The sequence below is a fragment of the Nuphar pumila genome, chromosome 2 (genome assembly GCF_984573655.1).
Source record: "Nuphar pumila chromosome 2, dmNupPumi1.hap1.1, whole genome shotgun sequence".
Classification (NCBI taxonomy): domain Eukaryota; kingdom Viridiplantae; phylum Streptophyta; class Magnoliopsida; order Nymphaeales; family Nymphaeaceae; genus Nuphar; species Nuphar pumila.
Window position 1 is genome coordinate 95,808,951 of NC_143250.1, and position 72,089 is coordinate 95,881,039.

At 39.5% G+C, this 72,089-nt stretch overlaps 1 protein-coding gene across 1 annotated transcript; it reads right to left on the bottom strand.

Moving 5' to 3' along the window:
• Positions 1–2,047: 2,047 nt before the first annotated feature.
• Positions 2,048–31,865, bottom strand: LOC149846239 (prefoldin subunit 3-like). The gene is made up of 6 exons (XM_089997899.1): positions 31,676–31,865; positions 19,416–19,473; positions 19,071–19,142; positions 2,731–2,850; positions 2,533–2,634; positions 2,048–2,458 (listed from the first exon to the last, which is right to left on the bottom strand). Exons 1-6 carry the CDS (start codon positions 31,807–31,809, stop codon positions 2,387–2,389), a joined length of 558 nt encoding a protein of 185 aa, XP_089854025.1. The 5' UTR covers positions 31,810–31,865; the 3' UTR covers positions 2,048–2,386.
• Between the last annotated feature and the right edge of the window lie 40,224 nt (positions 31,866–72,089).

The window sequence follows — 72,089 nt, forward strand, 5'->3', positions numbered from 1 at the left end:
CCATACCATATCTCAATTGATTGAAGTAATTTTTCTAACTAGAATGGACATTGTATTGTAGTCAGCTTGTAGAAATACACAGCATTGCCAAATTTTATTTTTACGGTGAGAAAATTTCGTTGAAGTTGAGAGTTCCTAATCTGGTGCAAAGGTAGACATGTTCCGGCTCTCAAAATCCAGGATCAACTGAATTTTGGCCAAGAGCTTACAAAACAGCATTTTTACAACCCTCAACATGCACAGTAAAACCCATCATCAGCATTTCCCTCTCATGACACTCGTTTTCTCCACAGCTCCACCACAATACCCATCACCAACATTGAGCATTCCCTTACAACACCCATCTTCCCTAAGGTTCCACCATCAAACCGCATCACCATGGGCTGTCACATGGAAGTTTCATTTTGACTCACATTCCGTATCCCTTTATATACAAGTCATTTGAAACTTCGCAAAAATGGTTGTATCAGCAGCCATATCCATGTGACGTGGACATCTTACTCAAGGGAATTTTTCTCTCAGAACTGTCAATGGTGGACTGGGGGTTCAACCCACACACCTGCTGAGCAGCTGGCTGGCCTCCCTATACTTAGCAGGCCTGCAGTTCAAACCTGACTCCAGAAAGGCAGATAGGAGTAGAGGCTTTGCTTTAAGCATATCGACAAAAGTTTAAAATGGCAAACAGCAGCCAAATTCTCATGAGAATTTGAAATTGTGTATTTTTCTTGTATTTTTTATTTGCAAATACAAATAAATAGAAAATACCAAAGGGGGCTCCGTGTGGTTGGTAGGAGATGTCAGGGAACGTCGTTGCATGTTCAAAACCCCAGTGGTACGTTGAATAATAACTGGTGGGGGTCTGCCTAACCCCAGCTTGCCTTTCGAAAAAAAAAACAAATACATAGAAAATGATATATATATATATATATATATAAGATAGACCTTTTTCTCTTGTTTATTATGTTGTGGCCTGTGTAGTCTTTGTTCTATAAGAATATTTTTACTTGCAGTTTAAAACTGTAGCTAAAATAATGGCATTTTTTCATAATATTTTCAAAAATCACAAAAAATTCACTATCCTGAAGCAATGCCTGCAACTGCAGCTAGACTTGATCAAAGGTCCAACTAACAGCTGCCGATGACCAGAGTAAATTTAATTTTAGAAAACAGAGTTTCATGTTATAGGATGGAAGACGAAAGAGAGAAATAAGAACCTTACAACCATGCTCGAACATAATGTTTTTTATTCATATAACCATCTATGAACAGACCAAGACCATTGATATTTAAAAATTAAAACTGAATAAGACCAAAAAAATGCTCTTGCAGATATGCTAATACAACCTCCTTATGTAAAAAGCACTCAAAACGTGCAAAGGTGTGACGAAGGTTATAAGCAGAAGCAGTGGCAATTGAAAACAAAGAGTTTTTCAATTTCTTCATCTGAAATTTGTAGGAGGCATACTCATATGGATGACAAATGTTCATCACGTGGTCTGTAATATGTAAGGATGACCCAGAACATGCATAACATGCATCTATAGTTGCAATACATTTCATCTTTGTCTCCATTTTTTAATTTTTAATCTTTATCTTTATTTTTTTAATCTTTATCTCAATTTTTTCTTGTTACTAATATATTCATAACGGAAGTAAAAAATCCTAACTTGTCCAAGTCACCAAAGTCAATGGTTGGCTGATTTGATGACAAGCCTGCCAATGGTGTTCACTATCAGGTGTACTAAAATCTTCATCTAATAACTATTAGAGATTTTTGCTGCATATTACTGTATCCTTCACAGATCAAAGGAACTTAATGGAGATTGATAGGCTTTTCGAACTTGACATTTGTTTTAACATCTTGGTACTAACAAATAAACTAAGCAAATAAGCAACAGTGAGACAAATAACAGAACTAAACACAGCACGATCAAGATATTCTAGCAGAATGAAGAGCATTCACAAATACATTTACCTCATGCCTATCATCAGGTAGATCAATATTAGATCAAACTTAGATTTTCCCACAGAAATGACACATGACAGAGTGGACTAGCCTGATTCTCATGCATTTGGATATTTTTTTCCTTGCGTGCAGCATCTCAATGTTCATTTTTTTTTTCTTGATTTGTCCACTCATACAAATTTTCGTCATCAATACCATCTTTCCAACAATTCTTCAAAAAATTTAGACTGATGGTACATACCACAAGCAAGCATCTGCCTGCCTGCTTTGATTGAGAACCAAGACCTGCTCAGGTTTTTGTTCTAAGGGGAATAAATAAAACTGAGACACAAGAACAAGTAAAAGCCACTGGCAATCGAGAAAAATACCACATAATGCACTACCCTAGCAGAGACTGGGTGATTAGATAGGCACAACATCTCAAGTACCTTTACCAGCTTGCTTAATCCTCCGTTGATGAACATCCCAATTGTACACTCGTGCAATGGTAACCTGATACAAGAACACAATGACCAATTTGCAGGAAAAATCTATCCACAAAGAAAGGGAGCCCAGAATCACTTTACCTGTGTTATAGTCACTTGGTCCCTTAAGAATTGCAGATCAGCAGCAATGACCTCTAAACTGGCTTTAGCATTTTCCAGATTCTTCTTCAAAAGTGCATCAGCCTGCTTAAATCAGTGAGAACAAGAAATCACTGTCATCTTAAATACATAAAAGCTCAACATATTAGTAGCAAAGAACTAGATGCATTACAAACCCACTTCTTCACAGGAATACTCCAGCATGACATTTGCTCCCAACCACAGACACACTGAGTTGGTTTCCTCAATCCGAGTTTTTGAATAAATGCACTCGGAGACTTCAAAATCAGCAATCAGTGCCTGCATTACATGTTCATGGAGAAGCATACGTTAGACGTCACAGATCAAGGACACGTCAAAACAATTTAAAGAAATAATGAAAGATTGATGCATATGCTCAAGAAAGCACCAATACAGAAAAAATAAATTCTACGCATGGGCAATTATGGCATGTGGAACAATCTCATACTTGAACTGCATAAGCCATAATGATATGAGAAAACCTCAGTCCACAATTAAAACTAACAGAAAGTAGACAATAATGAACTATCATGCTTAAAGCTTTCGTTAACTAAAGCTGAAGATCAACTCCTACTTTTATGACAAGATAATAAAGGAGAAGCTCCAATCCGCTGGGAAACAATCTGGGTTTGTTCCAGAATATTGGGGATAATCGGAATGCACAAAAGAAACAGCTTTTGGAATTTCATAATATAGACCATCCTCTCCATATAATAATTGAGAGTAATTACGAATTAGTTTAGCCTGGAAAGGATAGTTAAGACTTCTTTTTTGTGGAAACAATTATGCAGGAGACCATAAAAATTTCAAGAAAATCAGCCAATCCAGAAAGAACAAAGGGCAATTTAACAGCCCGCAACATTGAGTGCAGTTTTATACCAAAAAAAAAAGACAACTCTGCAAGTGAATTTGTTATCCACGCATGCAAAGACATCCATACATTTTAGTGCATGCTAGTAAGTCCACAGAATTCTTTGGCCCCTAGAAAATTCATGAAGTGGTGCCTCATTACTAAAACCAGACTATTAACACCCACAAGGGCTCCGCTCATTTGGTAGGGATGGCTTGTGAACGTCACCAAGTTGACAGGATGTCACAAGTTTGAAACCCATGGGTGACATCCCTTGCCACAAGGTCGAAGTTAGGTATACTCCCCAGTGGGCAAGGGGGCCTCAAGGGTTTTACCAACCGGCGGCCAGCCAATGAAGTGGTGCCTCACTAATTACTAAAACCAGACTATTGATGGCCACAAGAGCTCCACTCATCTGGTAGGGCCAACTTGTGAATGTCATCAAGTTGACATGACGTCACAAGTTTGAAACCCACAGGTGGCGTCCCTTGCCACAAAGTTGAAGCTAGGTATACTCCCCAGCAGGAAGGGGGACCTCAAGGGGTTTTACCAACCGGAGGCCAGCCAATGAAGTGGTGCCTCACTAATTACTAAAGCCAGACTATTAACGCCCACAAGGGCTCCACTCATCTGGTAAGGCTGACTAGTGAATGTCATCAAATTGACAGGACGTCACAAGTTCGAAACCCACGGGTGGCGTCCCATGCCACAAGGTCGAAGCTAGGTATACTCCCCAGTGGGCAGGGGGGACCTCAAGGGTTTTACCAACCGGAGGCCAGCCAATGTGCGGTCGGTGATGTGGGAGGCCAGGGGTGTTCCCTTGAATTATTCAAAAAAAAAAGCACCACATTATTAACACCAGTTCCTTTTGCTAACATTCATAATGTTTATTTAGAAACACAATCAACATAACAAGAGTTTTACCTTCTTCACTTAAAGATGTGCCAGATGGCTGTAATCTAAATCCTTTTTTCTTGGATATCATGCAGCACACGTAGCTTACATATTCTTCAATATAAGCAACTGAATTTTTCACTCTTGTTTCAGCATATTCAACTGATTTTCCAGGCAACTCATCTGTTCAGAATTTGTTCAAGATTTGTTTTTGAGAAATTACACTAAATTCTTGCTAAAGCAGATCAGGTCAGAGGTACCACCTACATCAGTTATACAACCTATTGGTTATATACCACCTTGCCTAGATGGTGTCCAAAATGCACACAGTCACTCTCTGGATGAATGGCATTAATGATTTGGTATGAACTATGTAACATGGACACCAACATGGATATAGGACACATGAACTTGCTTGGTACCACATGCAAAATTTGAAGAACTAGGATATGGGGCATATGATTGTACACGCTTGTGCCTGTTCACATTAAAAAGAAAATTAATCTTAAGCAATAAAGCATAAATGTCTCTTAATGAAAACTTCTGCACAATGCTAAGCTATTATGATTATTAAACATTAAGCACTAAATCCAAGTTAAAAATTGAAATGCATGTAATCGATGAGAACTTTTAAAAGGAAAAACACAGCTACAAAATAAACGATCAAGATAAAAAAGTAAAAAGGATGAGCTCAGGGACACTATGTTGACTGTGTACAACATAAGTATAAGCATAACCATATCTATGAAGTTTCATGGATGTTTGCTGTCATTGTCATGTAGACATAGGAGACATGGACACACATGCTAAGTGTTTCCATGGCCTAGGGTCCATGTTACATAGATACAGGTGCAGGTACAGGGTACAAACATGGAAATTCTCAAAGAGATGTGTGTGTGCATACAAATACATAAAAAAGTACACAATTAAGTTACAAAATGCTCTAGACGACTCTAAATTACAAACAAAAAGTATAAAGCATGTCAAAAACTAACAAATATATAGTTAGCAGTAGATACTTTTGACATCTAGTGTAAAACATAAACTGATTGGATCATGAGATGGATACATTGAGTCAAGTTAAATTGAAACCTAGATGACCCATACCTAGGAGTACCCAACACCAATAAATGTACGAACAGGGAAGACCTATGTCACATGGATACTCCACTTTCACCCTGTATCATATCCCCTTATATGCTATTCATACTGAAAACTTCATAAAAATGGATGTATCCTCGTATCCACAGCCGCATTCATGTGGCATAGGGTAAGGCATTGGTATGTGAGCCTTGTAGAAGTACCTATCTTACATAGCCCAAGGTGTGGATGTCCAAGATGGAGACATTCTGACATAGGCTGTTGAGTGTCATAAATCATGAAAAGTTTGCATCTAAAGAAACCATCAGTTATATTACCATCCATTGGAAGTAGAGCCTTGCCAGGGTGCTCAGGTTAGACATACCCCTTACGATAGCGCTATCAGGTTTACCTTAGATGTCATTTATCCTATGTTGAACAACATACAAGAACCCATTATCACACATCTCCTTGGAAGGATGGTCCTGCAGGGTATACGGTCACTCTCCAAATGAATGTAAAAAAAAAAATTATCCTACAAATGGTGAGGAAAGAGATGTTCTACCATGGGTTGTTGAGAATCATTCATCATAGTATGAATGGCACCTAAAGTTATCCATTAACCCATATCAGAAACTTTTGATTTAATAGATCAGATTAAAATTGTTAATGAATTCAACTATAGCAATACAATATTTTCTTTGAGTGGAATTTCACGTTTTTTTAAAAAAATTATTACTGATTTCTTTTTACCTTTAGAAGATTTTCATTGCTTTAGTGCTCCACCAAAACATATCAAACTATTTTATGAGCAGAAGCATCATCTTCTCTATGAAATGCTGCTTATCAATGACTTTATTCCATAGCTTCAGATTTGCCAATAGCCAAATTTCATATGAAACCTCTTTTCTAGGAAGGAAAAAAGATGCTTTGTTGTAAAAAGGAAATAAAGAACCGTACAAGGTGTGATATCAGCACAATTCAGCATAAAGAGAATTATAGAATAAAATATTCAAAAGCAACATTATCAAATATACCCACTTGAATATGGAAAGTTTCCCAAGACAAACCAAGAGTAGTAATGAAGCCATATAATATTAGCCCAAACATGAACTCCTCTTGAATATGCATCGACAAGTACCTTCGTGTTCCCCTTAATATTCCATTATTGTGTTCTTTCCAAGTTTACCATCAAGTGGTTAGAACCGTCTTCACACATTAGGGCTGTAAATGGGCTGGATTCAATACCAACCCAGTCAAGTCCAATAGATCAAACTTTGAGTACACGGACTAAGGCTTGGTTCAATCTGATATAGAAAAGGCTTGCCCTGGTCCTGGTCCAGGTCCAGATGGGTAGGCAATGTGCCCAACTTAACAAGTTAAATACCCTTCTATGAGAAGAGGATGGGGGGAAGAAGTTGCTGGATTACACAAATGGGCCAGATTTGGATCTTAAGCTGGACTGTCTAGCTTATAATGCCTGAACTAGGTCTAGTCCAACTAAAAGGCATCCCTAGCTAAGTCTGATTAAAATCAGGTTCATATCAAAACAGGTCAGGTCCTTCTCCTACCCAATGACAACCCACACATATTGACTTTTATTTGCATCGATCTTCCTAAAACAAACACCCAGGTCTTGTTCCATAATCCTGAAATACCTAGCCATAGTTCTATTTAAGTCTCCCCAAGAAGTAGGATCCAACTGTTAGAAGATCACATTATATCTGAGAGGGCATATTGTGCTTCTCTTTTTCTTTCTGTTATTCTACTTTTTCTTGTATTTATGTTATTTCTACAATTCTTAGCAGACTATTAATTTCTTTTTGTTTTTGTGATTTCCCCAAGCTATGATGGTGTTATCCACTATTGTGGATTGGTGACAATAAAATCAAATTCAAAGAACTAAATCCATACTTGGACCCTGCATCCTTACCCTTTCTTTAGGAAAAGGAACAGCATCTGTAGGAACTGACCCGAACTCTTAAGTGAAATAAGGTGTTCATTAAAAGACTTTATACTCGTAAAAATTCAATTGCACACAAACCTTTATCACGATCCATAAAATCAGCCTTTCATTGTTAAGTGTATGAATTACTTTAGTACATGATGCACCATTCATTGTTACGAGTTTGGGTGCTACATGTGCATGCATGCATGTCCTTGCACATGTGTGTTTGTGCAAATACACATGCATGAGAGAGAATAAAATATGGCTCATGATCTTTGAACCAGATTTACAGCAGAATAAGAAAGAAAAAAAGAAGGGAGTGGATAGGTTTATTTTTCTGTAAAACATTCCTCAAGAGAAGGAGACGTGTGGGCTGGCCTTTTTTTATAATAACAGACTTCACACTTTACAATATTGCTCCAATGTTTATCTCTAATATAATACAAATAAAAGGGCAAAAGAGTAACACAGAAAGTTTAAAAATATAAAGGACTCTCTATGACGTGAAATGGATCTAGACACTCAACCAGATCTGGATCTTTAGGTTCATATCTCAATAGCCTCTCTCAAGTTGTACATGGTATTCACCATGGACAACTTCTTCAAATACCAAAATCTCTTAACTATCAGACCCTTTGTAAAAATATCTACAATCTGATCTTCAGTTCCAACGAACTTAGTCACTAACTCTTTTTCTTCATTCTACTGGCTAATGAAAAGCTGATCAATCTCAATATGTTTGGTTTTGTTGTGTTGGACCGGATTTATTGATATTTGGATTGCACTTTGATTATCACAAAACAAAACAGATCTTGAGACTTTTTCTACCAATTTTATAAGAAGAAACATGATCCATGTCAATTCTGAAGTGACTCCAGCCATAGCTATTCAACTTCTGTGCTAGACCTGGCAACAACTCACTGTTTTCAGCTGCTCCATGCTATCACATTGCTGTCAATAAATACACAATAACCAGAAATGGATCTTCTTTCATCTGAATCTCCAGCCCAATCAGCATCAGAAAATGCTAATAACGCCAACAAATTTTGTCTGTGTAACCTTCTTTTATACACCAAGTCATCTCCCATTGTACCTTTTAAATACCTTAATATGTGTTTCACTGCCTCCATATGAGTGACCTTTAGCATATGCATAAACCTAGTGTTACGGACCCTTTCCTGCTCCAGGTCTGACCCAAAGGATTCGCCCCCCAGTCAGGATCTTATCCAGAGGAGCCACCTAGCCCCAGGATCCATCCCAGGGAAACCTCCCAGCCCGGAATCCTACCCAAGTTGAGATTCCCACTTCCTCCAGGACTCACTCACCACCAGACTCCTCCAGAGAGTGGGACATCCCCCTTGAATCCCGTCCAAGGAAGGATTGTGGATGTACAGTTTATCTTGATTTCCTTTTTGTTCTATAAATAGGCATGTATAGCTCCTCTATTCTTTAATGAAATTTATTGAGTTCAACCTCCGAGTTTCATTCTTGTTCTTGTGTGTAAGTGCTCCTTAAGAAAAAGACTTTCCTCTCTCACCCGTCCATCCAACTCCATCGGCCAGTCGGGAACGTGTTTTCTCACTTTCAACCGTGCCCATGCTTCTGCCTCAATTTTCGTGCCAAGCATGCAGGAACGACTCCTTTGGGAATCGGGTCATGACATTTGGTACCATAGCAACCGTACCCGAGAAGCCACGGCGACCAGTCAGACTGCACTAAGCAACGCAACAAGGGCCCACACCCTTCTCGATTTTCATGCAGCGATTTCACCGTTTGTACAACCTTCTCAATTTTTGTGCATCTAAATTAAATTTTGAATTGTTAGAATCTGATTATTCTTAGGAAGGAACGGTATAGGCCTGCATCCAAATCCGATTTTCGAAAATTCATCATTGCAATTTGACAGTACTAAAAAATTCCCTAGGCCTAATCTCAAATCCATAAATCCTGAAATTTTTACCCTAGGAGCATACATGTCTTAGCTTTCAAACACATTTTACAGATCCCCAAAAATTATCTGGGTCGTTGAGATCTGGTTCGATCTTTGGAATGTGTTAGAGCCCAAAAACCAAACGAAACCTATAACGTCTTGTCCCATCCCGAAAATAAATTATTTTTGACCCCTTAAAAACCTTTAAAAATCACCAAAAATAAAATTTTACATACCTGAGACCTATGACCAGAACACCAAGCTCATAGCCACCCTTAAACCCTAGCCTAGCCCTCTGCACCATTTGAACCTCTCGCAGTACTGTAGCATGGCACTGTAGTGCAGTACCTAGTCTGCTACAGCAGAATCGTGATTCTCATCAATCCGTGAGGAATTTTGCAACACGATTTATTGCATTGGATTCAAAATTAAATTTCCTAGCCAACCACATGAGCCGCAACCTCAAATTTGGCATATATTGTGCACAAAACGCAAAATACCCAAAATTGGACCTCCGGGGGCATAGATGCTGAAATACGCCAACTCATTGATTACAAAGGAGTGTCGTGAATGCTTCATGGAGGAGCATGGAAGGTACAAGATAGACACGACGAAGTGGCAGTGAGAATCCGCCGAGCAACGTGAAAAATCTCTTCTGGACTTGGATCATTTATTTTGCAAATCTTCCATCGTTCTTCGTGGGACCATACGAAGTTTGTCAGAAAACAAATCTAGTTCTTCATGATGTGAATCTTGCATCATTCTTCGAAGAAGCATGCATAATCATGTCGGCACCCCAACCGATCAAGGAGATGCCTCTGCAACAAGGGAACTATGCAAATCTATAAGTATGCCAAACATTGTCCGAACTGAGGCAAACTAACAGCGTAGTGGAGTACCAGGCTGAGTTCGAAGGGCTCAACAATTAGGGGGTCGATCATTCCCAAGAAGCACTCATTGGGACTCTCACCGCGGGCCTTCGTTCCGAGCTCCAAACTGAAGCGCAAGCCAGTCGTCCCTTTAGCGTCCTCGAGTGCGATCAGCAAGCATGGTTGATGGAAAAGAAGATGCAGGGATCGAAAAGAATCCGAGCGAGATTCGGATTCGGATCCCAGAATAACCAAATTTGTCCTCCCTTCAGATACAGATCAAGCGAATCCAGTGCAGCAGCTGATTTGAGTGGATTCAAACCTATTTTTAAATCCCCTTTTGATTTCGTGCATGTAAAATTGAATGTTAAAAAAGAGTCTCACAATGCCATGGTTGAGCGACGTAGGACGGGGATGTGCTACCATTGTGATGAGGTTTGGCACCTTGGTCATGTATGTAAAACCATGCATATGTATCTTGTAAATAGTGATAGTGAAAATAGTGACGGTGAGGAACAAAACCAACACAAGAAGATCATTGTCTGCCACCTCAACTTAAAAGTTGCCGAACTATATAAGGAAAGAAGTTGCCGCTACAACCAGATGAAAGGGTCAACGTTGATATTTGACTCAAGAGGACGAGAAGAGGAAGACCGGTTGGCAGCCCAGTACTAGAGTTTCCGCCTTGAATACAAAGTGTGTTTGAGAGGAGTGGATTGTTACGGACCCTTTCCTGCTCCAAGTCTGACCCAGAAGATCTGCCCCAGTCAGAATCTGATCCAGAGGAGCCACCCAGCCCTAGGATCCATCCGAGGGAAACCCACTCAGCCTGGAATCCTACCTAAGTTGGGACTATGGTGGGACACCCCCTCAGAGATTCACACTTCCTCCAGGACTCCCACTCACAATCAGACTCCTCAAGAGAGTGGGACGACCCCCATGGAATCTCATCCAGGGAGGGACTGTGGATGTAAAGTTTATCTTGATTTCCTTTTTGTTCTATAAATAGGCATGTATAACTCTATTCTTTAATGAAATTTATTGAGTTCAACCTCTGAGTTTCATTTTGATTCTTGTGTGTGAGTGCTCCTTGAGGGAAAGATTTTGCTCCCTCACCCGTCCATCCAACCCCGCTCTTTGTCGGCCAGTCGGGAACCTGTTTTCTCCCTTCCAGCCACACCCTGCTTCTGCCTTGATTTTCGTGCCCAACCCGCTTCATGAGCCAAACCTGCAGGACTGACTCCTCTAGGAATCGGGTCATGCCACTGAGACACTTGATTAACTCTATATGTAATATCAAAGTGAGTAAAAGTAAGGTATTGAAGCATACCTACTATGCTTCTATATTTAGTGGGGTCTCTTTACAACTCTCCATCTACACTACTCAATCTTTGATGGACAGGATTTAGGGTTGACAATGACTTGCAGTCGTTCATACCTGTCTTGCTAAGAAGATCCATGATGTACTTATGTTGAATCTTTCAATTTCCCAAAATCTTTCATATGAAACCTCACGCTCAAAAGTAGTTTGATGTTTTTGACATGACTTTCTGAATTTCCTATGACTATAATGTAATCAACATAAATGGATAAGAGAGTAATTATCTCATATTTCTTGAAAATAAAGGAATGATCCAATGAAGATTTCTGAAAATCATATTTTTGGATTTCTAAAGAAAAACTTTCAAACCAAGATCTTGAAGTTGGATTCAATCCATATATAGCTCTTTTTAATCTGCAAACATGAGTATCTGGATCCACAACATTATAACCCACTGGTTGTTCCATGAAATCTTCTTCATTCAAGTCACCATGTAAAAATTAGGGGTGGCAATCGGGTCGGGTTGGTGGGTCGACCCAGCGGGTTGGTGGGTCAACATACCTCAACCCGAACCCGACCCGTTTATTAAACGGGTCGGCTGTGGCAAACACAAACCCGGCCCATTTATTAAATAGGTAACCCGACACGACCCGCCAACCCGTTTAATAAACGGGTTGGCGGATGGGTTGGCAGGTTGACCCGCCCGCCTAACCCGTTTATTAAACGGGTCAGCCGGGTTGGCATACCCTTAACACGAACCGGACCCGTTTAATAAACGGGTTAGGCGGGTCAACCCGTTTATGACACGAACCTGTTTATAGCCAAACCCGAACCCGCCTAAGAGGCGGGTTGGCGGGTCGGGTCAGAAATTGCCACCCCTAGTAAAAATGCATTCTTTATATCTAACTGATTTAGATCCCATTTATGATCAACAACAAGAGACAAAATTAACCGGAGATTGCACATTTTAACATGACTAAAAGTCTCATCATATTCCAAACTGTATTCTTGTGTATAACCCTTCGCAACGAGTCTGGCTTTATATCTTTCTATAGTACCATTAGGCTTATATTTTATTTTATACACCCATTTTGGACCAACAACATTTTTATCATTTGGTCTTGGGACTATATCCCATGTTTGCCACTTTATAAGGCTCTCATCTCCTCATTCATAGCACCTACCCATCTTTTATGTTTGATTGCTTGACTATAAGATTTGGGCTCACCGTGTTTGACTAATTTAGTTTAAAATAATTGGTGTTCTCCAAAGAAACTGTCATAACTTACCCATCTTTCAACTAGATGTTGAATCCTTGTCGATCTCCTTGGTTCAACAATATCATTTGGAATATGAAGGGTTTCTCCTAAAGATGGTTTTGTGCTTGATTCTATGGGCCTTTTAGTATATACAACACCTCCTTTGTACCTTTGAGATTCAATTGGTGGTTGTCCATCATTAGGATCGCTATCCTGCACATTAGGCTGCAGCTCTTCATCATTTAAGTTAGATGAACCTTTAGTACATTCCTGTGCATAATGTTCAAGGTTGGAAAAGGCAAGAAGTTCAGTATTCAGCCACGGCTGATAATATTTTGTATGTGATGCATATTTTAACGTATCTTGAACAGATTTTTCTTTGGTAACGTTCTGAAATACCAGCTCATCAAATTCAATATTTCGGGATATTCTAATACACCTTGCAACATGATCATAACAGCGGTACCCCTTATAGTTATCTGCATATCCAACAAACCCGCATACATAAGCCCTTTCATCGAACTTGATCCTCAAGGACTTATCTATGTGCACATAACACGTGTCTTTTAATTCATCGTAATCTGGATTCTTCCCATATAACTTTTAAAGAAGGATTTATTTCCCAACCTTTTCATTGGCTTTATCACAAAACAGCAAAATGAAAGGCTTTTGTCCATAAAATCATGGGCATATTGTTAACATGAATCATCGCAAGACTGCTGTCTATAATATGAAAATGTTTTCTTTTGGCAACACCATTTTATTAAGGTGTAAATGGATAAGATATTCTACGATTAATTTCATTATCATTCAAATAGTCAAGGAATTCCCTTGAGCAGAACTCTCCACCTCTATCACATTTAAAACTAAGAATAGGACAAGGAAAATGGTTATTAAAACATATGAAACTTGCGAAATATGTTGAATACCTCAGATTTATGCTTCATAAAAAATATCCAGGTATAACGAGTGAAGTCATCCAAATGTGACATAATATTTACTTTTAGATAATGAATTCTTAGGTGCAGGACCCCAGACATCATAAAGAATTACTTCAAAAGGTTTGGAGGTATTATTAATAGATGAAGGAAAGGGCAAAATATGACTCTTACATATTGAACAACTTAAACATAAAGAACCTTTAGACATTTGACATATACCGGACTTAGGAATAAGATGATTAGAAACAAATTCCTCAACAAAAGACCTATTACATTAAGTTAAACGACTATGCCATATTTCAGGCTTATTTGACCCATCAATACTAGAGACATAAATAAAAGAAGATGACGACAAGGACAGCAGCTTCAGTTTGTGAAGCACTTTAGATGTTATTTTTTCAACTTGGTTCTCCCTGAAGACATACATATTCATGCATCTCTCTCCTTCAATGAAGGAGTTATCCGTGAGAAGATCCTTAACATAAACAGAATCAAGGGTAAATGAGATATGAGATGCTTGAATTTGTATCAGCTACAAGTTTAGAAACAGATATCAAGTTTTTCTTGATATTAGGAATATAAAGAACATTGAATAGGGAGAGGACTTTAGAACTATAAATAGGAATGGAGACTCAACCAACATGAGATATGGGGTACTGAGTTCCGTCTTCAGTCACAACATTGTCTTTATCATGATAAGGAACTAATCTGGTCTCACTTGATTGTGCCTTTTGTTGTTGCCATGTATTTCCACCTTCTGACTTGTTTTGAACCATATTCAACCGAGAATTATACTTGGGATCATCCTTGAACCAACAATTCGCCTGTATGTGCCTAAGTTTCTTACACACGTCGCAGGTAGGGATGCTCTTCCTCCTTGATTGTTTAAAAAAGGCATATTCGGAGTAGGCAACAAACCTCACCTTGCTGCATTTCTTCTTTCACATCCTCTACCTCCACAGAATCTGTGACGCCTCCCACGGAAGGATCTAGTATAAAAACACATCTTGAGAATCTCCCTGTCCTCTATTTACACTGTCTTATAGGCCTTTAAGAGACATCTCATAAGTAACTTAGGCCACAGATGTTCAAAAGTAGGGAGAGCTTCAAGACACTCTAAAATGGTAGAAAATACATGGCAATCTGGCCCTAAACCATTTAGGGTCTGATGTACTTTGTCTTTGTCAAATAGTTCATACCCGATTAGGGCTAACTGATCGGTTATGCCCTTTATCTTATTAAGGTAATTCGTGATAGAGGTGGTGTTGTCTTTCTTCAAATTTTGAAATTCACGCTTCAAAAATATTACCTTAGACTCTAATATCTGAGAATAAGTCCATGCTAAATGCATCCATAACTGCATAGCCGTAAAATCATATGGGGCATCAATCAAAACTTATTGCGAAATGGTTGAATTGATATACGAGGGCCTAATCCCTTTTCATCCAACTGACGAACTATGGATTCTTGATCTAGGATGAAGAAATGACCTATCCTTTCTCATCCTTTTTATCCTGCAAAGTAAACATTGCTGAAACCGAGACGGGCCGATCCCGATGTCCCGACAGATCCTGACTCCTTATAAAGAGAGTAATTTTCTTTTTTCAAATCAGGAAATTAGAGTTATTGAGTTTTTTTATAAACAAACTGTGGAAGAAAATTAGAAGACAGATTTGGAGAGGAACCCAAATCCATATCAAATGATCCTTTAAACAATAAGAGATGATAGAAGGGATAAAATAAATATATATGAAGCCAAAAATATCAGACAAATGACCTACTTCAAACATGTATCAAGCTATGTCACACGGACTCGGCTAAAGGGTTGCCGCACCCACGTCGACACGCACGGACTCGGGTGCGGACTCGGGTGCGGCTTTGGACTCGGCCCAGACTCGGTCAACTCCGAGTCGGACTCGGTCAACGAGTCCGGGCCGAGTCCGACCACATTTTGGACTCGGTCAATTTTGACCGAGTCCAAAATTGTCCAGTTCGAGTTTTAAATTTTGTTTTGGATCCGGGTCGGGTCCAAACCCGACCCAGATCCAAATTTTTTTTGGCAGCCGAACCCTAAAAGGGGTTTATCGACAGGGAGAGGGGCTTACCCTCTCGATTTTGCCTCTCCCCCTCAGCCCCTGCAGCTTTCTCCTGCAACCACGCCGGCGATCCGAACTCCGGCGACAGGCAGCCACTGTCTCCCCCTCCGTCAGGTATGTCGACCCTGCTCGTAGCCTCCCTCCCTGCACCCTCTGCTCGCAGAGGAGGGGCTCGGCCCCCCTCCCTGCACCCTCTGCTCGCAGGGGAGGGGCTCGGCCCCTCCCTGCACCCTCTGCTCGCAGGGGAGGGGCTCGGCCCCCCTCCCTGCACCCTCTGCTCGCAGGGGAGGGGCTCGTCCCCTCCCTGCACCCTCTGCTCGCAGGGGAGGGGCTCGGCCCCTCCCTGCACCCTCTGCTGGCAGAGGAGGGGCTCGGCCCCCCTCCCTGCACCCTTTGCACGCAGAAGAGGGGCTCGGCCCCCCTTCCTGCACCCTCTGCTCGCAGGGGAGGGGCTCGGCCCCTCCCTGCACCCTCTGCTGGCAGAGGAGGGGCTCGGCCCCCCTCCCTGCACCCTTTGCATGCAGAAGAGGGGCTCGGCCCCCCTCCCTGCACCCTTTGCACGCAGAAGAGGGGCTCGGCCCCCCTTCCTGCACCCTCTGCTCGCAGAGGAGGGGCTCGGCCCCCCTCCCTGCACCCTCGGTTCGCAGGGGAGGGGCTCGGCCCCCCTCCCTGCACCCTCTGCTCGCAGAGGAGGGGCTCGGCCCCCCTCCCTGCACCCTCTGCTCGCAGAGGAGGGGCTCGGCCCCTCCCTGCACCCTCTGCTCGCAGGGGAGGGGCTCGGCCCCTCCCTGCACCCTCTGCTCGCAGAGGACCTCCCTGCACCCTTTGCACGCAGAAGAGGGGCTCGGCCCCCCTCCCTGCACCCTCTGCTCGCAGGGGAGGGGCTCGGCCCCTCCCTGCACCCTCTGCTCACAGAGGAGGGGCTCGGCCCCCCTCCCTGCACCCTCTGCTCGCAGAAGAGGGGCTCGGCCCCTCCAATATTCCCTGTTTTATTAACTTTATTTTATTTACTTATTTAATTATTTTCTTTTCAGTTTTCACTTTTCAGATATAATGGCGAGTTCTAGCGGCAGATTTATGATAAGTTTTATTGTTTATCACACTCACAAGCTTCTTTATGTGTTATATTTTGGTAAGTTTGTGTTGTTAAGAATTGCTTTTTTTTTCTTTAAAATTTACAATCTTTATGTGTTAATTTATTGTTATATATATAATTATAATATTTAAAATATATATATTTATAATATATATTTTTTAATATATATATATAGCCGAGTCCCCGTGTCCAAATTTTTTGGAATTGCGCCGCACCCGTGTCGCACCCGCACCCGCACCCGCACCCGCACCCGCACCCGCACCCATGTGACATAGGTATCAAGGCATAAACAAGATCCCTTTTTTTAGGGATCGAATAAAGCAGAATACGTAAATACGCAAGTAAGAATTTCCTTCCGCTTTTTTTTAAGAAGCCTTGAACCAAGATACTTTGTATATATAGAATTCGGTCAAAACAAGAAATTGATATATATATATATATATAAAAATATATATGTATATATAATGAGAAAGAAATACCCAGTCCAAATATAGATAAAAACTGATGATATCCAGATCTAATGAGACATGATATCAAGATGAATCAAGAAAAAGTTTTAGAATATTGAGAAAATCAGATCGAGTTCACCGAAACTCATGATATTCAGATCTCATATCAAGAAGAGAATATCAATTTTTCTGACAAACTAGATAGAAAACAAAATATCAAAAACTAATTTAACGTCAGATCTGACATTCAGATGCAAAAGATGAGAGGATTTATCACAGCAACCCGACAAGATTTGATCAAGAAGGGGACGACAGATAAGACAGATATAAACCAAATTGATTAGATCTGATATAAAGACAAAAAAATAAGAGAGAAGGAACACAAAACAAAAGAGATACAAGGCAAAAACGTCCCGGAGCAACGATCGAACACCTGGGTTTGTCAGACCCTCCCAAAAGTGTCTAGGTTGCACCCAAATATGTATCCGACTTGGTGCGGATTGAGAAAAGATTTAGAAAATAGAAGATAGAAAAGATTTAGAAAAGGTCACCCAAAAGCCAGATCAAGATCTATAAGAACATACCTGGAAGAAATCCAATCAATCAGCCCTCCTTTGATACCATAATAAAATATGGCCCACCATCTTTGAACCAGATTTACCACAGAATAAGAAAGAAAAGAAAAAGGGAGTGGACAGGTTTATTTTTCTGTAAAACATTCAGGGAGGTTTATTTTTCTGTAAAACATTCAGGGAGACGTGTGGGCTAGCCTTCTTTCGTAATAACAGACTTCACACTTTATAATATTGCCCCAATGTTTATCTCTAATATAATACAAATAAAAGGGCAAAAGAGTAACACAGAAAGTTTACAACATAAAGGACTCTCTATGACGTGAAATGGATCTGGACTAACACAGAAAGTTTACAACATAAAGGACTCTCTATAATGTGCAATGAATCTGGACTCTCAACCAGATCCAGATCTGGATCTTCAGGTTCACGTCTCAATAAGGGATACAAAAGGCTAGCCAAAAGAAAAGTGGAAGCTCGTTATAAATAAGTCAACAGAATGCCCATAACAGCTCGGTTCATCTACTAGGGGTGACTTGTGAACATCACCAAGTCGAAGGATGCCATGAGTTCCAAATCCATCCATGTGTGTGACCTTTGCTACAAGGCCAAAGCTGGGTATACTCCCTGGTGAGCAAGAGGGATCTGGGCTTTTACGCCAATGAGCTCGCAAGTGATGAGGTGGTTTTCTCCAGTTATAAAAAAAAAGGCAACAAAATGAAGAAAATTACGTTATAGATTACATGAATCAAATAATTTTTATACTTAAATTGAGTTTTTAAATCCTTTATTTCCTAATAATAGATTTTCCTAAGATTGAAAATGGCTACCACTAAGAATGCATTAAAAGATATGTGTTTTACAGAATTGCCACAATCTATTTTTTGGACATTTACTTGATTGAGGACTTGAATGTGAAAGTCACTACAGTCCATAATATGTATTGATATCTTTGTCAGTGGACCAACTTTCAAGAGGAAAGAACAAATACGCCTGGACACATGGAATGTTCACAAGGTATTCCTAAGATACTTGGGGGCATTTTAAGGCGCTATTTCAGTCTTCTCAACTAAAAGCTGATGAAAAAACATAGATTCAACGAAATCCATGTTTATAAATAACATTGGTTGACAACAAATGAGAAACATATAAAAGAACAACTAATCAGTAATTAGAGAATTAAGCATATCAGACCTCACCAGTTCCCTGTTTTGCTTGCAATGTACTCACAATATCTAGGCACTTCTTGATGTCCGGAACTTTTGCCTGAAACAAACAAAAAAGAAAAACTCAGGTTAGTTAACAAGAACCATTTCTGGCTCAATAAATGCGCAAACATGCAATCAAAGGGATAAACAAACATACACGAACTTGTATCATCATTTTCTTTTTCAGATCAAACTACCCATATCGCAATTGATTGTGAGATAGAAAGCGGAATATTGAAATAACAATGAGTAACAATGTCCAAAGTCTGAAAGTACGATCCCAGATGTCCAATTGTCCACAAATGGAAAAAAGAAAAAAAGCAACAATCACCTGAAGATCCCTCTGCTGCGCAAGAAGCTTCATTTCTACCAACTTATACTGCTGAAGTCTGTGAAAGATGAAATAAACACTTAAAAATCCATTAATTATTTTGAAAATCAAGCAAACAATATGTAAATTATATAGAAAAAAACATTGTTGTAATTAGCGTATCGAAACCCATATTGTATGAGCCTGAGATAAAAAAACTTGAACTTAAAATCACAAAAAAAATTGAACAATTACAAAAATAGAGAAAAATCTCCAAAATTTTCAAAAAATTCAGAAAAAATTATAGAATGAAATAGAAAAAAAAGAGCATGAATATATGCACTATGAGTAACTAAACATAAACAGGAACCAGTAAAACATTGGATACGATACTGATAACACTCCTAACAAACATTTAACAAAAATCACAAGTCACAAGCATGAATGTTTGATATCAAAGTTATATATTACATAACAAAACAAAACAAGAAGCATCTTATTCTATCAATCATAATGAAAACAATATTCAAATGATGAACCGTCTTCTTCCGAGTTGTCTTGTTCTCTTCCTTTATACATATTCATTTTTGGGCCACCATAATCATTGTCATCATCCACCTGAGCCTTAATCTCAGCCTCCGATTGACTTCAATCCTTATCATCCAAGACACCAAACTCTTCTTCTACCCACTCATTCAATATATCGAGGTTGTCACTCCTGATGGGATTGTAAAGGATCTTCTGGTATCTTCTTGATTCTCTTTGTATTTGTTTGCAATATTCAAATATTAATTAAAATACAAGTTGTATTAAAGTAGATCCACTAACATATATTTTAATGTTACCTTTGCTTCAATCTCATATTGTAGATGACGCATACAAGATCATTTAATTGAGAGTACTCCAATCTATTTCTTTTCTTTGTGTGGATGCACTAAAAAAAATTCAATTTCTCTTGCATCCACTCCTGATGCATCCCTAGCTCAATATACGTTGTACAAACCTAGATAATGAAGGAACATCTCCACCAAACCTATTTCACCATTGGTTTGAACCAACCAAAAAAAATACATATCATGAGAGAAAATCCTTGCAACATAAAAAAATACATAATTAAATATAATAACATTGAATTTCAAATGCATATCTGGCTGCAATGAGCTACACAATTGGATTGTGTTCCTTCATCCAAAGTCCCCCTCGATTTGTTCATACTTGGTTAACTCCACATGAATTTGTCTCTCGAGATTATGATCTATATTAAGTTTCCCAATGAAGTTCAAGACGCTTGTTTGCACCTCCCTATCATATACGAATGTGGGGGAGAATTTGATGGTAGGATTGAAGAGGCAGCAACATGAATGTCTTAATAGAGTTGGTGAGTCCGTCACTTATCAATCACCCTCCAAACTGGCATATAAAACTTTTTTTTGTTATTGAAATTTTCTCTAATCTGCTCTTTTACCCTATCCATATCATCATACAAGTAGGGCATAGTTGGAGCCTCACCACTGCCCACTATCCTCAACACTTTCATGAGTGGCATTGTCATCCTCAAAAACATACTGCACATCTTCCAAAACTCCATAAAGAAAATTATCTCAACTCCAATAGATTTTTGTGCAATCTTCATTGCAAACCACTCATCTGAAGCAAACATTTGCTTTAATGCATTTTGATGAATGACAAGGCTTTGTACAGATAAAACATTCATAGCAAACCTTGTTAATGCAGAGCGTATCAACTCGGCTCTCTTGGTAAACCTCGTCATCAAGTTTAGGATGGTCGAATGATTATAAATGAATTTTGTTACCTTTTTTGCACATTTAGATGCACTCATAAATGCCCTCCATCTCATCAATATCTTCAAGCATGAGATCAATGCAATACGCTACGTATGGACACCAAACAAAGCATTCATAGCAAACTTTTGTCTATTAGACATATTAACAAATTTAAATTTATATAACACCTTTAAGACACAAAATCAAAAAAATTACCAGATTTCGTTGTCGCCTATCCATCCACCCCTCTGCCATGATGGTGCAGCCTATAGTCTTTCAACTCTTTGAACTCACCACACCACAACTTCACTTCTGCAACAACTTGTTTCAAAATCCTGCCCTTCAATGCATGATAGGAGGGCATCTTGTAACCATCTCCTATACTAGCTATCGCATCAATCATAGCCTAAAAATGATACGATTTTGCAATGTTTAATGATATGAAAGTCTCATAAAAAAATGCTCAATTTCTAGATCTGTCTGCTCAATCATTTGCTTAGATGTCATGGCAGAACATATATCTGATTGGGCTCCAGGGGTCATCCTAGGTGGAAAATAAATATCAATCCTCTATTATGGACTCGTAAATCCCTTATCTCCTCCCCTCATTCCTCCACTACTACCACCAGATCCACAATGAGTTGTTGCATGTTCAATACCACCGTTCTGTTAAGATTGTGTGTGTGTGTGTGTGTGTGTGTGTGTGTGTGTGTGTATTTTCAGTTATATAGGTATATGCTCTATAGGGGCATTTTTGTCATTTCACTCATGTAAATAAAACTATTTATTAAAACAAATTTTTTCCTTTTTTTCTTTTTTATTTCTAGAATGTATTTTTAGAGGACCTCTAGGGGCTCTATGGTCAAAATGACCATAGAGTCGTTGGGGACTTTCAACGGTCAAAAATATGACCATTGGGAGATCCCAATGATCCTCTTCTCCTCCCTTTTGGTGTATATATATATATGGGGCATGTTCCCCTCTTTTGTATCATGCTTGTATTAAGCACTAGATCAATAAAAGGTTTATAATTTTTTACTTTTTGTGTATATTTCATTTGCCTTATTGATCTTTGTATTGTCTCATAGAGGACTTGTGCATATGCACTTGTATGATTGTAATCTTGTAAGCCTTTAAGTGGCTAGTGCTTCCGTGCTTCCACATACTTCATTACATGGTATCAAAGCCATAGTGTTCTTGGACGAGAAAAGTTGCCATCAAGTGGTTGTGCTTGTGACATCATCCTCTCTTTTTCACTTTCTTCCTCTCTTACTCACGCCATGAAAACCAAGATTGATCTCTCCTTCAAGCTCCATGGTTAAAATTACATGATGTGGGCGTGTGCCATGAAAAAGAATCTCAAAGGGAAAAAGCTATGGGGTTATGTGATGGGCATTATTCCCGAACCCCAACTCAAGCTTACAAAACTAGAAGGAGATCAAGAAAAAGCCCTAGAGGGAGATGCTCGTACTAAAGTTATTGAAAATCATCATAAACAAGTAAAAGATAAGAAGAGTAACCATGCGAAAATTCTTGCATGGTTCATGAACAACATCGAACTTAAGGTATGTGCTAACATTGCAAAATTCTGCAAAACCAATGAAGCTTGGTTTTTTTATGAAGGGTATGTATACCCAAAAGGATCTTGCAAGAGCATTTTTTTTGCAAGAAAATGTTATGACCACCAAACAAGGTGAAATGAGTATCAAAGACTATTATAGTGCTTTAAATCCCCTATGGAATGAACTATAGTACTCTTAAAGCCTAAGTGGGTTACTATTGAAGATGTGAAACTTAGGCAAAAACAAATGGAAGAGATTTTTTCAATTTCTATTTGAGCTTTGTCTTGAATTTGAGCAAGTTAGATCTTCTCTCCTATATAGATCTACTCATCTTCCTTTAAAAGATGCTATTGCCGAAATCATCCAAAAAGAAACTCGTCTTGGTATTAGTAAAAGTTTTGATAAAGTCTTGACCGTATCTAAACCCGACAACCATGTCAAGACATAAGCCTCTACACTTTGGGAGGCAAAATAACTATAGTAATAATAATAACTATAGTGGAGGAAGAAAAATGATTATTTGTCGTCATTCAGGTCACATTAAACCTGCTTGCCCTAAGTTAAATGAAACATTCAAGTTTATTCCCAAAAAGGAAGAAAAAGGCAAAAGTGGAGAGGATCTTAAATACACACTTGGACAAATATCCATGGCACTTCAACAAATTCTCAAAGCAACTCCTTCTACATCGGGTGCCGCCATTGCCTCCACATCCTCACCCAATACGTACTCTTGGATTCTATATTCGAAGGCATCTTTCTATATGACTCCCCATGAGAATGCCTTAACCAATATATGCATCAATTCAAATTTATCTTGTGTTTTTACAGCTGATGGAACCATTTTGAAAATTAAGAGTATAGGAACATTCGATTCTAAAAAAATTTAATTTTTTTTTGTTCCAAAAGTTAGAGTTGTTCTCAAACTAAATTTAAACCTTTTTTCGTTTCTCAAATTACCGACCATGGATATGAAATATATTTTTCATCTAATGGTTTGCTTTGTGCAGGATCTTCGGTCCGAGAAGCGGATTGGGCAAGGCCATAGTAAGGGAGATCTTTGCTTTATGGACTATTTGTCTCTTCCTTTAAACTCTTTTTGTACTTATGTCCAAGATAAGGGTATTGATACTTGGCATAAAAAACTTGAACATCCAAGCTATTCTAAAATGTATTTTTTTCCTTTTGAGAACAAATTTTGTAATAAAAAGATATGACTAGAAAAGATTGTATTATTAAAAAAATGAAATCTATTCCATTTTCAAATAGAACCCTTGTCTCAACAAAACCTTTTGAATTGGTGCACGCGGGTGTATGAGGTCCTTCTCTTGTCATATCTAAAGGTGGTTACTCGTATTATGTGACTTTTATTGATGATTTTACTAGATATGTATGGGTCTACTTTCTTAATCTTAAGTCAAAAGTTTTCTCCTTCTTTAAAGAATTTCACATGAAAGTTAAGAATCAATTTCAAAGCAATATATTTATTCTTAGATCGGATTCGAGTGGGAAATATCTATCTAATGATTTTCAAAACTATCTAAAACTAAATGGAGTTTGACATTAAAGATCATGTCTTAGGACACCATAACAAAATGGGCTAGCGGAAAGAAAACATAGGCATATAATAAAAACCGCTACAACCTTATTTCTAAAAATATTCTCAAAAGTTTTTGGGCCAAAGTCGTTTTAACTTCTACTTATTTAATAAATCGAATGTCATCATCCAGTTTGAAAAATATCTCTCCTTATGAAAAACTTCTCAAAATAACACCAAACTTCAATCGTTTGCAAATTTTTGGTTGTAAATGTTTTGTACTTTTATACAAAAGAGACAAGTTATCTCCAAAAGCAATTGAATGTGTTTTCATTAGATATGGTGAAAATAAAAAAGGATATAGATGCTTTGATTTCAAAATTAACAAACTTTATATTTCCAAAGATGTGACATTATTAGAAGATGAAAATGGTTTTGAAGAATATGATAAGAGGGAGGAAATAAACTATATATTTTTTTTTATGATCTCTCCCTAAGGGAAGATATACACGCTAATGATGACTCTTTGAATCATTATGAAATTATAGATGATATCAATCATGAATACTCTAATACTGGAACATCACCAAGTAGTGATGACATCATTAATAGTTCTCCTAAAAATATTCAAGTTTATACCCAGCATGAGCAAAATAATCCTACTAGTGCCTTAAAAAAATTTCTCAATATAGTGAATCTACAGAAGAAACTCCTCTTAGAAGATCTAGTAGAGAATCTATTCTACCAAATAATTTGTTTCTTATGATACATTATCACTTAATTATAGGACTTGCTTAATAACTTTACATCACATCATGAGCCTTCACATTATAACAAAGTTAAAAATGTTCATCATTGGATTGAAGCCATGAACATAGAACTAGATGCTCTTAGGAAAGCAAAAACTTGGGAGGTAGTTAAGTTACCTTTAAACAAAAAACTCATTAAATGCCGATGGGTTTTTAAAGTTAAAACCAAGAATGGTGTAACTTTAGAGAGATATAAAGCGAGGTTAGTAGCTCAAAGATACTCACAAGAATATAAAATTGACTATAAGGAGACTTGCACCCGTAGCTAGAATAACTAGTGTTAGAACTCTAATAGTCGTTGCATCAACTAAAAAATGGCATATATACCAATTAGATGTTAAAAATATTTTTCTTAATGGAGAACTAAATGAAGAAGTCTATATAGATCCTCCGCCGGAATTTGATATTGAAATAGGAAAATCTCTTAAACTTTTAAAAGTTTTGTATGGTCTTAAACAGGCTCCTAAGGCCTGGTATGATAAATTCAGTAATGTTATGATTAATTTGAGTTTTCGTTCATGCTATATTGGCATTGCTCTCTTTGTAAAAAATACAAGTACTAGCATTGTTATCCTTCTACTCTATGTAGATGATATGATTATAACAGGAAACGACAAAAAAGGAGTTAGTAATGTTAAAAATGTGTTAAAAGATAATTTTGATATGTCTGACCTAGGACTCTTAAGATATTTTTTAGGAATTGAAGTTGCATACTCTCCCAGAGGGTACATACTTTCTCAAATGAAACTTATTGCAGATATGTGTTAAATCTTGCATTTCAGATGATAAGAAAGCGAAAACTTCAGAAGTGGTGAATGTTAAATTAAGACTTGAAGATGAGACTCTTCTTAAAGACCCCACACCTTACCGACAGCTAATTGGGTCTCTTACTTGTCTATCACCAGACCAGATATCGCTCATGTCGTTCACTCTGCTAGTCAGTTTCAACATACTCCCACAATTGTACACATGAGTGCTATATTAAGCATCGTCAGGTATATCAATAATACCATAACTAAAGGGTTCTTTCTATCCCCATCCTCATCTTTAGATTTACTTGCTTATACTGATGCTGATTGGGGAGGAAATCCCAACGATAAAATCTTAACTACTAGTTTTTGTGTTTTTTTAGTAGATTCTCTGATTGCCTGAAGATGCAAGAAGCAACAGAAGGTCTCGTTATCTTCAAGAAGCAACAGAAGGTCTCATTATCTTTCACTAAAGCAGAATACAGAGCTATGGCAACTACAACTATAAACTTGTATGGTTAAGAAATTTTATCAGAGATATGAGTGTTGATGTCTCAAAACCTTCAAAGATGTGTTGCGATAATAAAAGTGCAATTTACATTGTCAGCAACCACATCTTTCATGAGCGCACCAAGCACATCGAGATGGACTGTCGTTATGTTCATGATGAATTCCTGAAAGAAACTATTGAGTTGGCTTTTGTCACTTCAGAATTCCAACTTGCAGAATTCTTTACTAAACCTCTTGTTGCTCTACGTTTTCTTTTCCTTCTTAACAAGCTTTCAATGTTTACACCATAAGTTTGAGGGGGGTGCTCAGATTGTGTGTGTGTGTGTGTATATATATATATATATATATATATTCAGTCATTTAGGCAGATGCTCTATAGGGGTATTTTTGTCATTTCACTCATGTAAATAAAACTGTTTATTAAAATAGTTTTTTTGTTTTATTTCTTGAATGTATTTTTAGAGGACCTCTAGGGGCTCTATGGTCAAAATGACCATAGAATCGTTAGGGGCTCTCAACGGTCAAAAATATGACCGTTGAGAGCTCCCAACAACTCCATTGAGAGCTCCCAATGGTCCTCTTATCCTCCCTTTTGGTGTATATATATGGGGCATGTTCCCCTCTTTTGTATCATGCTTGTATTAAGCACTTGATCAATAAAAAGTTTATAATTTTTTACTTTTTGTGTATCTTTCATTTGCCTTATTGATCTTTATATTGTCCCATAGAGGACTTGTGCATGTGCACTTGTATGATTGTAATCTTGTAAGCCTATAAGTGGCTAGTGCTTTCATGCTTCCGCATACTTCATTACACGTTCTTTATCCCTACCTCCACCCCCTTGCCCTTCTACTGTCGTAAAATATCCAACTCCTCAGTGGAGCCGGTGACAATGTCAATTGCTTCCTCATACGCCTCAAGTGACACTTCTGGGTCTTCTCAAGGCTAGGAAATATTATAGCCCCAAATTTCTACCGCCTCCTGTTATTTTTCCTGCTTTTTCCTCTGAGATTCCTTCAATAGCTCATGCATTTGTCATTTCACAACACCTAGCAAATGCTTAGAATTGCATGCAGCCACATTAAGCCTTGTGAAGGATAAATAATGCTTTATCCAAGAAATGCCTCCCTGAATCTCCCTCTTACAATAGTTGCACTAGTTGAGCAACCTATTTTCTTTATAAACTGATGCACAATGATCCCATGTCGGGTCTCTTGATGCATCAATGCTCCAAATGCGTTGAATCAAACCCTCTAGGGTTTGGATTTGTGGGTTAGAGGGCACAAAAATGTGTTTGTACGATGGAAATAGAGGGATTTAGGATAAATCACACTACTATGACTTGATTTTAAGGGTTAGAAGTAAAAAAAAAAGCATATATAATAGAAATGAGGGGTTTTAGGATAAAAGAATGGGTCATATTTAAGGCAAACCACACTTCTAAGGCTCGGATCTAGCAAAAGCCTCAATTTTTAAGGTGGATTTGTTCTCAAAATAGGATGGATAGGCTTAGAAAAGGGATTTGGAGAGAGAGAACATGCAAAAACAGGGTCGAAATGACCCTTAAGGGCTAAAAATGGCCACCATAAGTGGTCAATTGCCATTTTTCCGGCACCAAAAAAGTTTTTAAAAAAGGTGTTTTGTACGATATGGGGTGTATTACAAGCTATGGTACAATACACCCATGTATCAAACGATTAATATTGTATCGGTACGACAATCATACCAAATACGATATAAGCCCTAAATCGTATCGGTTCCCCTTCTGATACTACAAATTGTATTGTATTGTACAATACACTAACACTGCTGGGAAAAAAATGCCCAACAAGAACAAATAAGCTCAACCATCTTTTTTTCTTTATTGGGTCACAATTAAGGGCGCATTTGGAAGCAAGAAAAATTCTCACAAGCAAAGAAAATTTTGCTTATGAGAAGTTTTGATATGATAACTTTTTTAAATGAAAAATTTTTACTTGTTTGTGTAGCATGAGAAAAATGAAATGAAAAATGTGAGAAAATGAGAGAGAGAGGGTCGATCATGCCCCTCTCAGAGAGAGAGAGAGATGGGGGGTTTATCAGCCCAATCTCAGGGAGAGGGAAAGAGAGAGAGGGGGATGGTTGACACATCCAAGAGCGCGCGAGAGAGAGAGAGAGAGAGATTGGAAATGGTGGTGGGTGGGAGGAAGATGAAGATGGAGGAAGCTCTTTATGTGGCAGCCCATGGGATCAAGTGTGTTGTGGGTGAATGGTTGCCCTAATCAAAAAAAAACTTTTATAGGAAAAATTCCTCCACCCCCCAAGGTGGAGGAATTTTTTTATCAAAAAATCACACTTTTTAGAAAAACTTTCTTTTCAAAAAATTTCTTTCATTTGGAATGGTTGAAAAAGTTATCGTTTGTTCTTTCCTACTTGCATTTTTTCTACCATTTTCTCGCTTCAAAACATGCCCTAAGAGAAGTTTTGATATGATAATTTTCTAAAAGGAAAAAATTTCACTTGTTTGGGTAGCATGAGAAAAATAAAATGAAAAAATCTTGAAAAAATGAGAGAGGAGGATGGGTGGTGGTGGAGCTTCTCCGGAGCGGTTTTTCGAGAGGTGGGTGATGGTGGTGAGATGGATGGTGGTGGTGGAAAATCATCGTGAGGTGGTGGTGGTGGAGCTTCCATCACCACGATCCATCTTACCACTACCACTACTACCCACCATCACCCACTTTCCGGAAAATGGCACCGGAGAACCACCACCCACGATTTTTCACCATCTATCTCACCACCACCCACCTCCCAGAAAACCGCCCTCCCCACCATCAATCACCACCATCCATCACTACCCACCATCACCCACATCCCAGAAAATGGCATCGATAGTGATGGCGGTGGTGAGATGGGTGGTGGTGGTGGTGGTGGCGGTGAGATGTGGTGAGATGGGTGGTGGAGAGTGGACCTCACCATTTTTTCTTGGTAGGAAACATTCCTCAAAAAAGTGTACTTTTTAGAATCTCAAAGAGAATCTTTCTCTCGTTTGGAAGGGTCCAAAAAATTGTACGGATTTTTTAACCCTTCCAAATGAGAGAACATTTCTTTTGGAGAGAGTTTTTATAAAAAGTACACTTTTTGATAGGAAACATTCCTCCATGGGGTGAGGTGGAGGAATGTTTCCTACCAAGAGAAAATGGTGAGGCCGACTCCCCACCACCCATCTCATCATGTTTCACCACCACCACCCACCATCTCACCATCACCACCACCATCTATCTCACCACCAGCACCATCATCCATCTCACCACCACCCACCTCTCGGAAAACCACCCTCCCCACGATGATTTTCCACCATCCATCTCATCATTACCACTACCACACACCATCACTCACCTTCCAGAAAATGGCATCGGAAAAGCTCCACCACCACCCCTCTTGATGAATTTTCACCACCACCCACCATCACCCACATCCCGAAAAACGGCACCGGAGAAGCTCCACCACCACCACAATCCATCTCACCACCTCCCAAAAAAATCGCATTAGAGAAGTTCCGCCACATCCCCCTCCTCCTCTCTCTCTCTCATTTTTTTATGATTTTCCATTTTTTTTCTCATATTACCCAAACAAGTGAAAATTTTTCATTTTAGAAAAAATATCATATCAAAACTTCTCATAGGCAAATTTTTTTTTCCTATGAGAGTTTTTCTTGCTTCCAAAAGTGCCCTAAATGTAGTTTATTGCACAATTTATAGGATCTAATATAGTGGCACCAACCATGCAATGTGCAAAGGGAAGATATGTTTGTTTTAACAACCAAAGTTTGAACTGGGGAAAATTTACCATAATGCTTCCAAGAGGGCAAGGATGTTCAAAGGGAAGAAATGTTTGTTTTAACAACAAAAGTTTGAACTGGGGAGAATTTAACATAATGCTTCCAAGAGGAACAAAACCACCACCTTGAATACAATCATAAGAATAAACTAAACTACTAGAGCATGTCCTATTAGAACTTACATCCCAAAAGATCCAACATCTACTACATAATTTCAATATTATACTGTGCATCAGCTGACCAATTACATAGAAATGCAACTTTCTCTACTGTAGGAAAAAATCTTAGTTGCCAAAGCAGTATACAGAAGTGGGAAGCAGTTCAAGGATCAGCAGTGACTTTTAAATTTTAAGAGGAGAAAGCAAGAAACAAAAAGGAAGCAATGTGGTGAATAATTTGGAAAGCACAATAGGATTGGTGAGTGAAGTGATGGAAAAATGAAGAGTAAGAAAAATAACTTAAAAACAGGTATCATAGCCTATGCGAGATATCAAGACATCTTTAAATCACATTATTTAAAAGAATACTAAAAGATCAACAAACAAGAAAAATCAATAGTTATTCTTGTAGTGTCTAAGGCAAAATCGTATGAAACAATTGACACATTTTAAAATATCACACATAAAAAAACTGAGACAAGGATAAGAGTCTTCAAACTGTCAAACCGTGGTCCGGAGTTTCTAGAACTTCCAACCCGGACATGAGTCACTATTGCTTTCTTGTTCTGGTGATAAATCATCACTTATGATGCTTCTTCTAGATAAAGAACTTCACATCTCCGTTATACTTGAAAGGCAGAACTAGAATCGAGGGCCTAAATCCTAAATGCTGGTCTAAAATTAAATAGCGCTAAGTGATTCCCACTTGCTACTAATCGATGCCGACTCTTAGAACTTCCTAAAGCATTTTCCTCCGACCCCAAACTTCCAAAGTAAAAAACGCCCCAATCTTCTCCCTTTTTTGTAGCTCAAAACAACAAAAAGGATACCTCATGTAATACAGGCGATAACATCAAATTTGAAACATGGACGATTTACGCTCCAAAATCTTTTCCGGGTCATGTTAATCACGATCAAAGGGAAATAAATCAAAAAGAAAAAGGAAAAAAACACACACGCCGACTAAAATTTCATCATCAGTAAAAAAAACTCCCTAAAAAATAAAAATAATCTCAATCTTTCCGATTAAACGAAGTCGATATCCATATATGCCACAAAAGCAAAAAAAAAAAAAGAGACTACAAACCGACAAATTTCACACAATCGAGTGTCGAATAATCAATACGTGAACCATCTAACCCTCCCTCACCCCGATCATAAACGATCAAAACCCCTAACTCCAAAATAAACCAACAAAAGAAAGGGATAGATAAGTCGAACTTTTTCTTCAGACTCTTCACAGAATTCAGATAAACGATCAGAACTGTAAAGCAGGAACTAAATCTAAATTCATAAAATCGACCCGAGAGAACGACCAAATGGGTGGTCAAGAAATGGCGAAAGAAGGAAAGAGAGACCTCTCTTGAAGGAGGCCCAAGGAAGAGTTGACGTCGAGTCCCAAGTGGGTGAGGTAGGCCTGGACGTCCTCTATGAACGCAGCAGCAGGGATTCCTCTCCTCTCTGACGGAGATGACGACGACGGCGAAGCCATTGCTGAGTGTTGCAGAGAGAGAGAGAGAACCACCAACACCGTGAGATCGCTCCTCGCTTTCGCCTTCGCCTTCGCCGTCGATTTTACCGCGCTTTCTTTACCACACCAACCGCGAGAGCCGACTGTCAATGGGTCGGACTCCCGCTAAAATGGGTGGGTCCAAACCCAGATCTGACTAAGTAATGCGGGTATCGGATCCGGATTCCGGTCCGACCGGATTTTTCATATTAGAAAACATACTCGAATCCGATAAGAATTACATAAATCAGAAACGATCCATTACCGGTAAAGTAATAATTTTTTAAGTTTATACATTGAAAATTTTCATATCTTAATCGAAACTCAGGTCGGACCTGAGTTTGTATAAAATTTTATAAACCATACCCATTTAATAGTCGAACCTCATGAGTCCAATCCGGATAGTTAATCGGACCCTTTCCTTGTAACCAAACCCTGACCCTGTACGAGTTGGGATCGGGTCATACCCGATCGGTTGACACCGCTATTGTGAGGCCAACTTTGCCAAGTCTAATAATTAAGGGTGAAAAAGGAGCCCGATTAAGGTTGATTCGGATGCAGATCCGGATTCTGGCACGTTAGATTTGGATCTGGATCTGATATAGATTTCAAGGGATGGAATTAGGCAGGGCAGGATTTGGTTTTTGTGGGATGATATGTGTGATGTAGTTGCAATGCGATCGAGATTGATCCGGGTGTGGATCCAGTTTTGGATCTGGATCTGGTATAGATTTGAAGGAATTGAATTAGCGCGGGATTTGATCTTTTGCTTGATGGTATCAGATTGGTTAGGTGGGTTGAAAATGGTCATCAATCTTGTACTTGGGGATTTTTTGAAGTTTTCTTTTTCTCTGAGATATATTTGAAAAATCTTATGTTATATATATTTTTTTAAGGCAAGCTGGGGTTAGGCAGACCCCTACCAGTTATACAACTATACTATTGGGTTTTGAACCTGCAACGTCTCAACACAAGGTGACATGCACTAGCTGCTCCTACCAGACAAGCTGAGCCCCCGTTGATAATCTTACGTTATGATTTAAAATGTAATAAAACATGTACAATATTTTAAAAAAAATACATAAAATTGGTATAGTATTGGGAAAAAATAGCTGGAGAGTTACGCACCATCATGACCGAGGAGTCAATCGGATTTGAATCCAGCAGGGGTTATCCCTCAGCCTGTCTATAAAAAAAAAAAAAGGCTCTCGCTCTCTAGGATTTTTGAGCTTGCCCTTCGTATATTATTTTTAATAGAAAATTACACAAAATGGTGTGTCTCGTGTCCTATTACGCGTGCCCTTGCCACATGGCTCTCTCATATTACTGATATAGAGGGAAATTTTAAAAAGAAAAAAGATTAAAACATGACTTTTATATTTCTAATTTATAGTCTAATGTGTGAGAAGCGAGTGTCAGTTTCCAAAGAAAAGGCTTCTAGTGGATAGGCAAAAGGAAATAAAATGATTTTTTCACATGATAGAGTCGTAGAGAGGAGGGAAAGTTTTCTTCTATACATGTGCGTTTGTGCGTGAATGTGTGTTGCTTTATTTGACATTAAATTATTATAACTTATGTTAGACACTTGATTGATATGGATATCCTTAGAAACACAAAAACTAACCTTTACATCATGCTTAGCATTATCTATTTCTTATTCGGGATTCCCCCATTCCCAAATGTCACGGGGACAGCCCTACGTATGCATGTTAAAGTTGACTCTAACGTGATGTTATTGGTAATTCTCAAGTCATCTTACCTTGAGGATTTGCGGGTTACTAATTTTTTCTTGATTTTCAAAATTGTATGATTTTACTAGTTTTGATTTGTAGGATGAGCTCATTTGAAAACTTATATAAGTTATGCCAATTTGGACATGAAAAAAAAACCACGCTTCAAAACTTTAAATACACTGCCTTTAATGTCTTACAAATCAGGTTAGGGGTATAGGTATGAGTGAGTTGCAATGATGTGGTGTATCTTATTTTTTTTCTGTAATAGGGTCTCTTGAATATGAAGCCTTCAAGAGATAGACCTACTCACGGCACCAGTATAAAAAAATCACCTGAAGACCTGACAAAGACCGTACGTGAAGCATGCAACATACATTGTTGCAGAAGACCCAACATTGTCTCTCTGCCAATTAGGCAATTTGATATGTATAGGAGCAGGTAGCCCTATTGAGAGGCAATGATTAATAATCACACTCGTTAGTAGTCTTTGGCATAGGATAGGTTATGTGAACTTTGATCTTGGACACTCAATGTATCTTATATTAGTATTGTAAGTCTATATACTGGGTGACCAAAACTTTTTTTATGCTCGTAATAATAACCAGTGTGAGCACATTATATTAAGGTCAGACCTTTAGTACATCTTTCAATATGGTCCTAAAAAAGACCCGACAAAGATCGTACATAAAGCATGCAACACACATTGTTGCAGAAGACCCAACATTGTCTCTCTGCCAATTAAACAATTTGATATGTATAGGAGCAGGTAGCCCTATTGAGAGGCAATGATTAATAATCACACTCGTTAGTAGTCTTTAACATAGGATAGGCTATGTGAACTTTGATCTTGGACATTCAACGTATCCTATATTAGTATTGTAAGTCTATATATTGGGTGAGCAAAACTTTTTTTATGCTCGTAATAATAACAAGTGTGAGCACATTATATTAAGGTCAGACCTCTAGTATATCTTTCAATATGGTCCTAAAAAATTACTAATAAATATTTATATATTGAGTAAAAGTTATGATTTGTCAAACAAGTTTTATGTAAATCTTGTTTTTAGACATGTTTGTAATTATTGTGTTTGTTAAATTTGGTTTTGGTATCATTAAAATCTCTACAACTTTTAGAGTAATTTTAATTAAAAATATTACCTAATGAAATATAACCTTGTCAATCAAGAAAATGTGATTGGAGGTTGGCATCAAATTAGACTCTTTTTCTTAATGGGAGATTAGTGTCTATATACTTTATAAATATAGGGTCTCACCCTAAGAAGGAGCAATGGAGAAATAATTTTTGGGTACCTTTGTGTCATGTAACCAAGAGGCAAACTTAAGTCTACCTCATTTGGTGTGCTCATAAACTTAGTGAGGACACAAAAACTTGAGTCTGATTCTATTTTGTTAAAGTAGGTTGATATAATATTGTACCATTTTTTCTGACCAAACTCATCGAGTAGTGTCCCTAGCAAGTTTTTAGGTTCTCAAACACATACAGGGTTTTACAATTAATTCAGAAATTTAAAATTTTAAAACTGGAACATACAGTGATGTCGAAGTGCTATACGTGTTAGAAATCATCAAATCCATTCCTAGTCTCTGATACCAAAGTTGTAACTCCCTAAAATTATATCAAAATTTTTAAGATTTTTTTTTTAAACCAATAACACAACGAAATAAAATCTTTTGAAATCCTATGCAACTTTTAACGGGTTACAATAACTCAACTCCACATACACTAAAACTAAGCATTTACTTTCAAATTAATATCATTCCATGATTAAATAATTCAAAGTTTATATTTCAAAAATAAAAAGACAAAGCAATCCAAAATCGATGTTAATTTCCCAGAAAAGAAGAACGTGATCATTCGTCTGATGTCGCCGAGCAATCCTCCATCACTCCAACCTAAGTGCTACCTGTAAAATATTAAAGTGGAGATATAAAATCACAACCTCAGTAGGTTGCACTAACCACATAAAACGCAAATATCTCTCAAAGCAAGAAATAGGCATTGGTACAATTGTAGATATCAATAAAAGCATGTAGCACAGTATATTAGGACAAGCATAAATACATTCTCATAATCAATCATGCTTGCAGTTAATCTCAGAACATGAAAGCTACAATGCATAAATCCAAAGTAAACCAACAAATTCATGCACAACTGTTTCAAAACCAATGATCCTACACTTAATGATATGTTTCTCTTTTCTAGCTTTGAAGGTATATTCTCAATTTTCTAACTTTGATTCAGCCAATCTAATGAGGTGTCTATTATGCTATGTATTTTATTAGCCTCGTCGATTATAAAAAATCTGTGAACTCCCTTTAGAGTTTCCACTGGAGTGATTTGTGATCAAGAGAATTTCATAGTGGTCCAACGGTGCCTCAAGATATTTGTCGTAGTGGGAGGGGGCCTTGGCTGCTAAACAAATGGTCAGAGTTTCATTTTTGTTGGCATAAGCTCCTTGTGGGGGCAAAGGCATTATATTCTTTGCTCATGCTGAAGCAAGATTACCCCCTGTGAGCAAGGGGTGCACAACGAGTTTACGCCATTAGAGAAGCGACTATGAGTATGGCAAACTTAGCTAGCAAGACTAGGTCTCTTATCTTAGGGGTGGTTTCTTCATTCTTCATTAAAAAAAACTATATTCTTAGTGGGGTAAAAAAGAGAATGGATTAGTTACATCATATTATCATAACCAAGAGGTCTTAGGTTTGAATCCAAAAGCAAGGATTCGATGCAATATAAACTTTATGAAATTCAAATACTATAAGAAATATTATCAATCTAGTATGACATATCCACATATGATTGCAATTAAGTATATAATTTTATTACTTTATTTTATAAGAAACAATCACGATAATGAGATAAGCTATACACTTCTATACATGATCCATATGACACATCAATTTAAATATGCAAATGAAATTGTCATGACTAAATCAATGTTCTAAATTAGTATATATGATAAAAAATAATGAATTGAAATATCTAAGCTTATCTAGATGGATCAAATTTCAAATAATAGACACTTGTAATTATAAACAAATATGTAATTATAATCAACAAACATAAATATAATTTTAGTTAAGATCATAAATAAGATCAAGCTTATTTAAATAAGCAACCAAATCTAATATAACAAAAACCATTTGATTGTCATATAATTTCATATATGATAGATATGGAATTTGCTTTTGTCTTAAAAAAATTGAATTTAGAGAGTTGAATAAACTTTCTAACACATATAGTCACAAAGTTATAACCTTTGAAAGCTGACTATGTCAAGTGCTATATGATTTCATCTATGATCTAATCCAAATATATGTATAAGATTCAAACATGAATTTGAATAAATAGTATACATAAATTTAATAGCATGAAGAAAGAAAAAAATATATATTTTTCACCAGTAAAAGCTTTCAAATCTATCTTGAAAAAAATGGGGCTTTACACGATCAATAATAAGTATCCTCTACCATGAATTGATGATATATTTGGTTAACTTTGAGATGCTAAAGTTTTCTCTAAGATAGATCTTAGATCAGGTTACCATCAACTGAGAATTAAGGAGTTCAATGTTCAAAAGACAGCTTTCTGAACTCGTTATGGTCACTATGAGTTTTTGGTGATGCTTTTTTGTTTGACCAATGTACGAGCAACCTTTATGGATTTGATGAACATGATATTTTAGCCATTTTTAGATGTTTTCATGATCATTTTTATTGACAATATCATATTTTATTCAAAAAGTGAGGAAGATCACCAAACCCATCTGCAGATTATTTTGGAGACTCTTAGATATCACAAGTTATATGCCAAGTTTTTTAAGTGCGAGTTTTGGTTGAATCAAGTCATATTTTTGGGTCATGTGATTTCAAAGGATGGTGTGATAGTAGACCTAGCAAAAGTAGAGGCAGTCATGGCATAAAACAAATTGAAGAATGTTTCAGATATTCATCATTTCTTACGACTTGCTGGATACTATAAGAGATTTATACAAGATTTCTCAAAGATTGTAATACATATGACCAAGTTACTTTGCAAGGATGTCAAGTTTGTGTGAACTCAATAATGCAAAGAGAGCTTTCAAGAGTTGAAAAGAAGGCTTACCACAACCCTAATGGCCACTCTTTCATTAGGACACAAAGGTTTTATAGTGTATAGTGATGCCTTAGGTATAGGTTTGGGTTGTATTCTGATGCAACATGAGAAGGTGCTTGCCTATGCATCTCACCAGTTAAAGGTGCATGAGCATAATTATCCCACTCATGATCTTAAATTGGCTGTAATGGTATTTGCTCTTAAAGTATGATGACATTACTTGTACAGAAAGCAATTTGAGGTTTTCTGTAAAGTCTGTATTTTTTTTAGAATTTCTAAATAGAAGAAGAATTTTTATAAATTACTCTAGTAATTAGCTTCGATTAAATGCTATTTTTTGGCAAATTAATTAGCTAATATTGGTTGATTAAGTAGTGATTATTTATCGATAATATTTCAACATTTACTGAAGTTATTTGACAAATAATTGGGGATTTACGAGGTTTTGTACAAAGTATATGGATCTAGACCTCAGTAGAGATCCACGAGGATCAACTCACAAGTTCAAATTACCCAAACACTTTGGATCAAACCCAAATAGATTTGGGTAGGATTTAGACTCATATCAAGGTGAAAAACTGAACAAAAGAGGGATTTGGATCCATTTGAGACCCAAATGGATCACTCTCTAAAATATAAAGTATTTTGGATCTATTCAATGACCTAAATGGATCCCGCTAAGTACTAGGGATTTTTTATCCACTTAAATACCCAATTGGATCCCACTAAGAAAGTAAGACTTTGAATCCATTTGAGACCCAAATGGACCCCTTAGTAAAAGAGGAATTTTGGATCCATTTGAAGACCCAAATGGATCTCATAAAAAATTAAGATTATTGATCCATTTGCGACCCAAATGGATCTCATTTAAATAAATAGTATTTGGGTTCACTTGAGACCCAAATAAATCTAATCAAATATACTTATATATTAAGTATATGAATAATAGATTAGATTTGGATATGATGAGACCCAAATGGGTCTAACCAAATCTAAACCCAAATATTCATCGCCTCTAGCCCTCACATGCCTATTTAAAACCCTCCAATCACGCTCTCTACCTATGAGCCTACTCCCTACTCCACAAGACCCCTTTTTCCCCCTTTTCCTTCACCTACCCACTCCCTCTCTCCTCTATTTATACCACCCTCTCTCTTACCCTTAAAATCATTCACGCACTCTCCCTTTCCTTTTGTCTCTCTCTCTCTCTCTCTCATGGTGGTCACCACAACCTTTCCTCTACCTTACCTTCATTACCCTCACCATTGACCAAACCACTACCGCTATCTACCTTCCACTGCTGCCACCACCATAACAACCATCCTCCACCCAACTGTTGAACCATCCACCACCCGTCTGCACCATCCTCCACCTTGCACCACTTCTCCTCCTAATTCTTTCTTAGTTTTTCGGTAGGAAGGCATTAGGCACCTCCTTCCACCTCTCCCTTTTCTTTGTCTGACCCCCTACGATTGGAGACCAACGGAGACGCTTAGCTCTTCAAAATGGCAATGGTCAACTGATCGTGTGTACCACCACTCTCTCTTAAGTGGTCCAGGGTTTGAATGGGTTGTGGGTGTTATTTAATTATTAGGCTTATGAATTAATTTCAAGTGCTCTCAGCATATGAGCTCGCTATCCCAATATCCACTCGAGGAGATTATATAACACAAGGTTATTTTATCCTATTTAAATAGCTCGAATTCAAACCCTATCTCTGAGTGACTTTGAGCACAACCTTCTTGAGACAATTATGTGCATGGTTGTCCAATCTTTTATTTCCTTGGTGTAACGCCCCAAAATTTCAAACTTGCAAACCTTTCAGGAAAAAAACAGACAAGAGACTAAAAAGAAATCTCTTCATCTCAAAGATGGTTTACGAAAACAACAGAAGACTATACTTTTGTTAATTTCAAAAAGGCAAGCTGACAACTTTGGGCGTGTTAGCTAAAAGAACCAAAACGCACACCCATGCTACTTGCAAACACTTGAAAAAGCCACTTTCATTTATGAAGTTCTCCAATTAGTACAAAATTCAGATATCCCAAGGAAAATCTGTTACAAAACCCCAAACAACAGGACGCGAGCTAAGAGCAAGAAGAAGAACGTCTTGGAGCCATCTTGCCATCACGCCATCGCTTGTGGTGTACCTAATCATCACTTGTACCCATATAATGGGTTAGTTTCGCGAAAAACTAGTAGGTGCACAAGAGAGACTGCAGAAAACTGAATTATGTACATTTAATTCAGCAGGTTAAGCAATTTAAAGCAATTATGCAGTCAAACAGGTAAGCAATGCACAAGGTAAAAATAGTGCAAGCGCATAAGTATTGCAAACGAATAAGTAGTGCAAGCAAATCAGTAGTGCAAGCGAGTCTCACGACCCAACGACCAGTGTGAACAGACCTTATGTTTCGATAATTACTAGTCTGCAGGTACGCGCAGGCAAAACGTAAAAACAACTGAGACTAGTTCGGGCGTCTGTTATTCTATGTATTTTCAATAACCCGAATAGCTAGTTGAGTTCGCTCCAAATGGACGACTTTAGCCGAGAGAAGATTCCCCAAAGGAAGCAGTGTCACAGATGCATCCAACTTCTGCAAAAGTGTTGAGCTAACTATTGTAGCCCCTTTTTCCTAACTCCAATGACTGGGGAGGCTGGATCGTTGCCCGTAAGATGGTTGTTAACAACCTGTCCATTGGAGTTTGTACCGCTCTGTCCTCTCCCTTGACATACACATAGAAGCGAATAGGTACGTTAGGGGTTGCTTAACTAACGACTCATTCTATGATGTGGTCTTTAAACCACTCGAGCATCTTGCCTGTGAAGGCGAATGTGAGGCCATTTATGTGATTACAACATTATGCATTTAGCACTGTTCGAGGTCGCACGACCGTCTCATCCGATCATCGCAGTACTAGATGTGTCATGCACGACTACAAGTACTCTAGGATGAAGGGGGTATAGCTCCTCAATAGAAGCCTAAACAGGAGTGTCTCACAAAGATGTAAAGTTTATCAACTTTACTTTATCCTTTGAAACAGCAGTACCTTGTGCCAACATTATGCATGTAATTTTATAGAACCTCATCCGCTATAGGGGTATCTACATGCCTCGCATGACTTGATACCGACCTCGATAGACGGGATACATGTTTCTCAACAGAACCCCACTCGTCTGCAGAACTGCATACTCAAGGAGTCAGGATCCTTGCAAGGTATCCCTCTCCTTAGACGAGGATGTAACGATAGCTCCCAACTCAACTCTCGTCGCAAGAGCGAAAGTGGTAAATGCCCCTTTGCATCCTCCACGAGGATGCCCTTAAGGCAAACGCAAAGGGCAAGAACCTGCACGTCATCTGCAATAGCAAGGCAATACCAACACATATGCAAAAGCAAGAGCCTAGGCGTAGAGTGCGACGACAAGGTAAGCGTGGTAAGTAGAAGTGTGACGCTAAACCTCGATGCGATGCGTGACGGCAAGTAAAGACTGACATAAGGTAAAGGGCAAGGATCGCGAAACTGCATCCATGAGTTAAGTGCGTACTCGTATAAATATATATATATATATATTTAATGGTCGTTTTTAGTTTAATTGAATTTAATTCAATTATCCAAGTCTTCCGTGCAATCTTCCCCTACCTCGGAGAGTTACGAGCTTGCTGGCGTCTGCGGATGTACACGACTGACGGCTCGGGTCGCGGAGTGCGAGTGGGATACATTGTAGCTGCAAATATGCGACGATCTTAGCACGCTAACAACAAAATAGAAGGTCAGAGTCATTGCCACTGACCTAACGCGAAGGAAGCAGAAGCAGGGGCAACGGGCCCCTGTTGACATGCTTTCGGCAAAGTACAAGGAAGCATGGGGTTGTACCCCTGCCCTCAAAGAGCGAGGACAGGCAAGGCTGCGCCCCTGCCTGACGAAGAAAAAGAGAGGCATAGGGCTTCACCCCTGCCTGACGAAGAAGCACAAAGGTAGGGGCTCGGCCCCTGCCTAATGAAATGCGAACAGGCAGGGGGCGAAGCACCAGCCTGATGCCAAGGAAGAACGAGGCGAGGGAGCTTTCCCCTTTCTGTCGAAAAATAACGGAGGCAGGGGCGATGCCCCCGCCTAAAGAGTGAAGAGGCACAGGGAGGGGCTCGACCCCCCCCCCCCCTCCTCTGCCGTAATAAGAAGCAGGGAGGGGGTCAAACCCCTTCCCTATCGTAATAAGAAGCAGGGAGGGGGCCAAACCCCTCCCTTGCCATAATAGGTAGCAGGGAGGGGGTCGACCCCCTCCCCTATCGTAATAAGAAGCAGGGAGGGGGCCGAACCCCTCCCCTGCCGTAATAGGTAGCAGGGAGGGGACTCAGCCCCTCCCCTACTTACAAGGGTGCAGGGAGGAGCTGGGCCCCGCCCCTACAACATGAGGGTATCGGGAGGGCTCAGCCCCTCCCTTACCAACCACAGCACAGGGAGGGCTTCGCCCTTCCCTCGCTAACAAGAATCGCAGGGAGGGGGGCTTTTCCCCTCCCCTGTGATTCAATGGGACAGAGAGGCAGTCTCCCCCCCCCCCTGCGCAACGAAGAAATGAGGGGGGAAAGAGAGAGAGAGACAGACGAGCGACGGAGAAGAAGGGGAGGAAGAGCGTACATGGTGGTCGGCGGCGGCGGCGGAGAGAGTTGCCGACGACGATGGGCTAACGCTGGTCTCCGGCGAATCGAGGGTGACGAGAGGTTGTGGGTGTCGGGGAGAGAGATGAGAGAGTCGAGGTGGAAGGGCGGTGAGGAGGGTTTCGTAACCCTCCTCGTGCCTGCCTCACTGTCTTAAAAGACAGCGAGAGGTGGTGGTCCGGGTCGGGTCCGGATCCGGCCCGAATCAAAACAATTTTTTTTTGTTGTTACATCCTACCCTTCTTAAAATAATTTCGTTCGCGAAATTTCTATTTCATGTATTGGTCAAAATACAAGTCAGGGTATTTTTCCCTGATATCAGACTCAGGCTCGCATATACATTCATTTATTCCATGGTGTTGTCAATGTACTTTTACAAGAGAAATCGTCTTCGATCTGAGCACTTGGTCTTGACGATCAACAATTGCCACTGGTCTTTCCTCGAACGTCAAGTCTTTTTGGATATCCACATCATCATAATGAATGATGTGTGATGCATTGACCTAACGCGAATGAAGCAAAAGTAGGGACAACAGGCCCCTGTTGACCTGCTTTCGGCAAAGTACGAGGAAGCAGAGGGTTGTACCCCTACCCTCAAAGAGCGAGGACAGGCAAGGCTGTGCCCCTGCCTGACAAAGAAAAAGAGAGGCAGGGGACTTCACCCCTACCTGACGAAGAAGCACAAAGGTAGGGGCTCGGCCCCTGCCTAATGAAATGCGAACAGGCAGGGGGCGAAGCCCCTGCTTGATGCTAAGGAAGAACGAGGCGAGGGGGCTTGCCCCTTCCTGTCGAAAAATAACGGAGGCAGGGGCGATGCCCCTGCCTAAAGAGTGAAGAGGCACAGGGAGGGGCTCGACCCCCCCCCCCTCCCCTGCCATAATAAGAAGCAGGGAGGGGGTCGAACCCCTCCTCTGTCGTAATAAGAAGCAGGGAGGGGGTCGACCCCTTCCCCTGCCGTAATAAGAAGCATGGAGGGGGTCGATTCCCTCCCTTGCCGTAATAAGAAGCAGGGAGGGAGCCGAACTCCTCCCCTGCCGTAATAAGAAGCAGAGAGGTGGTCGACCCCTCCATTGCCGTAATAAGAAGCAGGGAGGGGACTCAACCCCTCCCCTACTTACAAGGGTGCAGGGAGGAGCTGGGCCCCGCCCCTGCAACATGAGGGTATCGGGAGGGCTCAGCCCCTCCCTTACCAACCACAGCACAGGGAGGGCTCCGCCCCTCCCTCGCTAACAAGAATCGCAGGGAGGGGGGCTTTGCCCCTCCCCTGTGATTCAATGGGACAGAGAGGTGGCCTGCACCCCCCTGCGCAACGAAGAAACGAGGGGGGAAAGAGAGAGAGACAGACAAGCGAGGGAGAAGAAGGGGGGGAAGAGCGTACCTGGTGGTCAGCGTCGGCGTCAGAGAGAGTCGCCGGCAGCGATGGGCTAACGCTGGTCTCCGGCGAATCGAGGATGACGAGAGGCAGTGGGTGTCGAGGAGAGAGATGAGAGAGTCGAGGTGGAAGGGCGGTGAGGAGGGTTTCGTTACCCTCCTCCCGCCTGCCTCGCTGTCTTAAAAGACAGCGAGAGGCGGTGGTCCGGGTCGAGTCTGGATCAGGTCCGAATCCGGCTCGAATCAAAACATTTTTTTTTGTTGTTACACTTGGTGCTTAGTAGGCACCTATGAGTTCCATCGAACCTAGGCTCACTCATGAGCCATATTCATGCTCATACCACACATTCTTTATTATCAAGCATACATCATATCATATGCACACACGCCTACACAAAGGCTGCATACACAATTCAATCCTGATCATTCCCCATTCAACAAACAATATGTGCATCCATTTATTATTTCATAATTCATGCCTTATAATGTATAGTACTCATTCATGTATTTAACATATACATGGTTATAAATCATGATTGAACATGCAATGCATTCAGTTACCATGCTTATCAACCTATAATCAAGTTTAAGCACCTATAATCATGCTTCAATAATATAGAAAATGACTAGGCATTAACACATAGTAATTAGGTAATTCATATCACTATTAACCTGATTTTGGAAAATCCATCAAGACTCACATGATCTTATTTAACTCTCACACTTAAACTGGGGTTGCCCCAACATATCGGGGACACAACCCAAGAAACAAAACAATAAAATCAGTTCTAATAAAATTAGGAAAATTCTAAAATGGAACTCTATTCATAAAATTTTATAAACCACTTTCTATAATCTACAGAAACTCCTCCCATTTTGGGAATTTCCTGGGACCTACTGTTAACTCTTTTTGAAAAACCATTTTTACCGAGTCTTTCTATATATGTGAACTCACACTCAGATTTTTCACAGAATTAAATAAGCTATTTTAAATGAGTTTTCTTGACTGCCAAAATAATTGGTAAGAATAGCCCTATAATTAGAGCTAGAAAACAATGCTTTGTTACAAAGGGCACAACTCTTTTAAAACAGACTCAATCTGGATACGTTAAGAGGCTAAAGTCAAGCTCCGGATGTGTAGAACATCATCTTATTTTAATTATTATTTTTATTTGTATTTTAGGAGATGTATATTTTTTCTAAAACTTAACAGGTTATAAACATGATAGTTTTACAGTCAGTCCTTCTGTCATGGTAGAAAACTTATGCTCTGTTGCAGAGGTCATTTTAGCATCAAACAATACTAAAATAAAATAACTCTAAACCCAAGCCCCAGATGTGTAGAATATGATAGTGCCTTTATTTGTATTTATTGGACTCGTATTCACTGCGTTATTGAATTTGTTCTGAAACATGTTAGGTCTAAAACGTGAACAATATAACCAAAATTTAAATATACAAATCATTCATTAATCAATATTAAGCGTAGCATAAAAATTAATCTAGCATGCTTGTTAATTAAACTAACATGATCATAGTACAATACAATTATTAATCATAAATTTTCTATGCTAAACTACATGATTTTATGCAGTACTCATTCATGATTTATGAAAATAGCACAAAAATTCGATTTAGGCATGCTTCTTAACCAAAATCCTAATCAACTAATCATACAATCAAACAATCACTATTCACATACTAACATGATTTGAAAACATGAATTTACAGATCTAAACAACCTAAACATGCTCTCTTTACATGAATTAAAATCCATATTCAATCCCCTAAACCGATTTTATTAAAACCCCTTTTCTAAAACTGATTTTGCACAAAATACACTTTGGTAAGGTAGTTTTACCAAAAATGTTTGCTAAAACTTACGTAAAACCAATTTTTTAACCACTCTAAGGTCTAATCCACCTTGGATCAGATCTGAAAATTAGTTCTATACATATTCCATAAAATGAGATCAATTTACGCCTATGTGATAGATGAACCTATCTCTTTCAGTGTTTCAAATCGATAAAACCTTCATCTTCCATCTTGGATTCGCCAACAAAGGTCATCAAGCTTGGCTAAAACCTCCAATGGCTCCTAGACTTGCCTCCACCAAGAAGAAGAAGAAGGAGAAGAAGAGTTGGCTTGTTATTTCCTAGTTCTCTCCTCTTTCCCTTTCACAATCTCTATTTCTCTCAAAATCTTTCTATTTCTCAAAAACTCTTTATTTCTCAACAATGGGCTGAAAACCCTTGCTTAGTTTCTTATTTAAGGAGGAAGGAGGGTGGGACATCCCCCCTTTTTTTTCCTTGCTCTTTCCAAAACCCAGGGCAAGGATACTTGCCTTTTTGCTTGGGTTTGTTTGTTTTGTTTTTTTGTTTTACTTTCCTTCACTTGGGCAAGGGGTAGCCATGCCCCATGTGGTCCCATCCCAGCCCCTAACTTGGCTAGCTAGAGTCCTTTGACTCTTGGCTTAAGCCAAGTCAAGGCTTACCATGTTTTTTGGTAAGTTTTGACTTAGCCATTTTTTTTCAAAATTTCTTTTAGAATTTTTTTTCTTAAATTTGACTTGGACATGCTTTATGAAAAGCATGTCTAGCAAGGGTGTGGCCCACATAGGGGACGTCTCACCCCTTACTTTCCAAATAAATAATTTAATTAATTCATTTTCAAAAACCCTAAATCATCCCTAAGGGGTTTTAAAATTCTAAATTAATTCCAAATGTCAATCGAACCCAAATTTAAAATTCAAAGTAATTCGGAATTCAAACACATATCAATTTCATCTACATGTTATTTAAATTTTATTTTTGTCCTAATTTACATGAAATTATTCATGAATTAACTTCGAATTTCATTTTAACTTTCAATAAAATTCCAATCTAGCTATAATTTTATTTTGAATCAATGCATCATATAAACTATAATTCTCAAGCATATTTAAATAAATAAAAGTCATATTCAAGATAATAAATCATCTTTATTTGTTTAAGTAATTATCAAAATTTTGCGATTATTATATCCTACCCCCCTTAAAGAAATTTCGTTCACAAAATTTGATATCACTACTATTCGAACAAATGGGGGTACTTCTCCCGCATCACAGCTTCTGATTCCCAAGCACATTCCTCTATGTTGTGATGTTACCAACGTACTTTCACTAGAAGAATGATCTTCATCCTCAATACCTTTTTCTTACGATCCATGATTTCGATTGGGTGCTCTTTTTGTGGTCAAATCCTCCCATATTTTGACATCCTTGTAATGGATTACATGTGATGGATCAGGTACATACTTCTTCAGCATTGACACATAAAACATGTCATGGATTTTTGCATATTGAGGTGATAATTTCACTCAATAAGCTGCTCCACCAACCTTCTCTAGAACTTTAAAATGTCCAACATATCGGGGATTGAGTTTTCCTTTCTTGCCGAACTTGAATATGCTCTTAGTAGAATAAACTCTCACAAACATAAAATCATTGACCTCAAAAGTAAGTTCTCGCCTTTGTTGGTCAGCATAACTCTTCTGCCTACTCTGAGCCATCGATAATATATCATGAATCTTGTGCAATTGCTTAGTGTGGTGCTCTAACACAACTAGTGTGCCTAGACTTCGTGCACCAATCTCACCCAATAGATCGATGATCTGCATGATAGTCTATATAGGGCTTCATAGGGTACCATGACAATACTCACATGATAATTTTTATTGTAAGTGAACTCTGCCAACATAATATGTTTGTCACATTCACCCTTCTAGTCTAGCATACATGCTCTAAGCATGTCCTCTAGAGTTTGAATTGTCCTCTCAGACTGACCATCTGTCTGAGGATGAAAGGCTGCACTAAACTTCAACTGAGTCCCCAAAGCTTTTTGCAATTGACCCCAGAACTTCGATGTGAATCATGGATCTCGATCAGAGATTAGCGATAAAGGTACTCCATATAGTCGTGCGTTCTCATTGATATACAAATCCGCTAGACTCTCTAATGATCGACTAAATCTGATCGACAAAAAGTGTGTTGACTTAGTAAGTCTATCTACAATCACCCATATCACATCATTACCTCTGCGAGTCCTAGGTAAGCCGACTACAAAATTCATAGTGATTCCTTCCTATTTCCATCACAAAATCTCAATATGCTGTAGTAATCCGTTAGGTCTCTGATGTTCTCTATTTACTTGCTGGCAAGTTAGGCATTTCAAAACAAAATCTGCTATGTATCGCTTCATTCTGCTCCACCAATAACTCTTTTGCAAGTCTTTAAACATTTCAGTACTACCAGGGTATATGGAAAACTTGCTTTTATGTGCTTCACTTAGCATTTCTTCCCTTATCTCAGGGTCGCTAGGTACCCATAATCTCTATTCATACAGGATACTCCCATCTTCTTGGAGTTGTAAGGCTAACTCATTGTCCTAGCAAGTTGTTACCATCTGAGCGAACTTTGGTTCATCCTTCTGTTTTTTAATGATTCACTCTATGGTCTTTGTCATCACAACTATACTAACGACTCTGATCTTACTGTCATCATATCGAAAAGGCCTCCACTAGATGAGATCATGCATCAAAACTCTATAGATCTACTAAAACTTCTCCAACCATGCAGCTAAGGGTGTCTGCAACGACGTTTGCCTTCCCCGAGTGATAGGCAATTGTGAACTCATAATATTTTATGAATTCAAACCACCTCCTCTGCTTCATGTTCAATTATTTATGGACAAAAAGATACAACTTTTATGATCTATATAAACTTCAAATTGCTCACCATATAAATAATGTCTTCAAATCTTCAAGGCAACGACCACTACTGTTAATTCTAGGTCATGAGTGGGGTAATTTCTCTCATGAATCTTCAGCTGATGAGATACATAGTCAATGACTTTCCTGTGTTGCATCAAAATACACCTTAGGCCAGTACCCGAGGTGTAACGTCCCAAAATTTTAACCCAAATTTATGAGATTTTTTTATATATAACAACGAAAACAAGTAATATTATGAAGTTAAACATTCCAGAACATTATAATGGAGAGCAAGCCAACACGTTTATGTCATTTCACTATCAATGAGTAATGACATTAGAGTCCTAAATGACATGAGCAAATAAATTATAATGAACCCAAACGATCCTGGGAACAGTAAATCCAAAACCTCGATCGAAGTCTCAGCCCGCAACCGCTCATATACTTTATTCATCATCTGAAAAGTAGTAAATTTATAGAAATTAGACTACAACTGTCTAAGTATAAATTACTGTATTTTTTCTTGCAGGTATATCATGTGTCAAGTATGTGATGTGAGTGTCGTATGTGATTTTCAGCATATACAGGATCAAGTAAAGAAACGATACATCAACAGTAACATGTATATCATTTAACTAACAACCACAACATTAGCATGAATAACATTTAGCTACTCATCAACATGATTCAATATCTCACATGTTACAATGTATAAAGTATGCTAAAAGTACAAAGACTATATTTTGCAAGAGTTGTGAAGCTATAAATCTAGCAATTTACTCAGTGTAATACCTAAAATGTTCTAATTAATGTTTATCTTTATTTATTTCGCAGGTACACGCGGGCCGAATCACCCATAACGGAAGAGAATATTCGGGGGTTTATTATTCATGGGTGTTTTATTAACCTGAACATTCTAATCAAAACTGTAAATCCTAAGCGAGCGGCCAGTGATCGAGAGAACCTCTTAAAGGATAAAACAAAAACATGATGCATCCCTAACTTCTACAGAAGAACAAAGAGCTACCACCTAGGACACATTGGTAGCCCGGGTCCCCCCCAACTCCGAGGACTGGAGACCAACGAGTCACTTTAGCTCGAAACAGTTAAACGCATGTCCCTAAAGTTTTGTACCACCTACCCTCTCCAAGGTAAGCCTAAATCTGAGTGAGTTAATCTTTTCATTTATTTAAATTTCCCAAAGTACATGGACATTTCCCCAAACTACCTCCTACTATCATAGTAGTAGGTCCCCAACCTTAGTTATTTTACCAAGGCATACACATCCCAATTTTTTTTCCATATTGATTGCACAAACCCACTCAGAGTGCTCCGATGTCGTTAAACCAGTCAAGCACGAATGCTCTAGTGTCTTTAAACCAGTCAGGCTCACAAAATTTAAATTTAAGTTTTTCACCAGTATTATTGACATTAGGTGCAAGCTCATTAACCCAAGTACCTACATCAGGTACTCAACCCATATTGCCCATTAGGCAAGATTTCCCAAACACACACTCAGAGTGCTCCGGTGCCTTTAAACCAGTCAAGCACACAATCCCCAGTACCTTTAAACCAGTCAGGCAGAAATAAAATTTTAATGCACTTGTGTATTCATGTTAAACTTGAGGATCAATGCAGAATCCTTTATACCCTGGCTTGGCAACCCAGGTACCAGCAATAAACCATAACGATTACACATGAGGGAAAATAATCCTTTAACATAGTCTAACGGATGCATACAAATTCAGATGCTTTAAAGTATATCCCATGTTTGTATCATAATGAGCAAATATTCATGTATCATATTACTAAAAAAGGAACCTTGTTCATGCTGCTAAAAACAATTGAAAGTTTGATACAACCGAATACAAGGAAGTAAGTAACCAGAAACTTCAATGTTCAATATAAATATTTTACATGTTGAATTCCAACTGCCAGACTTTACATATTGCAAGAATGATACTACTAACTCAGATTCATTATTACTTCTCACTTAACTTACTGCAACTTGTGCAAGACACAAGTCTGTAGCACACTTTATGCATATATTCAAGGTCGTATGTAACACAAGTTCACATGAATTAATGCATGACTGTGAATGGGTTAACCAAATCTTGACAAACATAGTAATTACATAAAATTTTCAGCAGATATAACTTCTAAATGGTTTTGTTCATACCCCTGCTGCCGCAGGACCAATATCGTCCCTTAATACTAATCAGGAAGTACTCTAATGAATTTGTTGCAGACATTTTAAGTCAAAGAAGACAACATTCATCACTTAAGTTTATCTTTATGGTCACATGTCCGGATTAAGACAATACCATAACCTAATTTCCAGGCCAAGTACGCAGATTAGTAGAACAACTTTTGCATGCAAGCCTAGAGCATGCAGAATCAGAACTTACTATGTATAGACGTTTCAAAATTTAAGACACACAAATACATGGTTAATGTCATTCAGGAGATATACTAAGTACACCCAACATTTACTCATGGAAATAACAGAATTAATCGTACCCTACTGTAATTACTTGGTTCATTACTCTCTCATGTTAAACAAAAAATTTGATAGTTTGGTTTAATAGTTCCATTTTTACAGCCAGACCCATATTTTTTTTTCTAAATTTCAAATCATTTCCGCATAGGATTTAGACATCCCACACAGAATATTGTTCTCATTATGAGTTCCTTTAAGCAATATACCAGGAACTCTAATTTCATCGCAAGATTTTCAAGTAGCAAATCTTAGGATTCAGAGGTACTTTATTTATTGATTTAGTTGTATTTCATCACTCTCCATTGGATTTGAGGAGAAACAATATAGCAATACATACTTTAGAATTTATACTGAACCTATTTACTATTTAAGCAAGTTTGATTATGTATCTTAAGTAAAAGACAAATCATTTCAGAACAATGTCAGTAAAAACACAAAAGGAAACATGACAGACTACTTATGGGAACATTGTAAAATTGACTGAATTGAAGCATATAAAAAAATACAGAATCCAACTGTAACTAGGATTTCATTAAGCATGCTATCATTCACAGATAAATCTTAGAGGCACATACAATAATAACGGCTTGTTCAGATACAATGTGCATGAAAAATTAAAGCACACGCAGAAATCACCAGGTAGCTTGGCTAACCCTCAACCTATCAACCAAAAATTTCGATGAAGACCACCACTCAGGGAGACCGGGAAATCTCAGTTTCCACAATTTCAAGACATCTGCTCTCTTCAAAAATCCAAACTCATTAAGGGAAACCCCCCTCCATACTTAGCAGAATACCGAATCCAAATACCTTTTAATTGTGGGACAATCTGAAATCCCCCAGATCAGAGGTTTGGGATTTCAAATTCCCAAATTTCCAACGCTTGGGTTTCGTAGTTGTCGAAACCCCCAACTCGCCGATTTGGTGTTTTTGACATTCATGAGTCAGGGTTTCATAGCAACCGAAAACCATAAGGACCCCAGTCGCTCGAATTAGGGCTTCCCTGCAACCCACCTCAACATGCTCAAACACCCTCAATACCCAAAAGAAAAAATACAGGTATCCTACCTGTTCCGGCAAGAGGGAGAAGGCCGCCGCAATTGGGAGGTCGCCGACGTTGATTGCTCCACTGTTGAGCACGATCGGAAGGAGCAGAGAGAAGAGAGGAGAGAAGAGGAGAGGAGAGGAAGAGGTAGAGGGAGGTGTAGAGGGCGTCAGTTGCCCCTACTGGCGCGTGCAAAAATGAGAGGGAGATGCAAGGCAGATGGAAGAGGGAGGTACTGAGGGAGGAAGAGGAGTCTGGAATCCCTCTTTTAGTAGGAGGGTGGCCTCCCGAATAGGAAGGAGGCCGTTACTCGCTCCCCGGCGGCTGTGCTTCGGCCCACCCCCTCCCATGCGCTATCAGTTAGGGTTCACGCTGAACCCTAACTTTCTTTTTTCTTTTTCTTTTTCTTTTTCTTTTTTTTTTAATCGGGCAACCCATATCGGGTGGCCTTTTTTATTTGTTTTTTTTTCCTACGTAGGGTACGGGCCGGGTCCAAGACCCGGGATCCAGCAGCAAGGTGGATCCGCGGTTCTCTTGCGGTGTGGATCCATATGGATCTAACTGTGGATCCATACATTAAAATTATTTCTATATTTTTAATATATGTTTATTATTATATTACTATTATTATTATTCTCTTTTCTAATATATATATATATATATATATATATATATATATACCCTAATTGCTATGGATCTTGGATCCAATCTATTTATAAATCCCTACAAGAGATCCGAATCTAAAGATCCAAGGTTTTCTTTATATTATGAATTTGAACTATGGATCCAAATTAATATTCATGGATCCAAAAGACTATCGTAGATTCCAACAAATTATTATAGATCCAACATATTTTTTTTTTAATTGGACCCATACTATATTTAAATCTCCGACGTCCAGGAACCAAACAAAGTAATGTGGATCCAAACATCCCCTAGGCTATTACAGATCCCAATAAAGTGTTATAGATCCGATATAGAAATTTTCTTATTTCGTTGATCCACTTCATTCATCTTGGATCCAATATCAAATCTGATCCTGATAATGAGGATTCAATACCAGAGATCCAATCCATTTAACCCCAATCCATTATTAAATATCAAATTTAGTGATCCAATATCTAAGATCCAAAAAGGGAATATCAAAAATCCAAACATGATATTATGAATCCGATATTGAAGATCCAAACAAAATATCCGATATCCGAATAACACATACAATAATAAAAATATCCTTGTACTAGTTCAAGGATATAAATTTCGAGTTTATTTAACATATAAAATTCACGGGTATTACATGTGGGATTCGTGTACACGACAAAGCCACTTTACCCTAACGATAAAGTCAACACTAGAGCAGTCGTAAGCTTTTCTTTCAAAGCCTGAAAGCTCTCCTCGCACTTGGTGTCCCATACGAACTTCAATCTCTTACGAAGAAGCTTCGTCATTGACAGGACGATCCGAGAAAAATCCTAAATGAAGCGTTTATAGTACCCTGCTAATCCGAGAAAACTCCTAATGTCACTGATATTCTTGGGTTGCTCTCACTTTAATACATCCACCCATTAGAATATCAAGATTTTATCTATTAGAGTCCGAGAATTTTCAGAAATTTCTCTTGAGATTCATAGAAAAAATCACTCACCTTAGATACATCCACTAGAACTCCATCTTCAGAGATGACAAGGCCCAAGAACATCACCTTATTGAGCCAAAACTTATACTTAGAGAACTTCACATATGACTGATGTTTTCTTAGGATTCCCAAAATGATCCTCAAGTGCTTCTCGTGCTTTAATTCACTCTCGAATAGATAAAGATGCCATCGATAAAGACAATGACAAACATGTCTAAATACAGTTTTAATATTTTATTCATGAGATCCATGAATGCTACTGGGGCATTTGTGAGTCCAAAGAGCATAACCATGAACTCGTAATGCCCGTATTGGGTCCTAAAAGCCGTCTTGGAGATGTCCTCTGCTAAAAAAAAAGTATTGTCACATCTTTTTTACTTTATATGTGTCTTATTTAACCCAAGTCAAGGCAAAATTTTGGATGGCAGATCTGGTGCAATCACATTGCACACTTTATTGTACACCTGCATATGATCTGCCCTTCATCTTTTGTTGGGTGCTCCAAAAATGGAGGGCAGGCAGGTGCAACAGCATAGTCAAAAGTGCGCAATGCGATTGCACATTATCCACCCTCAAAATTTTGTGTGGTCTGCAGTCTGAAACGGGCACATATCATACAAATATATAAGATCACATTTTTTCATGTAATTACATTGAACCTGATCCCTTCTCCGCTGCAAATCCCACGGGGTTTATCCCGTAGGCTGCCTATTAAAAAAAATAACAAACTTTTCAGTTTATTATGAAAACTAGATAATGATCATTAGGCAGTTTAGCTAGAGATGCAAATAAAATAATAAAAATAAAAATAAAAAACACTGCATTTAAATGCATGAATGATGACCAAACAATATCACTTGATTATAAAACCAGCCACCATGTGGTTACTACCCATCTAGGACAACGTATTCTTAGGGGTGGGCATGGGGTCCTCCCGGGCTGGGCCAGTTTAAAGCTCGGCTCAGCAGGTTTTAAGTGCGGCTCGACTCGAAGATAGCCTGACCCGTTTACTAATGGACCAGGTTTTGGCCCGGTTCTTAATGGGCTCGGGTTTGAAGAGCAGCTCATGGCCCGACCCATTGGTCCAACGGGCCAATGTGAACCGGGCTGGGTCCAGCTCTACCCAGACCAAATTCAGTTGTAAATAGTAATAGTTAACAAGTTTTCAACTTTTCATGCACCCAACTAATTATCTTTCTAGTTTTCATAAAATTAATGTAACTAATTATGTAAATAGTAATAGTTATCAAGTTATTATGCAAATTTTTTATTTTTATATTATTAAAAAATAATAAATAACTCAAGACTATCAAGCTGACCCAATAGCCCGCGGGCCAGCCCAGGCCTGGCTCACGTATATACGAGCCGGATTTTGGCTCGGGCCTAAAACCTTGGCCCAAACCCAGCCCATGGCGGGCCGGGTCGGCTTGGCCCATCAAGCCGCCCGGCCCATTGCACACCCTAATTCTGAGTATAGATTATTTTCACACATTCCAAAGACCTATTTTTTTGAGTTTTTAACTCGTTTATCTGTTTAAGAGTTTGTTCACTTACTAGTGACCATCAAATAATACTCGTGAATTGGACTTTATATACCTTCTGATTTACCTAGTTCTTCTTTCTATTTCTTCCCAAAAAAGGAAAAAAGAGAACACAAGGTCTTCCCTATTGTTAGTTATTGACATGCAAGATAATTAGGCACTGGCATCAAACAGCTTTCTTTTTAATTCCAAGTAAAAAACATTAAATTTTCACGCTTAGTTTGTGCATAGGGCCGCACAGTAGCTGAGCCCGAGCCTGGGCTACGACAGCTCCGCTCAGGCAAGGCTGCCATAGATCGAGCTCATCTTAGCTAAGCCCGAAATGTGGTTGTATCAAAAAACAATTTTTTCTTTCCTTTCTTGGTTTGGTTAATTAACATGTTAAATAAGAGGGGATTGGGATGTGGGAGTCAATAGTTAGCGCTACTGAAGGCATGGAACTATAAAGTATAAATAACCTTTTTCTTTATATTTTTTAGATTTTTTTGTAGATCGGACATTTTGGATATGATCTACAAGGTTTGTTTAGTAGAAAATAAGTTTTGAATCATGTGATTGTGACAAGTAAACATTTTTTTTAAGGGCTTTAAAAATAATGGCTCACAATGCACTAAAAATTTACGTCTCAAAAACTCATTTTTAGATCAAAATGACATGATTCATGGTTTGATCCTTAAAAAATGAACTATGTTGAACACATCTATTTAGATTGAGTTGATAAAGCTTGAACATATAATTTCCAGCTCAATAGTTTCATGCCTTCAGTATCCCCAAATATTAACCCAACTTGTGGCGTCTACCACCCACATGAAAAACTAGTACAACAAACACATTTGTCATGATAACGTGCAAATTATGGATTATGGATTACATATACTTACCAAATGAGCTTAATTGGCCTTACCAAGCTTAAATTGGTGTTCAAGCTAAGACTGATAATTAATTTATCTAATCGAGCTTATGTTTAAGCATGAACTTGGCTCATGTTATAAATGAACCAGCTTGAGCCAAGCCTTAACCGAGCAGAGTTCGAGCTACTCAACTTGTTGCTAGCTCCTAGTTATGCATGGCGGCGTGTAGAAGACCAACCTCACGAGCCAAAATAGTGATCGGTTGGAAACCAAGAACTTCATCAGTTTCACACGTGGCAGAAGCAAATGGTTATTTTTTTTAGTCGGAGAAACAGCCCCAGGCGCAGAGACCTAGCCGTGCTGGCTCCGCCTGTTGTACTACGGTCTCTGTTCAAGTCGGTGTAAAAAACCCCAGGGAGTCGCCAAGCTTTGGCTTACGCAGGGGGTGATGCCCATGAGATTTGAACCTAAACTACCTGTCAAACAGTCTAGGCCCCCATCCGACTATGCCAAACCCCTTGGGTCTAGAATCAAATTGCTATTTCCTTAAAATTATAATGGAAATATTGTATTTTTCATTAATGCTCTGTTGAGGAGCCTTGAATTAGAGGTGTGTTGTCATTTCTGCCATTGATCTCTGATGCAACTTTTTCAATAAAGCATTTTAAAAATATAATTTCAGTAAAAATGTTTGTGGAAATTGTGCATCAAATCATAAAAGCCGGCTCACATGAGTGGAGTCTAGGTCGATCTCAGGGAATAGAAAAAATACTTTGTATTCTACAGAAAAGCTAAACTATTCTTTATTACCATGAAAAATAAAAGAATTAATTAACTAAATGAATGAGAGTGCGACCCTCTGCGGAGGGCTTAAACAAATAAAAATAAAGTGCCTTATTACAAACCTAAATTGAATTGAATAAAGTAAAATAAAAGTTTAAGCTAAAAAGAAAAGAAAAGGGGTCTTCAGTGCTTGAGCTTTTTGTCCCTTTTTTGTCCTTCAGTGGTTATGATCTCTCTTCTTTTTCTTCACAAATCTCTTTTTTATTTCTTGAAGGACTTTAAAGGGCCTTAAGGACCTTTTAAGGAGACCTTTTTGGGACCTCAGAGGGCTCTTCTAGGATACTTTTAAGGGCTCATTGTAGAATCAAACGTTTCTCTGCAAAAATCAAACACAAAACAAGGATGAAACAATGAAAAACTAGACAAAAATTAAAGGTTAGTTTGATCAAAAATCACAAAACATGAATCTAACTACTAATCTAACAACCTATAATAACTAACTAAAATTTAACAACTAGACACTAAAAGACAAAATAGCAAAACTAACTAACTAACAAACAACTATTCTATCTAACAACTAATAACAAATTGAAACTACTTAACAAACTAACTAATTAACACCATGAAAATAACTAATCAATTTGAAACAATTACTATTCAAGAAAATGTTAAACATAAACTTTGCTAAACCATCTAATTAAATTTAATTAACAATAAACTAAACCAAACCCAACAAAACCGTTAATGAACTACTAAGAAATTTTACGCTAACCACTTGGAATACAAACAAACTAATTGAATCAAAACGCGAGACTAGCAATTGATTAATCATGCATACAAAACTTTCTAATTAGGTCCAACTATGATTGATTGACTCATAACTAATTACCGAAATAAAATATTAGAGACACGCTACTCAACAATTCAGTAATGTTAAGACTCTGCAGGCTTGGACGATCACTATTTCATGATCTGGTTCATGCAGTTTACTAGCAGATTTTTTGTAAAGTATTAAAAATGTAGACCTACATGAATCAAATCAAGTATTGAGCGTGCACTCAATCTGACCGAATCAAGATTTCTCCACTAAAAAAAATCACGTTGAACTGTGATCTGCGATGGACACACATAAACCATTTGATGCCACAGATTCATGAATATTATTTCTAGCAAAACACGAGCCAGATTGTGATTACTCGCAGTAGCGTGAACAGGATCTGAACCGATGAACCACACAGATCGATTCAGTTCTTGTTAAAACTTTCTTAGATTCACCCCACAACTGTTGAGTACAATCTGACCAGCTCTATCACTCGCAATCAGGTCTGATATGAAACACATACAAATCTGATTGCGATGTCGCTTAACCCATTACACAAATACGCTAGACATTAACAATGGCTGCACACTAATATGAAACCACGTATGAAAGAACAAAGCTAATCTACAAAACAGTATATTTCTAAAATAAACCATACACTATTCTACATGCAACGAAAATGCCTAACATGAAGTAAGTTGTATGCAATGAAACAAATTAAATCTAATATAATCTAAATGTCAAAACAAATAAAGAGACGGGGGAGAAGAAGTATACCTTGTGGCTTACCTCCGACGAAAGGGTCGAGAAGAAGAAGGTGGCTTTTTCATTGCAATCATACGAACCTCCAATCTCTCCGACGATAGAGGTAAGAAGAACCGACGATGGTGAGGGTATGAAAAAAAGAAGAGAAAGAAAAAGAAGAAGGAAGAACAGGAAAGAAAATTGGTTTGAGAAGAGAAAAGGGAAAAAGAAGAGGAAGAAGAGGTAGAGAGGAGAGAGAAGGGGGGGGGGCATATCTCAAGAGGGAAAAACATGTGATCATGCTGAAAAAAGACTATTTATACTAAAAAATATTAGGTTTTCATGATTTTTATAGAAGTTTGAATAGTTTTCAAAAATTCCAAAAGAGGTTGCCTCTAGAAAACGTATTTTTTTCAAAAAGGGAATACTTCTAAACAACTAAAATTAATTAATTAACTCCTAATATAATTAAACTACAAGTTAGAAAATTCTAAACTAATCAAAACACTGAAAAATGCAGAGTAAACTTCAAAATGCGTGATTTTTCTGTATTTTCCATTTTAAAGCAATTTCTAGAAACTACCAATAAAAATAGGTTTTAATACAATTTTTCTATAAATCATGCATAAAATAGTATGAATAAAATATAAAAATATATGCATGATCAATCTCATGCTGTCTATTGTTTAGGAGCGATGGGTGTTGCCAAAACACTGCATTGTGAATGAAGTTGGCATCCCTAACACCACATTTCAACACCATGGACAAGAGGGTATCTTTGATAACTCCATCTTCAGTACCATATTTTGGCAACAACAAAGAAATGGTGTTTCCATCTCAATGCAAAGCTCCAAAATAGGACTTTTAAGTCCACTTAGTATTCTTTTCCCTAAAACATAAAACCAAGGACTTTTAATTGAGTCTTGCATTCAGATGGAAATATCATTCCATGTGTTGTCAAAAAATAGTTTTGCCAAAATATGGTGCTCGGTCAAACTGGTGTTGAAGACATCCTCTTGCCAATGGTGCTGACATGCAGTGTTAGTGTGAACAACTTAATTTATTGCCAAGAAAAGTATTTTGAAATGCCATGCTCCCAAATAACAGAGGATATTGACAACACCTTAACACACTGCTCCCAAACAGTAGAAGGCGTCGGGGAAACTACAACACACATGCACCTCAATAGTATAAAAATGGTTGGGTGAGGTTTAAGGCTTGCAAAGAAAAGGTTTGGGATTTAATTCCTACTGCACCCAACACAAAAAGATGTGCATATATATTTCCAAAATGAGTGAAAGGAGTGGAGCTTGAACAGACCAAGCTCAGCTTATATCTACGTATGCCTAAGATGTCATCTGCCCATCTACAACTAGTAGTAATAAAGGAGGACTATGTTACAAAGACACGAGGACATGAGAACACGTGATGCAGGTTCTATTAACAAGTTAGATTTTTTAGACCACAGGAGTTTGGCCTAACGGGATGGGGGCCTAGACTGTTTGATACGGGCAATTCAGGTTCAAATCCCATGGGCGTGTCACCCTCTTGTGTAAGCCAAAGCTTGGCGACTCCTTGGGGTTGAGGGGTAAGCTCTAGGAGTTTTACGCCAATATGGACAGATACGTATGGCAGGCTGAGCCAGCATGGCTAGGTCTCTGCCCTTGGGGCAGTTTCTTTGAGTAAAAATAAATAAAAAAACAAGTTTGATTTTTTTTTTTAAATAGGACATCATGACACACAATTTTAGATTTTTTTAATCAATAAAAAGTAATGTTTTGATATTTAATATTAAAAAGTGTATTTTTATTGAAATTAAATATTAAAATATTAAAAATAATAAAATAATACTAAACTATTGTCTATACGTGTCAATGTCGGTGTTTATGTGTTCGAGTGTGCTTGCTTGTGTCATTGCCATCAAAATGGCGTGTTGAATAGGGTATGTTTGATAGCACGTTTCACGCTGTCACGGGCCCATTTCCTTCAATGGGCCAGCGCGGCGCGACGGTCCTTCCTCACCGCCGCAAGCCTACTCGTCAGCTCGCTTGCCGATCGCGGAAGCTTGGAATCAGAGTGCAAGAGAGCAAGGGAGAATAGAGGGAGAGAAATTGCAATCACAAGAAGCAATCACAACGAGGGTGAACAAAAGAAAACTCAACGCATTTACTTCATTCACAATTTTGCCCACAGGCTATTACAGTTCAAGTATACGGGCTGCCCCTTCGGGGTATTGATTCACCTGAACCGGGCAGCTTACATCAGACTCAACAAAAGCAAAACACACTCTAAGCGCAACTGTACATTATAAGTCGCAAGGAAACATGCTCCCCCTTCAAATCATGCACCATCCTCGGTACCATCTATTTCGTGGTAAGCCCTGACTTCAGCCGGGTAGCGGCTGTTCATTCGAAATGTAGGCTCCCATGTTGGTTCCGCTATTTCCTCCCACTGCACCAAGTATTTATTCGCTTGTCCCAAGTAGTTGACCTTGTGGCGAAGGATCTGACTGAGGTGCTTCTCGGCCCGTTGTGCTACCGGGGCCCTCTGCATGATGGAAGCGCGTTGTGGCACACTGTGTTCCGGGTCTCCATCATCTGGATGGAACTGCTTGAGGTTGCACACGTGGAATACCGGGTGCACCTTGAAGTCTGGGGGCAACTCCAGCTTGTATGCCAGCTTGCCCACCTTCTTTGTGATGGTGAAGGGTCCCTCATACTTTCTGAGTAGTCCGTGGTGCCTTCCGCGGAAGATGCCTGTGCGACCAGGATATAACTTACCAACACTTGGTCCCCAACTTGGAACCCTACGGGCCGACAGTGTTTGTCCGCCCACTTCTTTATTCTCTTTGCCGCTTTGTGTAAGAATGCCTTTGCCAACTCATTTTGCTTGTGCCAGTCGCGAACAAACTGATAGGCGAATGATGGCCTTCCCTTTTCTTGTGTGGCAAGAGTGTGCGGGGTCAGTGGCTGCTGCCCCGTGGCTATCTCAAACAGACTGTGGCCTGAAGACTCGCTCTTCTACAGATTATAACAAAACTGTGCCACATCAAGGAGCTTCACCCAATTTTTCTGATTGGCACTAACAAAGTGCCTAAGGTACTGCTCCAGTATCCCGTTGATACGCTCTGTATGCCCATCCGTTTGCGGATGGAAGCTTGTTGAAAACAACAACTCAGAACCAAGTAGCCGAAATACTTCACTGTAGAACTTGCCCGTGAATCGAGCATCGCGATCATTCACAATGCTCTTTGGTATGCCCTAGTGCTTCACTACATGCTTTACGAACAACTCTTCAGTCTTCTCTGCAGAGCACTCCTTGGAAGCTGGGATGAAGGTGGCATACTTTGAGAAACAATCCACCACAACCAAAATAGAACTGAGGTTCTCTACCTTCGGCAGACTAACAATAAAGTCCATGGAGATGCTATCCCAAGGACATTCTGGAATTGGTAGAGGCTCAAGGAGACCGACAGCCTTCTGGTTTGTCCCCTTATCTTGCTGGCAGATGAGGCATATCCGCACATACCCCTCAACGTCGTCTCTCATCTGTGGCCAATAGTATCCATGCTCAAGGAGTGCTAAGGTCCGCTCCTGACCAGGATGGTCGGCCCATAGTGTATCATGGCACTCCTTGAGTAGCTCTTGGCGAATGCTTCCCCACCGTGGTACAAAGATGCATCCCCCTTTTGTTACGAGGAGGCCATCCTGTAGCCAAAATCACCGAGTCTTCCCTGCCTGCGCTAGAGAAACAAGGTGTTGTGCGGTCGGATCCTGCTGCGTACCCTCGCGGATGCGGCTCAGCAATGCACCCTCCAAATGCACTTCAGAAGACTCCGCACGCGCAGCTGCCAGTTCAGCCCTACGGCTCAGAGCATTCGCCACAACATTGGTCTTTCCAACCTTGTACTCCAAGGCAAAGTCGAACTCAGCCAAAAACATCTGCCATCGAGCTTGTTTAGGCGTTAACTTCTTCTGCGTCTGAAAATAGCTCATGGCCACATTGTCCGTCTTGACGACAAACTCAGCATCCAAAAGGTAGTGCCGCCAGGTTCTGAGGCAATACACAATGGCGGTCATCTCACATTCATGCACTGTGTAACGCCTCTCTGCATCTTTCAGCTTGCGACTCTCATATGTGATCGGATGACCATCTTGCATAATAACTCCACCAATGGCAAAGTCTGAGGCATCGATGTGGACTTCAAAGGGTCTCGAATGATCAAGCAGTTGCAGCACTGGCTCCCTCACTAAGGCTTTCTTCAAGCCATCAAAGGCATCTTGACACGCTCCTGTTCAGAGCTATACCCAATTCTTCTTTAACAAATCTGTGAGGGGCGCAACAATGAGGGAATAACCTTCGATGAAACACCGATAATAGTTTGCCAAACCGAGGAATGACCGCAATTCTGGCACTTTGCTTGGCGGAACCCATTCCTGGATGGCCCTTATCTTCTGCCCATCCATACGCAGCACACCACGCCCCACAGCGTGTCCAAGGAAGCAGATCTCCTCCTGCTCGAAGAGACACTTATCTCGTTTGACACAAAGGTCATTCTCCTTCAGCACCTGAAACACTGTTCGCAAGTGCCCGACATGTTCCTCCATGTTACTGTTGTAGATCGCGATATCATCCAGGTAGACTACCACAAACTTGTCTAAGGGTAGAAGATCTGGTTCATTAAAGTCGTGAACGTGGCTAGAGCATTTGTCAACCCGAATGGCATTACTAGAAATTCGTAAGCACCATAACGGGTGACACAAGTTGTTTTCGGCTCATCACCTTCAGCAATCCTCACATGCCAGTAACCTGATCGCAGATCTAGCTTGGAAAAGATACAGGCATTGCCTAGCTGATCGAACAAGTTCGCTATCAATGACAATGGGTACTTGTTCTTCACTGTGACCTTGTTCAAAGCATGACAATCCACATATAACCGTTTTGAGCCATCATGTTTCATCTGGAAAAGGACCGGGGCACCAAATGGGGCTTTTGATGGACGAACAATGCCTGCGTCCAACATCTTGTCTAGCTGCCTGCGCAGCTCCTTCAGCTCAGCTGGCCCCATACGGTATGGAACCATTGCAGGAGGCTTCGCTCCCGGGGTCAACTCAATCGTGTGGTCGACCTCACGTCTTGGCGGAAGACGCTTTGGCAATTCTGGGGGCATCACCCCCCGAAACTTCTCCAATAGTGGGGCTAGGGTCGGTGGCGCTGCTGCTTCTACCTTTCCTTCATCTGCACGCACTGCAACTAAGAATGTCTGCTCCCCATGCTTGACACCATTCTTCAGTTACATTGCTGATAACACGAAAGACTTGCCTTTCTGCGTAAGGCACTGCATTGTGTGTGACAGATCTAACCCCATGATCGTCAACGTGTTAAACTTTGGCAGCATCATAACATTCTGGCTTCGCAGAAACTCCACACCGAGAATCACCTTGAAATCGTCCAGGGGCACCACAGAGAAGTTGGCTTTGCCGACCCAACTCCCCACTTGAGTAGCCACATCTCTTGCTTTACCAAGGATGGGCTTGGCCTCAGAGTTTACTGTTTTGATAGTCCTCTGCTTTGGCCCAGTTTTCAAGCCTAATCGCTCTACCTCTTCTCGTGAGACAAAGTTGTGTGTGGCCCTCGAGTCTACCATTGCTGAAGTAGACTTTCCATTCATAATGACTTCTACGTACATAAGTTCCTTACTGACCTGCATGTTCTTAGCTGCGCAACTTCTAGCTGCGTTAATCGATCGCATGACCCCCATCCTTGGTTGCATGGTCTCAGTGTCACTGCATTCAGTATCGCTGCATTCTTCTCGTGCAACATTGGCTTGCCCGTTGTCCTTTATAAGGCGCTTTGGGCACTGCCTGACAATATGTCTATCGCCGCAGAACTAACATGTCACAACCACACCCTTGTTGCTGTTGTTATGCTTCGTGAAGTTCTGTTTCTTTTCGGATTGATGGCGTGTCGACGCCTCACCTTTATCATTGCGTTGCTCATCCTTCTTGCCTCCGTGGTCAGGCTTCTTCCCAACTTTGATTGATGGGGTGAAAGGCTTGCGCTGAGTGTCAACTAAGCGCTCAGCCGCCACATATGCATATTCCAAAATACGGGGGTTGATCCTTTCCACTTCAGACTGTGCCCATAGCTGAAGCCCTACAATGAACCAGTTGAGCATGTCGTCTTCTGGCATGTTAGGCATCTCCAGCATAAACTTCTGGAATGTTCTGACATAGTCTTGCAACAAACCAGTGTGTTTGAGCTCCCGAACCATCCGATAAGCCTGCCTCTGCGCATTTCTTGGCATGAAGTAGTTGCATAACTCAATTTTGAAGTCATCAAAGGTGTCTATCACACATTGACCCCTCTCCATGTCATTGCGCTTCCGCCTCCACCAAGTGATAGCATCCCCATCAAGTAAGGCCGCTGCAGCCTTAATCCTCAGATCTTCGAGGGTCACATTCTGGATATCCAAGTAGTCTTTTACTTGAAACAAGAAGTTCTTAATGGCCTTGCTGTCGCGAGAACCATTGAATTTTGCGGGTCTTGGCGCATTAATCCTTGATGGTCTCTCACCATTTCCGCCATTTAGGGTCACTGTCCGCTGCAACGTACGGTTCTTTAACTGAAGCTCCCATACTTCAGTCTGCAAGTCAGCCACTGTAGTCGTCAACGAAGTGACCTACCCCATTAATAAGGTTAGCTGCTCTTGCAGGCTCGCCACCACATCATTTAATCCATTGAATGATTCACATGCGCGTGAAATCGCTTCATCATGCGAAGTCACCTCTTCCACCAGCTTGTTAGCAGTTGCAGCCAACTCTTCTTGGCCCCTAGGTGAACCCATCTCCTCAGCTTCAACAACTGCCTTGCCTTTGGTGTTGCGCAAGTTTTGATAAGGCGCCACGATGTCTTGCTCACAAATCGCAGCCTGTCGGCGTGTCTGTCGACACTGACTCCGGAGTCCCTTCCCCAACACGAGAACGGGCTCTGGTACCACTTGTCACGGGCCTATTTCCTTCAATGGGCCAGCGCGGTGCGACGGTCCTTCCTCACCGCCGCAAGCCTACTCGTCAGCTCGCTTGCCGATCGTGGAAGCTTGGAATCAGAGTGCAAGAGAGCAAGGGAGAATAGAGGGAGAGAAATTGCAATCACAAGAAGCAATCACAACGAGGGTGAACAAAAGAAAGCTCAACGCATTTACTTCATTCACAATTTTGCCCGCAGGCTATTACAGTTCAAATATACGGGCTGCCCCTTCGGGGTATTGATTCACCTGAACCAGGCAGCTTACATCAGACTCAACAAAAGCAAAACAGACTCTAAGCGCAACTGTACACTGTAAGTCGCAAGGGAACACACACATTGTGTGGGATAAAATATACAAAATGTACATGTTTTCCAACAAACAAGGGATGCGACAGACAACGTTTCGCACATCCGCCGTGTTTATAAAAGCATGTTATTTTTGTTACCCCCTTCCATGTTACGAAAATAATAGGTACAAGAGGAACAATTTTAACTATTTCTCGATGGGAGCACCCGAACTCCTCTCTCTTGTGCAGCAGAAGGACGAGCGGAGGCGATGATGACAGTGGTTGTTCATCACCGACGTTGAACGGTGGTTGTTCATCACCATCGTTTAGCAATCACAGCGTGCATGAAGCAGTTGGGCCAACCCCATAGCAAGCATGTCCAAATTGGGCCTACCTGCATGTGCACAGGTTGTGCACAGCCTACTGGGTGCAGCAGCAGGCGTGTGCCACTATTGTGCATGTTGAGCGCACATGACACCCATGTGTGCCACGCGCTAGTGCACATGGGCACGCAGGGTACAACACATGGTCATGTGGCGTGCATTGCACGCGGCACATAGCATGCGCAATGCGTAAGGTACAATGCATGGGCGTGTGACATGCACAACGTGCATGTGTGGTGCGCAGTGTGCACGTGGCTTCACGTTGTGACATGCAGTAGGGTGTTGTAACACATACACACACCAACATATGGCTGCGGTGAGCAAGGATGGGTGCGACAGATGCAACAACGTGCATGAACTTTCGAGGCAAAAATCCAACGTGCATTTGTAGTTGTTTGGGGCTAAGATTAAAAATACACCAGGTAAATGGATTATGGGGAACATGTTGGTGAAGTCGGATTCGAAGAATTCAAAAATTGAAAAATTTATGGTTCTCCAAGTATTTTTCGGTTTTCTCTTGCTAGTAGGGGCTCAACTCCCAAAACACCTATATAGGAGACCTCATGCCTGAGCTGGTTGACATGGCAACACTGGGTGTGCATGAGGCTATTCGTGTATAGTGCAAATCCCCCATGAGAAGTAGGCAATGACTTTGAGTGCACGGGTAGGCGGCCCTTGGTGCGGCAATTCGGTCCCAACCGTGCAAGGTGGCACGAGATGCCCCATGCTGCTCGTGACTCATGTTGGATGTTGGTTAAATCAGTAGTACCACGAATGCATGTTTCAGTCTTGTGGCAGCGTGCAATTGCTTGTGGGAGTAGCAAGACACATTTGGCCTTTTGCTTGAAGGTGCTAGCCAATATGGGATGACTATGCATAAAATTGACTATTGGATGTGTGACGACTATGTTTTAAAAGGATTTCTTGAAATGAAAGTTCATTAAGTGAAGTTTCGTTGTGTAAGAAGATTACGTATGGGAAAAACATGTGTTGTGAGACTGACTAGGCCGTGAGGCCTAGTGCCACACGGGTGTTCCTTATTTTGAAAGCGCGAAAAGTTTTCTTTGGAATTTAGCCTGTGACAGGTTTATAAGGTTGCAACAGGGTTGGATCTTTTTGGGTTGGTCAGGCTTGACCCAACACTAGATCCATTTTATACAGAGTGAATCCAATTAATAATTTGGATCCAATCTCACAGCAAGGTTTTGGATCCAGTTGAGATATGAATCTCTGCGGCACTAGATCCACTGAAAATGGATAAAATATGTTGATTTTCAAGTGAAAATGATAAAACATGCTGGATTAGACCCAACTATGACCTTGATCCAATCATATTTGTCTATGCAGCTATAATCCGGATCCCAATAGACCAAGTATGTTTGTTCCAACCCCAAGAGCTCAACCCATGATCTGATACATACTATCTGGATTCAACAATTTAGGGTTGATCCAATTTGGACCCATGGGGAAATCTGACCCATTTGGGTCCTTATGTATGAATTTAGGGCTGTTAAGTTCATGGCAAGACTTTCTTTATCCCTGCCTGTTTTTTTGATATTTACACCGAGATTTGAACCTAGACTGCGAGACTAACGGCCTAGGCCCAATCTCATTGTGCCAAACCCCTCATAAGGATTTAGGAGGTTCTTGGTGGGGCCCACAACCAATTTTCATGGTCATTATGAGCATCTTGGCCTATTCAACCAATGATAATATGATACATGAAAAGGTTACACTCAGTGGTCTTGTTTTCACAATGGAGCTTTGGGAAAACCCTAACCATTTGAACCCAATGATGATTTTGGATCCTCAACCCCACAAGCGCCTCCTTACTCCTGGCCCTACTGCTTTGGAAAGCAATCTAAGTAAGCCTAGTTATAATTCTCATATTGGCAGAGCATCACAGTTCTATTTCTTTTCCTTGTAAAAGTGACTACTTCCGCTCGGATGCTGCTGCTCCTACACTTGCTTTCAAGTAGGCGTAGCTAGTGACACATGATGAGCCTGAATGCTCTCTGAGATCCACGGGCACGCAGCCCAAGGTCGGATCTGGCATAGAAGTAGGGCCGAGAAACAAGATGAGCAGCTTGCCTTAGCTCGAAAATTGAGCTCCGTAAGCCGAGCTACGAGCAAGCTCATTTAAGTAAATGACCCCAGCACAAACATAGCAAACTCGGCTTGGCTCATCTCGTCTTACATATTATATATATTATATGCATAATATACATATTGTGTATGTTTAATATATATATATATATATATATATATATGTTATCAAGCTTTAAAAAAATACTTAAAAAACATATTTTTTAGAAAATGAACCAGCTCGGGACGAGCTCATGAGCTGAGCCTGAGAAGAGGTGTGCACTTAACAAGCCAGACCCCAACAGCCAAGCTCAGCTTATTTACCAGCCCTACATAGAACCCGCATCAAAGCTCACATTCTCGAGAGCTCTCAAAAGCACCTTCAAAAGTTTCTTTATCCTACATAGGAAGTCCTGGAATTTTGCCATGTAACTAGGATGACAGAAGAAAACAGGGCCCCGCCCCGCCTCACCCCATTTGGACCGGGGATGGAGGACATAAAACGGGGATGAAAGTTAAAATCAAAACCCGTGTGGGGATGAAGGTGGAGATGGACTTACGCTTCCCCCCCCGCCCCGCCCTGTCCCCAATCCTCGTTAGTAAAATAACTAAAATACCTTGTGGAGTATATATTTTGTATATATTACGCTTAAAAATATATATATATTTATATATTACACTTAAGAGAAGGTGGTAGCTGCTAAACACTTTTCTAACTAATTGTCATGCTAATCAGGCTTTTGAAGCAGTTTTCGAGATGTGTTCAACATAGTCGATTTACTAAAAAAAAAATGACACTTGGATCAATGAAAACATGATTTTTAAGCATTGAATATTTAGAAAAATCTTAGACTATTGATTTTTCAAACCTTATAAAAATCTACATGTGTATTTGTATCAGAATCAGATGATGCCAAGCATGTAAAACACATCTGTATTGTCAGGTTTTAAGAAAAACATGAAAAAAACCCTTATAAAGCCTGTTTAGCTAGAAAAGTGGTTAGCAACTACCGCTTTCTCTACACTTAATAGTTTATATTGTATGTATATATTTTGTCATAAATCATATATTTGTATATATATTAATAGTTTATATTGTATGTATATATTTTGTCATAAATCATATATTTGTATATATATTTTATGCATTCTTCTTTATATTATTACTTGAGCACTCTCAAGCCGAGCTGAGATTAACACCCTATCTTCGAACTTGTCTCATTTAACCTAAACAAGCTCTCATGACTTGGCTCATCGGCTATACGAATTGATCACAAACGAGTTCATGATGAGCTGAACTGAGCCGAGTCACAAGCTGCTCGGTTAGTTTATCAGCCTTACTTGATAGCACCAAATAAAATTTCAATTCAGGTTCAAATCTGTTTCGGATTCGAATTCAAATTAAGGTTCTAGCTAGCTTTTTGAAATCCAAATTTGGATTCGGATCCATCTTATTAATCTCGTATTGGATCCATTTGCACTGCAAAGTGGGCCCATGCCCATGTGGGTGATGAGTGATGACCAGAGGCCTCATTTGCTTTTTGGTGCCCCTTTCTCTAGGGTTTGTTGCTGCTCACATGGTGCTCACTTGAACAAGGGAAAAGGACATTAGTGCAGAGGGGTGTGGGATTCACTTTCAGGTGGGGAGCCACGGTGGCAGGTAGGGTGTGAGGGGCCCCACCTGCTTGAAGTATCCACGCCCTTCATGTGCATGATGACATGGCCGCCACATGCAACTCATGATTGCGTGGTGCATGCTGATCAACGTCACCCAAGAACATGCGCCACGTCATCCCACGCGTGAGGGCCCAATGGAGATCACGTTGATGCAAAAGGTTTTTCTTTTTTTTTTATAGCCAAGAGGAACAAATCGGTTCCACTCATCTTTTATCTTCATACTCCTTTCTTGCGATTTCATTAATGCAAATTGTTTTAATCAAATAGGACTTAACAGATGTGACCTATAGGCATCATTAGTTTAATAAACATTGGCATTTAATTCGAGATTTTTTATTTTATCTCAATTTTTTTTCGGGCCGCTGCCCCCGACCCCCCATATTGCTTGGGTAATTAAGGTTCAGGTCAATCTGAATATTATCTGGGTCGGCCCTTTTGTTTCAATAGCTGAAAATTCGGGTTCAAGCCAAGGTATCAAATACAAACCCGATCCATTGACAGCCCTATATACAGATTTGAGAAACAAGTTTTTTAAATTCACATATTTCTAGATCAACTCTCACGATCACCTTAGCCGAAGCTAGAGATACGTGAAATTGGACTAGAACATGAAACTCAGATATCTGAAATGAGGATCTAAGATTCAGCAGTTGAATAGCTCGGATTTGGTTCGGTCCACATGCCAAAATCTACCTTGGTGATTTATGCAGTTTTACTGTCATTGGATTATGAACCAGACCTTTGATCACCTGTATCAAGGTTCCGAGATCCATATAAATATGGACCTGGATATGGATGGCTGACATGAGCTGGATCCAACCCACTTGCAGCCTTGTCCTATACATATGGAATCAATGCCAAACTTGTTGGTTAGTTGAATTCATGAAAGTGACTTGCTCTTCTTGAGGGATACTTGGCCAATACCAAAAGGAACAGCAATTATTAGAATTTGCTTTTCCAGGGATAAATCACCTTCAACAGAATCAACATGAGCCCAACCTGCAATTGATGAATTGGGACCATCGATGCAATTTGTGGATTGGACCACACCTTAATGCAGCCATACTGTTGCAATATCTCTTACATGGGTTCATGCCCATGTTCGTCAGCCCAGGGCCAGCCACTTCCAACAGATCAGACACGGTTCTATGCGTTATTGAATCCAACACAATCAGATCTTACCTAATCAGATTCCGAGTTGGATGGGGGAAAAGCTGACCCGCTCCCCCCATCATGGCTGACTCGCACCGCACATTGGCTAGCCTTCAGTTGTTAAGATCCTTAGGTCCCTCCAGCCCACCTGAGATTACACCCAGCTTCGACCTTATGGCAAATTACCCCATTCGTTGGGTTTCAAACTTGTGACGTCTAATCAACGTAGTGACAATCACAGGTCGGCCCTACCATATGACGGGAGCCCTTGTGGGTAGGTCATCGTGGTGCCAATATGGGAAATGATAACAATTTTGATTCTAACCAAGGCAGTCCAAAAAAACCATGGCATAGCACTGGCCTTTTCACATGGGTGCTTTGCAGGGTGTGTAGGGCTACAATTGGTGTATTTTGATGAATGTACATAAAATTCCCTGTTACAACAAACAGGGAATATTAAGCATCATGGGCATTGACAGGAAAACTACCAAACATTAGTCATCGAGAAGGTCCTATGCGGGTAAAACTGTAGAACACTTTCCTTTTTCACTACATACCCTGAAAGGTTGCTAGGAAACATAAGTACTCGATAAAGATAGAAAAAATGGGAAAACATAGTTTTTTTTTTACTGAAAAATGATCATATTGTATTATAAAAATGACGTGTTTCCTTAAAAAACTTTACAATTTGATAAAATTCGCCTGATGACCAAAATCACAAAATAGCCAATTTCGTTAGGATCTTTTTACCTTTGGTATCTACGAAACTTCCGAAGTTCTCGTGTGCGCTCGTCGGATATCGCAAACTCCCACTTAAAAAGAGGTTCACATATCTTTTTTTGGGAACATCACCAAGCACATAAAATATTATATTATTTTATGTGATATTCTTTGTTAATTATAAAATTACATATTTTATACCAAAGTCACAAAAAAACTTATGAACCTCCTTTCAACTTTCTTCAACCCTCACTTAAATGTATGTTCACAATTATTTTTTTTGGACTTTATGAAGCGTGCAAAAACAAGTTTTGTAAACCTCTTTATGTTAGTAACTTTGCAAATACCTTAGCAAAATAGCATATCTCTGGTACACGTAGA

What these genes read in the sequence shown, in the direction of transcription:
- LOC149846239 (XM_089997899.1), bottom strand. Translation starts at nt 31,809, where the DNA reads ATGGCTTCGCCGTCGTCGTCATCTCCGTCAGAGAGGAGAGGAATCCCT. An exon ending in TTGGGCCTCCTTCAAGAGAG is followed by an intron (nt 19,474 to 31,675) that starts GTCTCTCTTTCC and finishes CATCTTTCACAG; the next exon opens with ACTTCAGCAGTATAAGTTGG. An exon ending in TGGAGTATTCCTGTGAAGAA is followed by an intron (nt 2,635 to 2,730) that starts GTGGGTTTGTAA and finishes TGATTTAAGCAG; the next exon opens with GCTGATGCACTTTTGAAGAA.